Source organism: Cebus imitator, unplaced genomic scaffold (assembly GCF_001604975.1).
Source record: "Cebus imitator isolate Cc_AM_T3 unplaced genomic scaffold, Cebus_imitator-1.0 Scaffold310, whole genome shotgun sequence".
NCBI classification, from domain to species: Eukaryota; Metazoa; Chordata; class Mammalia; order Primates; family Cebidae; genus Cebus; species Cebus imitator.
In genome coordinates this window covers 703,307-775,395 of record NW_016107625.1, presented here as the reverse complement: position 1 = coordinate 775,395, position 72,089 = coordinate 703,307, and the positions used below count along the sequence as shown (strand labels likewise).

Sequence of the window (72,089 nt, the reverse complement as noted above, 5' to 3'; positions counted from 1 at the left end):
GCGGCTGTGGGTACAGCTTCAGCAGACTTAGATGTCCTTACCCAAAAGCTCTGAAAGGAGCAACCAATCTCCCAGAACAGCACCTGAGCTCTGATAAGGGAAAGAATGCCTCCTTAAACGGTTCCCTGACACACGTGTATCCTGACTGGGACACATCTCCCAGCAGGGGCTGACAGACACCTCATACAAGAGAGCTCTGGCTGGCATCTGGCAGGCACCCTTCTGGAATGAAGCTATCAGAGGAAGGAACAGGCAGCAATCCTTGCTGTTCTGCAACGCCTGCTGGTGATTCCCAGGCAAGCAGGGTCTAGAGTGGACCTCCAGCAAACTCCAGCAGATCTGCAACAGAGGGCCCTGACTGTCAGAAGGAAAACTAACAAAAAGAAGTAGTCTCAACATCAACAGAAAGAATGTCCACTCAGAGACCCCATCCAAAGTTCACTAACTTCAAAAGCCAAAGGTAGATAAATCCACAAAGATGGGAAGAAACCAGTGCAAAAAGGCCACAATCTCCATAAACCAGAATGCTGCTTCTCCTTCAAGGGATCACAACTCACCAGCAAGGGAACAAAACTAGATGAAGAATGAGTTTGATGAATTCACAGAAGCAGGCTTAAGAAGGTAATACCAAATTTCTCTGAGCTAAAGGAGCATGTTCTAACCCGATGCAAGGAGCTAAGAACCTTGAAACAAGGTTAGATGAAATGCTAACTAGAATAACCAGCATAGAGAAGAACATAAATGACTTGATGGAGCTGAAAAACAACAGCACAAAAACTTTGTGAAGCATATGCAAGTTTCCATAGCTGAATTGATCAAGTGGAAGAAAGGATATTAGAGATTGAAGATCAACACAGTGAAATAAAGTGAGAAGGCAAGATTAGAAAGAAAAGAGTGAAAAGAAGTGAATAAAGCCTCCAAGAAATATGGGATTATATGAAAAGACCAAATCTACATTTTATAGGTATATCTGAAAGTGATGGGGAGAATGAAACCAAGTTGTAAAACACTCTTCAGGATAATATCCAGGAGAACTTCCCCAACATAGCAAGGAGACCAACATTCAAATTCAGAAAATACAGAGAATACCACAAAGATACTCCACAAGAAGAGCAACCCCAAGACACATCATCATCAGATTTACCAGGGTTGAAATGAAGAAAAAAATGCTAAGGGCAGCCAGAGAGAAAGGTTGGGTTACCCACAAAGGGAAGTACATCAGACTCACAGCAGATCACTTGGTAGAAACCCTACAAGCCAAGAGATTGGGGGCCAATATTCAATATCCTTAAAGAAAAGAATTTTCAACCCAGAATTTCATATCCTGCCAAACTAAGTTGCATAAGTGAAGGAGAAATGAAATCCTTTATGGACAAGCAAATGCTGAAAGATTTTGTTACCACCAGGCCTGCTTCACAAGAGCTCCTGAAGGAAGCACTAAACATGGAAGGAACAACCAGTACCAGCCACTGCAAAAACATACCAAATTGTAAAGACCATTGACACTATGAAGAAACTGCATCAACTAATGGGCAAAACAACTAGCTAGCATAAAAATGCTGGGTCAAATTCACACATAACAATATTAGCCTTAAATGTAAATGGGCTAAATGCCCCAATTAAAAGACACAAACTAGCAAAATGGCTAAAGAGTCAAGACCCATCAATATGCTGTATTCAGGAGATCTCACATGCAAAGACACACATCGGCTCAAAATAAAGGGATGGAGGAAGAGTTACCAAGCAAATGGAAAGCAAAAAAAAGCAGGGGTCACAATGCTAGTCTCTGATAAAACAGACTTTAAACCAACAAAGACCAAAAGAGACAAGGGCATTACATAATGATAAACAGATCATTGCAACAAGGAAAGCTAACTACCCTAAATATATATGCACCAATTACAGGGACACTGAGATACTTAAAGCAAAAGTTCTTAATGACCTGCAAAGAGACTTAGACTCCCACACAATAAGAGTGGGAGACTTTAACACCCCACATAGAGCAATGAGACAGAAGATTAACAAAGATATCCAGGACTTGAACTCAGATCTGAACCAGGCAGACCTAATAGACAGATATAAAACTCTCCACCCAAAATCCACAGAAAATACATTCTTCTGAGCACATCGCACTTATTCTAAAATTGACTACATAATTGGAAGTAAAACACTCTTCAGCATATGCAAAAGAATGGAAATCATAACAGTCTCTCAGATGACAGTGCAATCAAATTGGAGGGATACTATGCAAATAAACCCATAAATCTAGAAGAAATTAATAAATTCCTGGACACTTACACCCTCCTGAGACTAAACCAGGAAGAAATCAAATCCCCAAATAGACCAATAACAAGGTCTGAAATTGAAGCAGAAATTGATAGTCTACCAACCAAAAAAAGTTCAGGACCAGACAGGTTCACAGCCAAATTCTACCAGAGGTATAAAGAGGAGCTGCTACCATTCCTTCTGAAACTATTCCAAACAATATAAAAAGAGGGAAGCCTCCCTTACTCATTTTATGAGACCAACATCATTCTGATACCAAAATCTGGCAGAGACACAACTGAAAAATAAACTTTCAGGCCAATATTCATGATGAACATTGATGCAAGTATCCTCAATAAAATACTGGCAAACCGAATCCAACCGCACATCAAAAAGCTTATCCACTATGGTCAAGTCAGCTTTATCCCTGAGATGCAAGGCTGGTTCAACATACACAAATCTATAAATATAATCCATCACATAAACAGAACCAAAAATGAAAACCACATGATTCTCTCAATAGATGCAGAGAAGGCCTTAGACAAAATTCAACACCCCTTTATGCTAAAAACTCTCAATAAACTAAGTACTGATGAAACGTATCTCAATATAATGAGAGCTATTTATGACACAGTCAATATCATACTGAATGGACAAAAACTGGAAGCATTCTCTTTGTAAACCAGTACAAGACAAGGATGCCCTCCCTTACCACTCCTATTGAACATAGTATGGGAAGTTCTGGCCAGGGAAATCAGGCAAGAAAAAGAAATAAGGGGTATTCAAATAGGAAAAGAGGAAATCAAATTGTCTCTATTTGCAGACAACATGATTGTATATTCATAAGACCCCATCATCTCAGTCCAAAATCTCCTCAAGCTGATAAGCAACTTCAGCAAAGTCTCAGGATACAAAATCAATGTGCAAAATCACAAGCATTCCTATACACCAATAACAGACAAACAGCCAAATCATGGGTGAACTCCCATTCACAATTGCTACCAAGAGAACAAAATACCTAGGAATACAACTATCAAAGGATGTAAAGGACCTCTTCAAGGAGAACTACAAACCGCTACTCCAGGAAATACGAGAGGACACAAACAGATGAAAAAACATTCCATGCTCATGGTTAGGAAGAATCAATATTGTGAAAATGGCCATACTGCCCAAAGTAATTTATACATTCAGTACTAACCCATCAAGTTCCCATTGACTTTCTTCACAGAGCTAGAAAAAAAACATCTTAAACTTCATATGGAACCAAAAGAGAGCCCACATAGTCAAGACAATCCTAAGCAAAAAGCACAAAGCTGGAGGCATCACACTATCTACTTCAAACTATACTACAAGACTGTAGTAATCAAAACAGCATGGTACTGGTACCAAAACAGAGATATAAACTAATGAAACAGAACAGAGACCTCAGAGGCAATGCCACACGTCTACAACCATCTGATCTTTGACAAACCTGACAAAAACAAGCAATGGGGAAAGGATTCCCTGTTTAATAAATGGTGTTGGGAAAACTGGCTAGCCATGTGCAGAAAACAGAAACTGGACCCCTTCCTGACACCTTACACTAAAATTAACTCCAGATGGATTAAAGATTTAAACATAAGACCTAACACCATAAAAACACTAGAAGGAAACCTAGGTAAAACCATTCAGGACACAGGCATAGGCAAGGACTTCATGACTAAAACACTAAAAGTATTGGCAACAAAAGCCAAAATAGACAAATGTGACCTAATTAAACCCCAGAGCTTCTGCACAGCAAAATAAACAATCATTGGAGTGAACTGGCAACCAACAGAATGGGAAAAATTTTTGCGATCTACCCATCTGACAAATGGCTATTATCCAGAATCTACAAAAAACGAAAACACATTTACAAGAAAAAAAAAAAACATACCCATCCAAGAGTGGGTGAAGGGTATGAACAGACACTTTTCAAAAGAAGACAAGGACCTAGAAATAGAAATTCCATTTGGTCCAGCAATCACCTTACTGAGTATATACCCAAAGGATTATAAATCATTCTATTTTAAAGACATGCATATGTATGTTCATTGTGGTACTGTTTATAATAGCAAAAACATGGAACCAACCCAAATGCCCATCGATGATAGACTGGACAAGGAAAATGTGGCACATATATACCATGGAATACTATGCAGCCATAAAATGATGAGTTTGTGTCCTTTGTAGGGACATGGATGAATCTGGAAACCATCATTCTCAGCAAACTGACATAAGAACAGAAAATCAACCACCAAGTGTTCTCACTCATAGGCAGGTGTTGAACAATGAGAACACATAGACACAGGGAGGGGAGCATCATACACTGGGGTCTGCTGGGGGACAAGGGAGGCACAGCGGTGGGGGGGAATGTTGGGGAGGGATAACATGGGGAGAAATGCCAGATAAAGGTGACAGGGGGATGGAGGCAACAAACCACATTGCCATGCATGTACCTAAGCAACAATTCTGCATGATCTGCACGTGTACCCTAGAACCTAAAGTACAATAAAAAATAAAAATCAGGAGACAACAGATGCTGGAGAGGATGTGGAGAAATAGGAATGCTTTTACACTGTTGGTGGGAGTGTAAATTAGTTCAACTATTGTGGAAGACAGTGTGGTGTTTCCTCAAGGATCTAGAAATAGAAATACCATTTGACCCAACAATCCCATTACTCGGTATATACCCAAAGGATTATAAATTATTCTATTATAAAGACACATGCACACATATGTTTATTGTAGCACTGTTTACAATAGCAAAGACTTGAAACCAACCCAAATGCCCATCAATGATAGACTGAATAAAGAATATGTGGCACATGTACACCATAGAATACTATGTGTGGCCATAAAAAAGGATGATTTTGTGTCCTTTGCAGGGACATGGATAAAGCTGGAAACCATCATTCTCAGCAAACTGACACAAGAACAGAAAACCAAACACTGTATATTCTCACTCCTAAGTGGGAGTTGAACTATGAGAACACATGGACACAGGAAGAGGAACATCACACACTGGGGCCCGTTGTGGGGTGAGGGGCTAGGGGAGGGATAGCATTAGGAGAAATACCTAATGTAGATGACGGGGTGATGGTTGCAGCAAACCACCATTGAACATGTATACCTATGTAACAAAACTACAGGTTCTGTACATGTACCCCAGAACTTAAAGTACTGTATAATGGAAAATAAAATTTAAAAAAACAACTCTCAGTTCTGAAAGTACCTACTAAATAAACACACCTTCAAAGTGGAGTTTGTATTGGGTTACTTTGAATAGGTTGAAAGGTTTATATTTTCACAATAAGTCAAAGTAGTCCTGGCATGCAGAGAATGTAAGGAAGTAAAGTGCCATACAAGTGACATGTGAAAATAATACATATTTAGAAATGTGAGTCACAGATAATAATACTAAAAATAGTTGAATAATATTATTTTAAAATCTTCCATACTATGCACAGAAGACCCAGTGTAGGAAAACAAATTTTAAAAATCTTTCATACTAGATATATCTTCTAGTAAATTTTTGAAGGGGAAGCCATTCCCAATGCGGTATAAACTATCCCACAAGCTGAAAAAGATGACAAACATTGAGTAATATTTACCAGATAATCATCAAAAATCACTTGGATGCAAAAACCTAACAAAGATGAAAATAAACTATAAATCAATCATACACTTTAGCTTTCAATTTTTGAACAACTAATATGTGCTACACATTGCAGTAGGTTTTGTAAAGACATTCGTTCTTTGAATCCTCACAACAATTATATTATGTATTATTATCTTTATTTTATAGATGAGGAAAGTGAAACTCTGAATAGCTGATCTAAAATAAACAGCAAAGCTAAATGAACCCCAAGTCTGACTTACTCTGAAAACTCATCAACTTCCTACTCCACTGTTTCTACATTTTTTACCTATATCTAACACTAGGTGATATATAGCAAATTTGATTTTTTAAAACAATACTTGACAGGCAGATGGTATTTTACAATGATACAATATGAAATGCATAAGAGCAAAAAATTTCGAAAAGGAATTTGATAAAATTCAACGCATTCTTAAATTTCGAAAAAAGTAGCAAGTGTTCAGCATACTAAAGTTTATCTGATTCAATTATAATCAATCCTATTATGAACCACTACATGCCTCACTTTTAAATCAAAAACAAAGCAAATAGCTATTCCCATTCACCTTGAGCATTATTCTTCAGTTCTAGCCAGAGCAATAAAACATAAAATAAATAAAGAGTATAAAAATGAGAAAATTGTCAGTTTCATTTTGGCAGGAGATAGAATAATATATTTTGTAAGATGAAAACTCAAAGGCATTAAAATCTGTTAGAAGCACTGAGTCCAGTAAACTGGAGGAGAACCAGATAAATATACAAAAAAAAAAAAGCTTCCCTGCATATTAATTATAAGTAGCAAATATAGTAAAAATTAACTCACAATATCAGTAAATATATACATATGTATTATACAAATAAGAAATGTAGTCTTAAGGAAGAAAATTAGAAAATTATAGCTATTGGGGGATGGAGGTAGAAAACCACATTGCCATGTGTATACCTATGCAACAATCCTGCATGATCTGCACATGTACTCCAGAACCTAAAAAAAAAAAAAAAAAAAAAAAAAAAAAAAAAAAAAAAAAAAAAAAAAAAAAAAAAAATTATACCTATAAACATTTACCAATGCTCAGCTTGTGGAGAAGCATGCCGTTTCTTGGATGAGAAAACCGTATGTCCTAAAGATGTGATTTTTTTTCCAAATGAAGTTACAAGCTTCATATAGTTTCAATTCTATTTGCCATATTGGGTTTTTGTGGGGACTATGACCAAACTATTTATTCTAATGTTTATTACAAACAAAAGCAAAATGGAAAATTAAAATATTTTAGAGAAAATGAAAAGTATCTTCTTTTTAAAAGTTAAAACATAATAAAAACCTACAGTAATTAAAATAGTATATGCTGGATCAAGAATCACAAAAGCATCAATGTGATAATCTATTTATATAAATTCAAATATTTTATTTTAAAACTCATAAGTGGCAGGGCACAGTGGCTCATACCTGTAATCATAGCACTTTGGGAGGCTGAGGCGGGTGGTTCACTTGAGGTCAGGAGTTCAAGACCAGCCTGGCCAGCATGGTGAAACCCTGTCTATACTGAAAATACAAAAAATTAGCCAGGCATAGTGGTGCACACCTGAAATCACAGCTACTCAGGAGGCTGAGACAGAAGAATTGCTTGAACCCAGGAGGTGGAGGTTGAGCCAAGATCGTGCCATTGCACTCCAGCCTGGGTGACAGAGTGAGATTTTGTCTCAAAACAAACAAACAAACAACAAACCTCATAAGTGATCAAGAAAGCCTTCCACACACACACAAAAATAAAGCCTCAATAGTCAGTGAAATTCTTATTATGAAGTATTAGAAAACAAGAGAGAAAAATAGCAAGTGACTGGTATTAGACAATTAGTAAAAATTTGAAAATATTTTTGTTTGAATTCTTACCATATAAAAATAAATTGAAGGTGGATTGTGAAGTAAATATTGATATGAAAACCATAAAAATTTTGTTTAGAGTTAATTTTCCCAAACATTTGAAGGATTTAAAAACCCTAGAAGTAAAATCATAGTGGGATGCTGAGCAGATTGGACAGCATAAGTAAATTGAGAGTTCAAGAGGCCATTCAAAAAATCGTAATCAAAATGTTGCCAAATTTCTTATAAGAGACCAAGAAATCATGTTTTTCTTATACTGCCTTTATCATATACATGGGAAAAAAGACTTAATGAAACTAAAGAACACACAGACAACCCACCAAAGAAGCCCAATAAACTTGTTTTTGTATGTATGTGATGAACTGTTCCACCTCACAAAGTACACAAATTCAAACAACAGTGGAAACCGTTTTGCTTTTCAGATTAGCAGAGACTTACTTTTAATGTTAATAACTAATGCTAGCAAATGTAGGATGAAACGGAAAATTTTATGCTTTGATAGTGAGAGTGTAAGTTGGCATTATAATTTTTGGCCCATTTTATTTTTTCCAGCTTTATTGAGGTATAATTGACAACAATTGTATATATTCAAGATGTACAATATGATGATTTGATACACGCATACACTGTGAAATGATTATCAAAATCAAATTAATGAGCATATTCATCACCCTACATAGTTATCATTTTTGGAGGAGTTAGGTGGTGGTGAGGACATTTAAGATCTATTCTCTTAGCAAGTTTTAAGTATGCGATACAGTATTATTAACTATAGTCACCATGAGGTAGATTGGATTCCTAGTACTTATACATCTTATAACTGAAGGTTAGTACTCTAACCAACATCTACTCATTTCCCCCACCGCTCCCCTTTCTAGCTCCTGGCAACCACCATTACATTCTCCACATCTATGAGTTTGCCTATTTTAGATTCCATATATAAGTGAAATCATACAGCATGTGTCTCTCTGTGTCTGGTTTATTTCACGCAGCATAATGTCCTTCAGATTCATTCATGTTATTGCAAATGGCAGGATTTCCTTCCTTTTATGGCTTAATAGTATTCCACTCTGCGTGTGTATGTGTGTACCACATTTTCCTTTTCCATTTTTATATTTGTAAATGTGTTTTCATATTCATAAAAGGAATCATGTTCATAAAAATTAATTGAAGTAAAAGTCCCACATTAATGTGTGTGCATATATAGAAGTAATTTTTTATTCCCCTAATTAACCTGACAAGTGCATTGGCATCTATTCTGTAAATGTAAAGATCTTGTCTGTTTAGTTTTGTTTAGACACAACTTTGGGAATCTCTAGTGAAGAGTTCAGATCAAGATGATGATTAGTTTAATACAGAAATAGACACTATTACTAAGAGAAAATGTTAATAAAGTTTGACTCATTTGTGTACACAGGAGGAAAATATTGCTTGTGATCAAATTAAGGAATTTAAAAAATCAATTATTAAAATTATCTGTACATTTTTACAGTATATCCTTGTACTTTATGGGTTCTTCAGGTAAGAGACATCCAAAGAGATGGATACTTACAATATCTCAAGTTTATCAGCCAAGTTACATCAGAATCACTTTATGCTTCCTCAACCAACATAGCAGCAGCAACACATTTTTTTTTAAGAACATATTTAATTACTCGTGATTCTCTCCTAACTCTGACTTTAAGGCAGGGATCTTTATTCCCCTACCCACCCCACCCACCTAATTATCTTATAACCCACCATTCGAGGTGGCCTGGGCTGAAAGTGGAGGTTTGGATGGAACCTGAAAGCAATTGACTAATTTGAAAATAATGAGAAGCAGCCAGTCAGAATGGCTATTATGAAAAAGACAAGAAATATCAGATGGCAAGGATTCAGAGAAAAGGGGATGCTTATATACCATTAGTGAAAATGTAAATAAATACAACCTCCGTAGAAAACAGTATGGAGATTTCTCAAAGAATTAAAAATAGAACTACCATTTAATCCAGCAATCCCTCTACTGGGTATCTACCCAAAGGGAAGTAAATCATTGTTTTTGAAAAGATACCTACACTCATATATTTATTGCAGCACTATTCACAATAGCAAAGATATGGAATCAACCTAAGTGTTCACCAGCAAATGATTGGATAAAGAAAATGTACAGTGGAATACTATTCAGCCATATAAAAGAATGAAATTATGTCTTTTGCAGCAACATGGATGAAACTGGAGGCCATTATCTTAATTGAAACAACTGAGACACAGAAAGTCAAATACCACATTTTCTCACTTACAAGTGGGAGCTAAATAATTTGCACCCACGGATGCAGAATGTGGACTGATAGACAAGGGAGATTCAGGAGAGGAGCAGGAGGGGACTGGATGATGATAAATTACTTAATGGGTATAGCGTATGTTATTCCGGTAATGAATACCCTAAAAGCCTTGAGCTCCATCACTACATATAATCTATGCATATAACAAAATTATACTGTACTCCATAAATTTATACAAACAAACAAAAAAAAGAGCAGACACATTGCACTGCAGCTTCATGTTCCCAGCTGCAAGAATCAGCAGGCAAAGCCACTTAAAATACGTGTTCCTGGGTGCAATATTTCTGGGCTCTTAAGTTTTGTGAAGCAAACCAACCAACTTTAAACACACACACACACACACACACACACACACACACAAAGCTATAGGCTGTCTGGGCATTTGTAAGGTTACAGTACAAACTGCTGTCTCCCTAGAGGAAATGCTGATCACACCCACTCCTTGCACAAATCATCTTCAAGTGAGGTCACTCCACCCTCCTAAGTCCTGACCTGCCTAATTACAATGCCTAATCCTCACCCTTCTGAATCATACACATTCCACCTTTCATTATGTCCCCTGGATCTTTTTACTTTCCCAGCAGTGTTCAAGCTGGTTTATGTTTCTATAAGTTAAGGTGTATCCTGTCAGTAAGGGCAACAGAGAACTGATGAACTAGAAAAACCTGTAAGAATTGATTAAACACCACAAAAAAGTAGCAGAAGCTACCCACACCCATTTCTCAATAATACCACATTCTTCACAAGAGCAATTACTGAGAATCTATGGAACATATCGTTAAATGGGGAAATACTTCCAAAATCCTTATTACATACCTTATAGTTTGTATTCTGCTTTGTAGTTTAACAGTTTCTCCTACACTATCTCATAAATTGAACTAAAAACTATGCAGGTGCCTAACATGTAATAATGACTGAATAAATGTCAGTGTCCCTTTCTCGGCTCAACCCTCCTTCAACCTGTCTAAGTGACTTCTGCAAAGCTTCCTCTTCTTTCCATTTAAGAAACCTGAGGCACAGAGAAGCAACATCTACACCACCTGGAAATTACAGCCTAACACCTGAGACTCAAGGCTGGGGATCAGAGAAGTCAGTCATAACACCCTTTCCAGAGAACGAACCTTAGCTAGGCCATGTCCCTGGCAATTTCAACACCATGTAAGCTTTACAGCTACGGTGGTTTATTATTATAGTCTATGTTTCTGATGTTTGCGAAAAGAAAAAATGTTCCTAATGACAAAGTAACATTGGTTTATGTTAGAATTCCACAAATGTTCCATAAGTCATAATTGCAACATTAAAAAGACCACATGATGCATGACTTTCAGTTCTCTGAATATTCCATGTTCTCTTCCTGAGGCCTTTGCACGAGTTATCTCCTTTACCACGGCCACTTCCCTTTGCTCCCAGTTCTCACCTGACCCTACCATCATATTCACCGTCTCCCACACTATTTTTCTACCATTTATGTATTCTTGAGCTCTCAGATGCTGTTAACTTTGTCCTCAACCTCCCATCCCCACTCCAAGTCCAACTTACATAGTGCACTGGGAGAGTGCACTCTGCTTTTTCCTATTCCAGGGTTCCTATGTGTCAGCAATGCTAATGAGTAGAACTGAGAAACTATATTAGTCTGTTCTCCCACTGCTACAAAGAACTACCTAAGACTGGGTAATTTGTAAAGAAAAGAGGTTTGTCTCACCATTCTGCAGGCTGTGCAGGAAACAGGGCTGGAAGTCCTCAGGAAATTTACAATCACAGCAGAAGGCAAAGGGAAAGCAGCCGCATCTTACGTATCTGGTGAAGGAGGAAGAGAGAGGAGGGGAAGGGGCTACTCAAACAACGAAATCTCGTGAGAACTCACTCACTAGCCCAAGAACAGCAAGTGGGACGCTTGCCCCCATGATCCAGTTACCTCCCACCAGGCCCCTTCTCCAACACTGGGGATTACAACTTGACATGAGATTTGGATGGAGATACAAATCCAAACCATATCAGAAGCCAATGTGGACATCCAACTATAGAATGAATATATTTTGTGTATGTGCACACAAGTGTGCATGTGTGTGTGACACATTGAGATCCAAAAGTGTGACAGGTCAGATATATCCAGAAGCACCCTTAAACCCAAACACACACGCACACACACACACCCCACAAACATTTTGTCCCTATCAAAATAGTTTGACTTTGGTGTTAAGCCACTACTCAGCTTGCTATACTTGAACCTTGAGTAGGTCCAAAAATACAGAAATAAAACCCAGGTGCCTCTCATCATGATGCAGCAAGATGATGCCTATATGTTAATAGAATTGATTATTGGGTGCTAAAGTGTCTCCAGGAAGACTGAAAGGTTCAATAGTTCTGGCTGATTCTTCACTCTACACAGATTTCCGAGATCATCGAACTTTGATAATCTCACCCAGTAGACGTAGGGAGGCAACAGGAAGACACACCCACTCATTTATATTCTTGATCTCATATAAATCACTATTCTAATATTTTGCTAGTTTTGTAGTAAACTAAAAGAAAAGCAAATCTATACAAGTCAGAGTCTTCCTTCTCCCTAATCGAAGAAGCAGCACCAATCTTTGTGATCTGGTCCAGCTGAATTAGTCCAGCAGCACAAATCATACCCACCTCCAAGGTGAAGCTAACTAGACCGCAGGTAGTTGTTCTTCAGCGTATATTTGCTTTATGCTTTATATTGTAATACAGTTGAATACAGTTCTTATAATTTACAGTTTCTATAAGACAACCAGGAGCATAAAAGTGCCCAAAGAAGGAATGAGAATGGGACATTGAACTAACTACTCTGAATAATTCCATCTGGTTTCTCACCTCATTTCACTTTCTGAAATATGGTACACCTGAACTCATCAACTTGATTCCTTTTCTTCCTGCTGCCTTTCTCTCCTCCTGTATATAAACGTTTCTTCTGATCTCTCCCTGACTAGTAGTTGCCCTTCCATGACGGTTCCAGGGTTAGCCCATGGCACACATTTATCATTTGCCTGCCTCTCTTCCTCCTTGAAGACAAGCATTATATTTTTTCACCAATGTTTACTTGGTAAAACTTGACATATAGTAAGTGCTCAGTAAATACTGAGGAAAGAATGAAATAATAGAGACTGATGGGAGAAGAAAAGCTTTTATACAACTTCAAAAAGCATTTAGGAGGCCGGGCATATTGGCTCACGCCTGTAATCCCAGCACTTGGCAAGGCCGAGGCAGGCATATAGTTGGGTGTCCACATTGGCTTCTGATATGGTTTGGATTTGTATCTGCATCCAAATCTCATGTCAAGTTGTAATCCCCAGTGTTGGAGAAGGGGCCTAGTGGGAGGTAACTGGATCATGAGGGCAAGAGTTTGAGATCAGGAGTTTGAGACCAGCCTGGCCAACATGGTGAAACCCTATCTCTACTAAAAATACAAAATTATCCCACGCAGTAGCGAGTGCCTGTAATCACAGCTACTTGGGAGGCTAAGGCAGGAGGATCACTTGAACACGGGAGGTGGAGGTTGCGTTGAGCTGAGACTGTGCCACTGCACTCCAGCCTGGACAACAAGAGCAAAACTCCATCTCAAAGAAAAAAAAAAAAAGCATTCAGGGAAGTTTCCACATAATACAATATTTTACACAATGTTTGTGTGTGTATGTATGAGTCCATGTGCATATATACATTACTTTTTCAGAGGAAAACAACCTAAGTCTTCAATTCTGTTTTCATCATTTGCCTTTCCATAGTCAAAGACAGAAAAAAAATCTGAAAGATAAAATAAGAATAGTTACCTTGAAGACTGGGTTGGTTCAGAGCATGCCAGAGAAAAGTTTAGCACATACTACATCCAAATGTGGTTTTGAAAGGCATTCAGTGATGACAAATGACGTCGATCAAAGAAAAAGCATAAAACAGAATTCAGGAGTTACTTGCTCAGCCTTCCTGAGCAAACTGACCGTCTTACCCCTTGATTTGTGAATTTCTGCAGGGCACCTGCTCAACAGGACTCACCTGAGCACATGCTGGGTCATCGCTATCATTGCCAGGTGTTTGTTTTAAAATCTACTTTGAGTCTTTAACCTTATAAATAAAGGTATACTCCATGTGCTGTTTATAAAAACTGTTTGATTTTATTTATGTTTCTTAACAACCTAAATTGCTCATCAGAAATGTTCTCTATTTTTACAAATATGGCCTGAATAGATCTGAGAGGAATAACTACTTCTAGTTGACACAAAAGAAGTAGAAGTTTTCCATTAAAATCACATTTATTAATCAGGAAAAACTGAACAAAGATTGAGTATTAAATGAATATTTGGAATTATTACTAATTATTGTTAATGCCATTGTTTGGAATAATTTCGATTATTTTTTAAGATCTTGTATATTAGAAAACTATACTGAAGTATTTACTAGCGAAATTACATAAATGCTTGGATTTGCTTTCAAATTCCCCCAAAAGAAAAAAAGTGTATAAGGAGATGGGGATGGTGAATATAGCAACAGCAAGCAGAACAAAATGTGGATAACAGCTGAGCAAGGAGTAGATGGGGTTCAGCATACGCACCTCTCTACTTTTGTGTGTGCTGGACATTTTCTACAATCAAAATATTTGTTTAAACCACATTTACTGACTATGAGGTAATAAGCCTTGTGTCAATATCCATGAATCTTGGAGTAAATACATTGACTATTCAGTCCACAAATACACAAATGCATGGTATTTTGGAAACCCATGGTCTGAAATTATAGAATATTAAGATAAATCCCTTCTTAAAAAGACAATGCACCTGACTTGCTCTTATGCTCAGGGTTTTGTTTGTTTTGAGACGGAATCTTACTCTTGCTCAGGCTGCAGTGTAACAGTGCAATCTTGGCTCATTGCAACCTCTGCCTCCCAGGTTCAAGTGATTCTCCTGCCTTAGCCTCCTGAATAGCTGGAATTACAGGCATGAGCCACCACACCCAGCTAATTTTTGCATTTTTAGTAGAGACAGGGTTTCACCATGTTGGCCAGGCTGGTCTCGAACTCCTGACCTCAGGTGATCCACCTGCCTTGGCCTCCCAAAGTGCTGGGATTACAGGGGTAAGCCACTGTGCCCAGCCTCAGGGCTTTGATTAATATGTAAGATCCCTGAACTTAATTGTTTCATCCTTCAGACTCTGCATCACTTTACACACGTCTTTGTCAAAGCACTTTTTTCTTTATATCCTGGCTAGTTTGCATGTCTGAATTCCTTTGATAGCAAGGTTTATTTCTCATGGATGGGTGCAGGGATTAAAAGCACAAGCTCTGGAATTTGACCACCCATATTCAAACCCTGGTCCTTCCCTTTACTAGCCACGTGATTTGGATGCCTCTTTCCTCATCTGTGTAATGGAAGCAATCATAGGGCCCACTCTTAACTGATGTTGCTGTAAGGATTAAGGGGCCTCACAAACAGTAAGTACACATGCAAGCTTATGAATTTTATGCTTTAGTGTCCTTAAAAAAAAGGACAGTATTAAGAGAAGTACTCTCGCAAGCCCTTGGAACTAAACTTGAAGAGTACGTGGTCCTCGGCCTGCTGCACTGTGCTATCAATTTGCCAAGACAATCTGTTTTCCTATAAATTACCCACCTGGTGTCTCTGCTGTCAACACAATACCAGAGGCTCTCCCAGTGGAATTTTACAGGTTTGGCGTTCAGGATTCTGACTCAGGTATTAAAGACTTGGGGACTAATAAACTCTTGGCAGAGTCACTTCACTGTATTCTCAGAGTAGTGTCTAGGTAGCAGTTAGACTTAAACATAAATCACAAAATTCAACAGTTACGCTATTTAACATGTTGTGTTCATCCAATATAAATATAGTATGTATTTTACATATCTTAACATCTCTGAAATAGGAATGCATCTTACAATAGCAAGGCATAGTATGATTGGCAATTTAATGATTTATCTTACAAACATTGTATCTTAGGTTCAACAAGAACTGATAAGGTTAAATCTTCAGTGCCTGGCATTGTATCAGTATAATATTTAGCATATGGAAACCTATAGGCTTAGGCAAATTACTGGTTGAAGACTCAGAGGTATTTTCTCTACCCAGAGATAGAGGTGTTTTCTGGGTCTGTGAAAAGCCTTATGGTATTTCTCCCTAGAGCCATGTTCTCAAAGCCCTGCTGTTTCTAACAAAGAATGATCATCGATATAAAAGAAAAAAACAACATATGAGCTCTTTGAAAACCTGAGCCTTGATTTGGGAAAGGCTCTTTCCTAAGTATCATTGTTTTATTTTGTATGAGTCATTGTAGAATGCCACTCTAGATCTTAACAAGTCCTCTCCAACCCCCACCCCGTTGTTTTTCCTAATAACTAAGTGTAAAACATGGAAAAGAAGAGTTGGCTAGATCCGGCTTCTTCCCTGCTAAGACGCGTCTTATAATAGAGTCTGTCCGTGTCATACATTTAAACTTCCTTCTCCACCCACTATCGGCCTTGTCATCAAGCTCCCTGGTGATTCATTTCAACATGCATGGAGGCCTGTCTTTTTGGCAGCAATTTCTAGGCTACACCCTACACCCTCACTTTGCCTTCCTATTGCTTGTATGATCGTTCCCCTTTTTTCCTGGCATGGTGATCTTCAGCTTCACACATTCTCCCAGGAAATGTGTCCTTCCCCAAAGCAGCTTCAGCAGTAAGAATCTTAATAGGCCAGTAACCTCGACAGCACAACCCTTTGCAATGTTGTAACCAGAAGCGGGGAAGGCACTGGTAAAGTCCTTAAGATCTTTAAGGAACAGGGCCTCTCTTGATTTTTGCATTTTACAAATGAAGCTCAGAGAGTGAGGGTCTTACCCAGAGTGACACTGTCATTTAGAAGACAGTGAAGAACAGAACCTTGGCCACTGCCTCCAGCACTTCCTTCAGGAGGATGTACTTCTTCCCTCAGTTTAGATTCTCCCCAGTCACAGTCTCAAAAACAGCAGATAAATTGCAATCCAGACAGCTATCGTGCTCTTTGTAATCTTTCCGGATTATAATAAAAGTGTATGAGAATGCACTGGAATCGCTGTTACAGTACAAAGAATGGTGGCTCTATAAGTGTAGCAGTGTGGTTGCAAGTGGAGCTTGAAGGTACATGGTCATATGACTTTATTTAAGATTAAGAATCAGTTGTCCACACTGAAGCATGGAGGGTATGTGGAAAGGGTAACAGTACGACCCAAGCTGTGTCCTTGGCCTCCTCACTCAACCAGGCAATAGGTTCCTCATCTTTGATCCTTTGGATGCCTTCTCTATTTGGGGATCTTCCTTCACTAGATCCCCTTATCATCCATTCTTTAGGGTAAAATTATGTGACATTGACTTGACATGGGGATTAACTCTCCTTTCCCATGCTAGCAAACATCTTGACTGCATTCCCTTTTGATTAAAAACACATGGGAACACACACACACACACACACACACACAAAATCCCAAGAAGTTTCAATAATTTTATCTGAAATAAAGACAATAAACCAAAAATTAGCAGACTTAGTGAGAATTTTGGAGTAAAAATTATGAAGTATTTGCCCCTCTTATTCCAACTTAGTCCTCTTGCTCTCCAGAAAAGTGGGAGGCCTCCCTGCCCAGACGTTCGTGATATCCCTCATAGATGTTCCCTGACATCAAGGAGAGAGGCCCCATCCAAATCCCTCCTTCTCTGTTCTTCCCACTTTCCTTTCAATATTTCTTTTCCTCCAGAAGACTCCACCTCTCTTCAGCTCTGGATCCTTAACGTGACAGTCTCTGGAATCTATGTTGTGAAGCGACTTTCCACACTTGTTGTCACTGCCCTTCCCTGCCAGGAATCTGTGTCCCTGCAGTTGTCCTGTGCTCAACACACTGGCTTATGACATTCTACTAAGGAAACAAAAGCCCTTTTCTACCCAGTCATTGCTGCAGCAGTGTAGTGCAATGATCAGCAAGGAGCACTCCTCACATCCCCAACATCTCATGGAAAGTGTGCGTGGGAGGGTGTGGTGGCTTACATCTGGAATCCCAGCACTTTGGGAGGCTGAGATGGGAGGATCATTTGAGCCCAGGAGTTCAAAACCAGCCTAGGCAACCTAATAAGACCCCATCTCTGCAAGTAATAAACAATTTAAAAAAAAAAAAAAAAAAACTAGCCACGCATGGCAGCATGCACCTGATGTCACAGCAACTCAGGAGGCTAGTTGTGGGGACTGCTCAAGTCCAGGTCATCAAGGCTGCAGTGAGCCATGGTCATGCCACTGCACTCCAGCCTGGGCAACAGAGTGAGCCCCGATCTCAAAAAAAGGTGGTCGTATAATCTCCTCCGCATGTCTGTGTTGGCTTTGCTCCTTGTTTTGTCTTTTCCTCCTGGAGAAGGAGGATGGAGGAAAGAAAGAAAGGAAGGCAACTGAGGAAGTGATAGAGGAAAATGAGTGCAAAAGATTTTGATCAAGCACCAAACTGTTTCCAAGTGACACGGCTGGGTGATTAAGCACCAACTACAGGGCCAAGAACTGCTCCCATAAGGTGTTTGTATTCCAGAATTCATATTAGGCAAGCCAGGAATCACAGGCCCTGTGCGTTTCCCACATCCAGCAGCACATGCAGTACACGCTGGTAGAATTCTCAAGTTAGATTACAGCAAATGTCCCAAGGAGCATCATTCAAAAAGTAACAGCAGCAAAAGTCACAAGCAATTGAGCAATATACCTCCTCATTCAAGAGCTTCTAGAAAAATGGACTTGCATACACTAAAATCTACGTCTTCTATGCTCCAAACACTTCTTTTGTCATATCACATGTGCAAAAGTGTGGATTAAGACCCACAAAAAAAAAAAAGAAAGAGAGAGAGAGAGAGAGAAGGTAGCCTAGCTAAAGAGCTGTGTGCCCTAAATCTACTTGAGTTGTTTTGCTTTTATCGTGAAATAGATAATCAAAAGTAAGAAGAGGATTTTTCCTAGACAGGCCGAAGGAAAACTCTGTTTCAGTAAACTTAAGACTAGGTTCTACCTAAATTCTAAACATCTTAATGTTGTCGTTGATCTTTAGGCCCTAGTAAAGGTGCCCAGTGACAGTTGGCTTAGCATTAAATGAAGGAGAACCACACCTCATGCATTTGTGGAGCACTCCATTGCTTTAAAAGCTAGTTTCCTTTTATGATGTCCTTTGATTTTTACCTCACAACAACTCAGTAAGGGAGGTAGGCCAAGTCATCTAATCCCTATTTTTATAAATCACAGTTCTCTAACTTGTTTAGGTTTAAAGTGATAAGAGTTCATGGTATCCTTTGAGGAACAACATGATCTACTGGCACTTTAAATTAGCAACTTAAATTGTCGATTCTGGGGCAGGCAATGTCTACTACAGGTAAGGCAGAAACCATGCAGACTATTGGTGGGTGTATTAGTCAAAGTTCTCTGGACAAACAGAACTGATTGTGTGTGTGTGTGTGTGTGTGTATGTGTGTGTGTGTGTGTGTTATTAAGAGGAATTGACTCACAGGATTATGGAGGTTGAGAAGTCCCATGATCTACCATCTCAAGCTACAGGCTCAGAAAATCCAGTGGTATAATTCAGTACAAGTCCAAACGCTGAAAACCAGAGAAGCTGATGGTATAAATCCTGGTCCCAGGAGAGATTAGATGAGCTATTCAGCTGGAGCAGTGAGACAGGAAAAAAAGGGGCGAACTCCTCCTTCCGCCTTTTTGTCTATTTAGGCACTTAATGGAGTGGATGGTACCCAGTCAAATGGGGAAGGTGATCTACTTGACTGAGTATGCAGATTGAAATGTTAATCTCATCCAGAAACACCTTCACAGACACGCCTAGAAACAATATTTAATCTGGGCATTTTAGCAGCAGAACAGCTCAATTCAATTTAAGAAACACCCCTGCTCTGGAGAAGCATGGTTTGAGACCAACGCCTATAAGCGAAAGTATTCATTCATAAGGGATTAAGTGTCTTTCTCACTGTCACACAAGTAATCAGTAACATAGTCAAGAGTTCAATCCTTTTTCCATGGGACCACGTAGCCTCTTGAAATTTAGTTACCATGAAAATCCTTTTTTTGAGACAGAGTTTCACTCTCCCCCAGGCTGAAGTTCATTGGTGCGATCTCAGCTTACTGCAACCTCTACCTCCTAGATTCAAGCAATCATCATGCCTTAGCCTTCTGAGTAGCTGGGATTACAGGAGCCTGCCACCATGCCTGGCTAATTTTTGTATTTTTAGTAGAGATGTCTTTCGCCATGTTGGCCAGGCTGGTCTCGAACTCCTGATCTCAAGTGATTGGTTCTCCTCTGCCTCCCAAAGTGCTGGGATTACAGGCATGAGCCACTGTGCCCAGCTATCATGAAAATCTTAAATACTAATTAATAATCTAGATATAAAAGAAAAGTGATTGAAGTTCAAACAGCTCTAGAAGTTCAATAGCAGAAGTCACCTAACCCACCCCCCTCTTATCTACAGAATCACACAATTCTTCCCAATCTGCAATGATTGGAAGGTACTCAGATATGATTCTGTCACCTCATGATGAGCCACTGTGTCCAACTTGATATGTAGTGACTTACATACTTATTTATGTCTCTAGGTATTTTTGTTATCTTTGATTAAATATATATTTAATAAATACATCTATTTATTAGAGACATTTATTTATTTATTTATTTATTAAATAGAGACAGGGCCTTGCTGTGTTACCTAGGCTGGTCTCAAACTCCTGACCTCATGCAATCCTCCAGCCTCAGCCTCCCAAATCGCTGGGTTTATAGGCATGAGCCACCATGCCCAGCACGATTAAACTAAATTTTAATATAGGACATGGACCATGACACAAAGCCCCATAGGCTAAATTCAGCCCAGTGCCTGTTTTGTAAATAAAGTTTCATTGGAACACAGCCATGCCTGTTTGTTTATCTATTATCTATAGCTACTTTTGTGTGACTATCTGGTCCTTCACAGAAAAAGTTTGCCGACCAAACTGAACAAACCAAGTAGTTGTCATACAATGACTTTACTTTTTCTCTAATCATATTAGAGTCTATAGGTATGCCTTTCTTACAGCAATCCTACATAAACATAAAAGCTGCATTTTTAATATGAGATATAAAGGGATTTTGCAAAAAGTGTAAAGTTTTCATGCTTGCTGGCATAGCTACAGTGATGCTTTCAGAAATTTTATTTTCTTTTTTTATATTGGTCCTTATGCCAGATTCATTTATCTTGAAATGGCAGGCAACCGCAGCTGCAGACCTCAATCTATGGTACATATCAAGCAAGTCAGCCTTTGCTTGTAATGTCATGACTTTTCTCTGCTTCTTGAGAGCACTTCCAGCATCACTAACGGCACTTCATATGGGTCTCATGGTGTTATTGAAGCTTTGTAGTATTGCACTAAACACAACAAAAAATATGCAAGAACTGCCAGCGATCACATCTTATGGTGATACACCCTTTACTGGAGTGACTAAGGCTCACTCAGAGATGATGAGCATCTCATAGTGTTTTAAGGGAATACTTGCAATACTTAAGCTCACCACAATGGCAATAGGAGGTGGCTACAAAATTATTATAATCATACAGTTGTGCTAAATTAATTTTATGTAGTTATGATCTAATACTGCATCTTTGCATTTGTTCATATTTCTCTCGACTACGAAAGGTACCATGTGTAATCGGTTTGTGTAGGTAAGTTTTGATAAATTTTAAGTATTTTATAATAGATTTGTGTCGGCCAGGCATGGTGGCTCATGCCTGTAATCCCAGCACTTTGGGAGGCCAAGGTGAGCAGATCACCTGAGGTCAGGAGTTTGAGACCAGCCTGGCCAATGTGGCAAAACCCTGTCTCTACTAATAACACAAATGTTAGCTCAACATGGTGACAGGCACCTGTAATCTGAGCTACTTAGGAGGCTGAGGCAGAAGAATCTCTTGAACCTGGGAGTTGGAGGTTGCAGTGAGCCGAGATCGTGCCACTACACTCCAGCCTGGGTGACAAGAGTGAGACTCCATCTCAAAAAAAAAAAAAAGATTTGTGTCTATTTTATGGTAGTAAATGATAAAATTGGTATTTACATGTGTTTTTTGCATTCATTACATACTTTTTTCATTTTTTTAAATATTTCTAAGCTATGCAATTTGGCTTCAAGTTTTTTTAAATTGTCGCAAATTTCCAAAAAATTTTTCTAAAATACTCATTGAAAAAAATCCACATATAAGTAGACCCATGATTTCAAACCCATTTTGTTCAAGGGTCAACTGTATCATAAATACATTCGTCCATAGCATACTTGCGTATCACCATTATCAAGTATTATGTGCTATACAAAATTGTATGAGCTATATTTTGCAGAACCAGCAGCACAGCGTGTTGACACCAGCATCGCCACAAACACGCGAGTAAAGCATTAGTAGATAACAGGAATTCTAATCCTATGAGACCACTCTCATATATTCAGTTTATCCCTGATGAACCGAATTTTCTTTAAAAATGTGTATTCATCTTTTCATCAAATACGTTATTCTTAAAACAATTTTGTGAAATTCTTGAAGAAAAAATAAATGCTTTAAAATGATTTCCCTCCAGAGGCTTTTCTGCTATTGCTAAGCTTTTTGCTATAAGATGGTATCATATCACTAAGCCACATTATTGTGGCAAAAGACATACAAGATACAGTACTGCACAGGAATAGAAAACCAAATACTGCATGTTCCCTCTTATAAGTAGGAGCTAAATGATGAGAACACATGGACACATAGAAGGGAACAACACACAAGGTGCCTACCAGAGGGCGGAGGGTTGGAGGAGGCAGAGGATCAGGAAAAATAACTGATGGGTATTAGGTTTAATACCTGGGTTGTGAAGTAGTCTGCACACTAAACCCCCATGACACACATTTACCTATGTAACAAACCTACACATGGACCCCCGAACTTAAAAGTTAAAGAAAAGAAAGATACAGAATTGGTTGTGTGCTATTGCATGTGGACCTGAATTACTCACCCTTTCATTTATAAACTGCAATGTTCTTTTGCTTCTCATTATTTTCTGCTGGTTAGAACAGCTAGTTTGCACCCATGCTGACTAATCAAGCAATTGTATCTCAATTTACTTATAAAAGAAGAAATGGTTAGCCAGGTGTGGTGGCACACACTGGTAGTCCCAGCTACTTGGGAAGCTGAGGCACAAGAATCAATTGAGATTTGGGAGGCAGAGGTCGCAGTGAGCCAAGATGGCTCTACTGCACTCCAGCCTGGGTAACAGAGTGAGACTCTGTCTCCAAAATAAAATAAAATAAAATAAAATAAAATAAAATAAAAAGAAATGGCCTACCTAACATAAATCTTCTCATAATAACATACAATCTCAGCCAGGTGCAGTGGCTCACACCTGTAATCCCAGCACTTTGGGAGGCCAAGGCTGGTGGATCACTTGAGGTCCAGAGATCAAGACCAGCCTGGCCAACATGGTGAAACTCCATCTCTACTCCAAATACAAAAATTAGCTGGGTTTGGTGGCACGCTCCTGAAATCCAAGCTACTTGGGAGGCTGAGGCAAGAGAATGGCTTGAACCCGGAGGCGGAGTTTGCGGTAAACTGAAATCTTGCCACTGCACTTCAGCCTGGGCAATAAAGCAAGACTCACTCTCAAAAACAAAAAAGAAAATAGAAAAACACACAATCTCTTCCCTTCCTTTTATTATGTAAAACTATGAATATTGGGTCTGTTCCATGCTTCCAATTTCTAATCATACAACCTAATTTTAATAATGTGGCTTGTGACCTCTATTTCAAATACTCTAGCACAATAATTTCCAAACTTCAGAAGTATGAGGTTATATATTTCCAGCTTCAAATTTTAGAAGCACAAGGCTATATATTCCTGCCTTTTCTCCCCACAAGTATTTTTATATCAATTGATTGATAAAATGCTTTTGAATTGTTATCTTATTAATAATATGGCACATATATACATTTTTTTTGAGACAGAGTCTTACTTTGTTGCTCAGACTGGAGAGTAATGGCACAATCTCAGCTGACCGTAGCCTCGACCTCCTGAGCTTAAGCCATTCTTCTGCCTCAGCCTCCTGTGTAGCTGTGACCACAGGTACATGCCACCACACCTAGATAATTTTTTTTATTTTTGGTAGAGATGGGGTTTTACCATGTTGTCCAGGCTGGTCAAGAACTCTTGGGCTCAAGGGATCAATCTGCCTCAGCCTCTCAACATGTTAAATAACAGGCATTAGCCACCACGCCCAGCCTACTTTTTAAATAAATGGCTCTTATACTGATAACACAATATAATTTCTGTCTATAAGCAATAAGCATTTGGGGACCCTCTTTAATAACTCCATCTCTTAGGCTGATATGATGATGAATGCCTGTAGTCCCAGGTCCTCAGGAGGCTGAGGTGGGAGGATGACTGGGGCCTGGGAGATTGAGGCTACAGTGATGGGGCAACCTGCATACCAGTGCCACTGCACACCAGCCTGAGTGACAGAGTGAGACCCTGTCAAATAAAAGAAATAAAATAAAATAAAATGAAAAATAACACTATCTTGCCTTTTCCTATCCCTTCCCAATAATAGGCTGCTCCAATGAGGCAGTTTTCCTGAATTTATCAGTGACTTATTTTCTTGCTAAACCATTAAAACTTGATATCCTTTCTTAGCATTTGTGTCCCTATATCTTGGTTTTGCAAGGGCACACTGAAGTTCATTTCTGTTTCATGGAATATGTTTCCTAAATCATTTTTCTAAACTGAACCACATGTAACATCTCCCTTACTCTAAGTGCTTGTTTATGACAGGGAGGCAGGCATTTCCCTGACATCATTTTCTGTGTTCCAGCTCTTTTCATGCCTGAAGGAAAATCCAAGGACTTTTAGGATCATAATCTACAAAGTTTCAGATAATAGTGTACATGTTTGTCCTCACTGTGATCAATTTCTGCATATCTCACAGTGGCACACAAAGATACGGCCTACAAAAGCCAGAGTTATGAGTTTGCCCCATGCTGGCGATAATTGCCATAATACTACATAACTCACTTTTGTGGAACATTTTGTCCTTGGCACAGTTTTTGCACGTGTAAATTCATTCACAGCCCTTAATGCACATTTCAGGGGTTGAATGAAGAGTGAGAATGGTCTTTTCTGTCTCTGTATTTTGTTCAATTCTTGGTCTCATGGGTTTCTTTTTCTCCAACTTTTCAAGATGTGTACTATCCATGGCAACCATCCCCTCAGCTCCTGCTCAATCACCTGGAGCCAGCACTAAGTGCCGTTCAATTAATAGAGCTTTTTCCTGTCCTGTTTCTGAGATGAGCTATTGGCCCAGAGACCTAGCAGAGTTTTTCTTCCTAATAGTAAGGGGGTCACTGAAGGTTATAAATGTGTCAAAGAGCCCCATGTTCATACTGATATTCCAAGCAAACTTACTAATTTTGTTTTTTGGGGTTTTGTTGTTGTTGTTTTGAGACAGGATCTTGCTCTTTCATCTAAGCTGGAGTGCAGTCATATGACCATGGTTCAGTGTAGCCTTGACCTCCCAAGCTCAAATGATACTCCCACCTCAGCCCCCTGAGTAGCTGGGACTACAGGCATGCACCACCACACCCCAGCTAACTTTTTAGTTTTTTGTGGAGATGGCATCTCGCCACGTTGCCCAGACTGGTCTCAAACTCCTGAGCTCAAGCAATCTGCCCCTCAGCTTTCCAAAGTGCTGGGATTAAGACATGAGCCACTGTGCCCAGCCACTAATTTTGAATAAACTTTTTTTTTGATAAATAAATCACTTTGTTGCAGTTGACTACATGGCATTTAGGAAGAGCAGTTGTTGAATTTACCATCAATATCACAAGGCTAACATTTAGCTGACACACACAGCAATGGACATAGCAGTTGTTAAAATTATTGAAATACATAATGGTTGATAAATAGGCTCTGCCCCCAACCCTATTCCCATGTCCTACCTCACTGAGGCTGACCTAATCTGTTCCCTATGACAGGCTGGATCTCCCCCAAATCCAGAAACTGAAAGGGTTTATGGTTGGCAGAGCAATTAGCTGAGCAGATGCATAGCTGTTGCTTATTCTGACTGATCAGCATCCAAGCCACTCAAATTGTTAAATATTTTGAATAGTAATCTTGAGCCATCATGGTGTTGAAGACAGAAAACACCTGAGCAACATAAACCCATCCAGTAGTTTAAAAACGAACTAGCCCAGTGGATCTCAAACTTGAGCATGCAGTAGCATCATCTGGGGAGCTTGTTAACACTATCAGCCCTACCCTCAGAGATTCTGAGTCAGCAGGTCTAGGGTGGGGCCTGGGAATTGGCATTTCTCATAGTTCTCAAGTGGTGCTGATGATGCTGGTTCACAGGTCCACAGAACCGTTCCCCTGTTAGAAATTCTCTGTCTCTAGAACGGTGTTTCTCAAACATCAGTGTGCACAAGAATCACACAGATTGCAGTGGATCTGGGATGGAACTGGAAGTTCTATAGTTCTATCAAGCTCCCAGGTGATGCCAATGTCTATGTATGACTACGTAATGAAAGTCCTACTTGCATGTTTTTTGGGTTTTGTTATTTTGTTTTTGTTTTTGAGAGTGTCACTCTTTCGCCCAGGCTGGAGTGTAGTGGTGTGATCTCAGCTCACTGCAGTCTTTGCCTCCTGGGTTCAAGTGATTCTCCTGCCTCAGCCTCCTGAGTAGCTGCGATTACAGGCGCACACCACCAGGCCTGGCTAATTTTTGTGTTTTTAGTATACTAAGATGAGGTTTCACCATGCTGGCCAGGCTGATCTCAAACTCCTGACCTCAAGTGATCCACCTACCTCAGGCCTCCCAAAGTGTTGGGATTACAGGCATGAGCCACCCTGCCTGACCCCTATTTATAAGTTCTTTATTTTCTGTATGTACTTTTTCATCCATCTTTCATTTACTTTTTTTTTTTTTGCTTTGCCTTCTTTTGTTCTTCCTTTTTTTTTCCTCTTACCAGCTTTCTTCTCCTCCTCCCCTTCCCTCTCCCCCTCCCCCTACTTTCTCTTTTTACTTCTTTTCTTTCCATCCTATTTTTCTTGTAGATTTTTCAAGATTTAAAATTCCCAGCCCACTCTCAGGATTCTCTTCCTTGTTATATTTTTTAAAAAAACAAAACCAAAAAATGCAACCCTGACTTCTCAAAAAGTGACTCCACCCAGACTGTCTTGGAGCTTCATGAGGTAAGAAACAGTAAGGTAAGAAATTAGTCTAGGAAAACATGTGAGGGAAACAAAGAAAGCAGTCAAGTGCAAAGGGAAAGCCCAGATTGCTCTTTTCTAGAAAATACTAGGCCAGGAGCTTTTTTCCAGGACTAGAAATTTGCCGTGCTTACCAACTAGCTCTCTCTCTCTCTGATTTTGCAAGCAAATGGGGAAAGTCCTTATAAAACCATCACTACCACTAGAACAGTATGGGGGAACCACCCCCATTATTCAATTATCTCCCACCGGTCCCTTCCACAACCCATGAGAATTATGGGAATTACAATTCAAGATGAGATTTGATTAGGGACATAGCCAAGCCACATCAATGCATAATACTTCTACATATTTATGGGGTACATGCAACATTTTGTTACATGCATACTTCAAATACCTCTACAGAGGTAGCCACTGTCTCCATCTGACAGTTTTCATGCAACAGTAAAGGCCCAGAGCTGGATACACAGAAAAAACAGAAAAAAGGATTTTGCTATTTTTTGTTTTATTATAAAACTTACTATTTCTCATTTTGGTTGTTTTTGTTGCTCCATAGATTTGAGAAATATTGGCCATGGCCATGTTCAGGATTTTTTTCTGGCATCAATTTCTGAAAATGACAAATTATCAAGTGCAGGCGTGAGCACAGTGATGCTGTTTTTTGTACATCCTACTAGCTGAGAATGGTTTTTATATTTTTCAAAGGTTGCAAAAATGAGGAACATGTAACAAAGACTGTAGGTGGCCCATAAAGCTAAAATAGTATCTGGTCCTTTAGACAAAACATTTGCCAACCCTTCATCTAGTGCATAAAAGTGACATTTCTTTACTCTCTAAATAATTAGAGCAAAATAACACAGTTTAGGGATCTATGACTCATTAAATCAAATTTACAGGACTTAAAGGGCTAAGACTTTAGTATTTTTCTCAACAGCAAAATCATGTCTTCAAGTTCTTAAGTGAAAACCTCATCTATTTAATATTACTCTGCTTGCTTCTCATTTGGCGATGGGATGGAGGAATTGGAGAAGGGAGAGGGATATATGGAAATGGGTTATAAAAGATGAAAATAAGGCAAACACATTGCTGATTCTGTATCTAAGGCCCTCAGTTTTCTGATTCTTGGCTGGACACAAGTGAACTAGTCATGGCATAAAAGAGAAATAAAATCCAAAGTCTGCCAAAGTTCCAGGTTGTTTAGTGATGTCATAGAGAGGTTACCTGCATATTCCAGGCAGGATACTGTAGTAAATAGGAGACAGCTGCAGTGTGATCCAACTAAACCAACAGGGGATTTTCATCAACACTTTCCTGATGTAAATCATGGTGCAGATTATTAAAGACATGGCAAGTATTTATTTGGCTTCACTGAATATTTCAAATGTGGGCATCTTGAGAACAGATTTGAAAAACTTTAAGAATGTGTTCTCTCTACCCAGTATTCCTTCATTGTGTTGTAGCAAGGGGAGAATTTTAAATTCTTGCTCTTCATCTTGTTTCTTGAGGGACGGTACTATCTAGAAAATCAGCCAAAGGGCAAATTGGTCAAGAAGGGTTTTCTTCCTCCTGGACTCTTATTTCCTGCTCTGACTTCAGGTGAATCCAGGCCAGCTCCTAGCATATCACATCCTGTATCTGATTCCATGGATTCTACCTTAGTTGTGTCTGGAAAATTCCATGGAAGTAAGGGAGCCCACATCTTTTCTCTTACCCTGGAAAAGAGAATAGAAACTCCAGATGTGGAATGGGGTGGGAAAATTGTGACTAGTAGTATCAATAATCCCTCAGGTGGGTACTTTATAGAGCCACCTTCTACCCATTGCCCAATGTTACTGTCACAACAAATCTAAATTCATGTGGAGGACAGAGATAATCTTTGATTTATGAAGGAGAAAATTGCCTCTAAAAAAGAAGTTCAGGGGTACCTGATTTAAGAGGTGGTGTGGGCCTTAGAACCCAGACCTTCTGATGCCTGCATTCATTACAGGAAGTCAAGAGCCAGAGGAGGGGAGAGGGTTTAGGGCCTGAGCCTCATGTCCGCCAGTACCCTCAGATTTAGACTTGTGACATTTTCCCCAAATGTGGTTATGCAGATCACAAAAATGACACTGACCAGATTAAAAGAGAGCACTGCTCTGTAACTTTGATATAAGAAAATATGTTGAAACATCACACATTTGCTAATGCTTTTGACACTTATTTTTTAATGTTCTGGGAATGTCACAGAATATTCCAGAGCCTTATTCCCTCAAAGGACATTTCCTCTCCTCTCTAGGGACTTTTCCCCAAGTCCCTGCTCTCCATCCTGTCTTTATTCAGATGCCACCTTCTCTTTGAGGTTGAGTCAACTTGGCCATCTGGACTACGGTTGTAATCCAACCCCCATTCTTTCTTCCTACTTCATTTTCTTTTCTTTATTACCAATTATCACTAATATACTATAAATATTACCTATTGACCTTATAGTGAACTTCCCATTCTAAAATGTAAACTCCATGGAGACAGAATGGATAGTTTTTGTTTTGTTTTGTTTTGTTCCTTGTCCACAGTGGTATCCTAGCAGTTTGTGCAGCGCCTGGCATAGGATAAACCTCAATAGGTATATGTTAAATAAATACCTATTCTTGAGAGTATTCCCTTCAGATAATTTAGCCAAGTCAAGTTCATGGATCCAACTAGGCCAGCTCACACCCAAACAACAACTACTGGAAACTGAAGAATGTTGTGGCTTATGAGGATAGTGTCTGCTTTATAACTTCAGAAGCAAGTGAGAAATAAAGGCTTGGCATGGCTCTTTGGAAAGTTAGTTACTCCATCCTAGGGGAACATTGATAAAGAGAGTGCATCTTCTTTGAGTCATCACTTTCACCTGATTGAAACTAAATAAAGTAGCAACATAATTGTCAAGACTATTATAGAGCAGGTATGTTGTATTAGTCTATTTGCATACTGTTATGAAGAAATGCCCAAGACTTGGTAATTTATAAAGAAAAAGAGGTCTAATGAACTCACAGTTCCACATGGCTGGGAGACCTCACAATCATGGCAGAGGGTGAAGGAGGAGCAAAGGTATGTCTTACATGGTGGCAGGCAAGAGAGTATGTTCAGGGGAACTGCCCTTTATAAAACCATCAGATCTTGTGAGACTTATTCACTCTCATGAAAACAGCATGGGAAAAACCCACCCCTATAATTCAATTACCTCCCACCAGGTCTTTCCCACAACATGTGGGGATTATTGGAGCTACAGTTCAATATGAGATTTGGGTGGGGACACAGCCAAACCATATCACATGTCATTTATATGGAATTAAACCCATCCATAGTGAGGATAGGCCTTGCCTGACTTAATCCAATTAACAATCCCATCACCCTCCTCTTAATGTTTGGTCCAGGAATAAGCACACATGCAATTAGAGCCAGTGAAAGGGAAATTAAGTCCTAATTCTATAATAACTCAGGAGAGGATTTTGTGTTATGGTTAAGGAAATGGGAACTGGAGTCAGGCTGCCTGGGATACCAATCCCAACTATACCACTCACCAGTTAATTGATCATGCTAAAGAGTGAACTTCAGTTTTCTCATTTGTGAAAGGGAGATAATATGTGTAATAGTATACACACTGTAGTGTGGTTGTAAAGATTATGGGAGAGAATATAGGGCACAGAGTAAATTAGCTACAATTGTTGCAATTCCAGTAAGAAAAGGAAAAATCTTGAAGACAGTATATTAGCAAATCATTCCTTCATCAAGAAAGCACTCAGGCTGAACGAGGTGGCTCACACCTGTAATCCCAGCTCTTGGGAGACTGAGGTGGGAGGATGACTTGAGCCCAGGAGGCAGAGGCTGCAGTGAGCTGAGATTGCACCACTACACCCCAGCCTGGATGAAGAGCCAGACCCTGTCTACAAAAGATAAAATTAAATTTAAACAAAAATAAAGAAAACACTCTTGAGCACTTACCATGTGAGTTAGGGATCATGTGAGGTACAGGAATGAATCAAGATTAAGTTCTGTACGGACTTCAGGAGATCAATCATGCATGAAATAATAGTGTAGGACCAGTCACTTTTCATAAAGCAAGCAAATTTAGATGCAGTCATCTGAGTTCCCAGGAAGGGAAAACTTTATTTACTTAGATGATACAAAGAGTTGTTGGGAAATTCACTTGACATTCAGCAATAGGAATGTCAAATCCTTAAATGCATGGTTTTAACCGTAGCTGTAATAATGATCACTTCCCCCAAAAAACAAGAAATGACTCAAGAGACGAGATAAGTTCTTCTTTTAAATTTCACTAGTCATGCATGTTTAGGCCCTTGTTTAATAAAAATCCAGTACTATAGGTATCTGCCCTGAACAGCAGCTCACCCCTATCCTCCAGCCCCCATCCCTCCCCGGCCAACCTGTTTCTCCTCAGAGGTAACCACCATTATCAACTTCCATTACCAACCTTTTTGGTGCATAGACATCCATCATTTATATGTACTTACAAAGAAATATATTTGACATGAAGGACGTTTAGAAAAGGTGAGGTCAGCTAGAGAACAATGGCATGGGATATCTGGTTAAGGGTTTTAAGAACTAATATGGCTAGAGATGGTGGCTCACACCTGTAATCCCAGCACTTTGGGAAGCTGAGGCAGGAGGATCACTTGAGCCCAGGAGTTTGAGACCAGCCTGGGCAACATAGTGAAACCCTAGTTCTAAAAAAACAAAAACAAAAACAAAACTAAGCTGTCATCTTATTCTCTACAAAATGTCACGAGATTCCGTGATTATGCACATTTCTTCATTTATTTTCTGGTTTCAGAATGAATTTAAAACATTTTTGACAGCTGCTGGACATAAACTCGCAGTGGTTGAATTTTCTTCAACATGGTGTGGTCCCTGCAAAAGAATGTGCCCTATTTTTCATGTAAGTACAACCAGTATCTATCTCATAGTTTTAGAAGAAACTTAAAGTTCCAGGATATTTTCCCCACTAATTCTTAAAAGTTTGGCACTTATGAGCCATTATGGAGCTGTAGTTTTTTGAAGCACTCTGATTAACTTGAAGATAATATGCTCAGATCTAAGTAGATAATGAGTGTACGTACCAGAAGATTAATACTACTTGTCCATGGGTAATTCTGAAAGGAACATTCCCAAGATGTGCAAAAGGGTGCAATTGTACAAATTAATGGATTCTTCCTATTATATCAATGACATTTTACCAGTTTCAAGAGTTCAGAACTTTCAAACATTGGATTAGAATACAGATAAATATGATATTTGTTTTAAAATATAATAGAAAAGAATAAATTTCTCCCAATTCATCAATCTTATTCACAGAACAAACCATATATCTTTATGTTATTTTTCCTACAGCTTTATTGAGGTATAATTGTTATACAAAACCTGTTCATTTAATGTATACAATTGATGTTAGGACCTATGCATACACCCATGATATCATTACCATAATCAATATCCATCATCTCCAAATGAAACCTTGTGTACATTTGCTTGCACATGTGTGTGTGTGATAAGAACACTTAACATGAAATCTACACTAAATTTTTAAGTGTGCAACACTCTAATGTTAACTGTAAGCACTGTGTTATATATCACAGTGGTCCTCAACCTTTCTGCCACCAGGGACCAGTTTCGTGGAAGACAATTTTTCCACGGACTAGGGGTGAGGGTGGGGGTGCGGGGATGGTTTCAGGATGTAGCTCTTCCACCTTAGATCATCAGGTGTTAGATTCTCATAAGGAATGCAACCTAGATCCCTCACACGTGCAGTTCACAATATGGTTCTGCTCCTATGAGGATCTAATACCACGCTTATCTGGCAGGAGGCAGAGCTTAGGCAGTAATGATTGCTCACTGTCCCTCACCTCCTGCTGTGCAACCCGGTTCCTAACAAGCAATTGAGGATTCCCTGGTATATCACATCTCTAGAAATTATTATCCTGTACAACTGTATATTTATACCCACTAAACAACTCATTTACTCCTTCCCTATTCCGTGACAACCACCATTATATTTTCTGCCTCTGTAAGTTGACTATATTTTATATACTTTATAAAAATGGAATCATGCAGTATTTATTCTATGGTGACTCACTCATTTCACTTAGCAAGGTGTCCTCCAGGTCCATACATGTTGCAATTAGGCAAATAATTTGCCTTGCACATTCCTTTCTTATCCTTGATTTACTTTGTAAAATATCTTGTAAAATATTCTACTGAGTTCTAATCACATATTTATATTCAGATCTTTTTTCCACATACACATTGATTCATGTTTTTATGTCTCCAAATGAACCTTTTAATATCTATACAATATTTTATCTGGTTAATGTCTGTAATAGCCTACCTAACAGTTTTTTACCATTTTTTAAATTTATTTTTGGTTTAACATACTTCAGAAAGAATCTCAGGGCACTTTCCTTCATTTCTACTTGTTGTATAAAACTTTACATGTTTTTTTTTTTTTTTTGGGACAGAGTTTCGCTCTTGTTACCCAGGCTGGAGTGCAATGGCACATCTCGGCTCACCGCAACCTCCGCCTCCTGGGTTCAGGCAATTCTCCTGCCTCAGCCTCCTGAGTAGCTGGGACTACAGGCACGCGCCACCATGCCCAGCTAATTTTTTGTAGTTTTAGTAGAGACGGGGTTTCACCGTGTTGACCAGGATGGTCTCAATCTCTTGACCTTGTGATCCACCCGCCTCGGCCTCCCAAAGTGCTGGGATTACAGGCTTGAGCCACCGCGCCCGGCCACAACTTTACATGTTTTTATGGTCAATTTTGTGAAGTTTATTCCTTCAAATGTAAAGAATACTCTACACAACTAAAAATACTCTGGTTTATTTTCAGCAAGGTTCTAACATTTCAACTTTTTAAAATCCACCTGAGCCTCAGTCACAGGCTGTTAATTTTAACAACAATCACAATCTGATATTTAATTAAAAATGAACTTATATTCCAACAGAGAAACTGGCTACATAACATTACAACATTCCTTCTCTGCCTAAAATTCTTAGAATATCCAGAGGGAAGGCCAGACCTGGTGGCTGGTGCCTGTAATCCCAGCACTTTGGAAGGACGAAGGTGGAAGATTGCTTGGGGCCAGGATTCCAGACCACCCTGGCCAACATAGTGAAACCCTCTCTGTATTTAAAATAAAAAATAAAGAATATCCTGAGGGAACATTTTAGTATTTGAGAGGTCCTACCATGCTGACACTCAAGACTTAAGAACAGAGGATCTCCTTGACTTTGCCAGAGAATAGCTAGTGTTCAGTTTCAGGAATATAAATGTGCTATATACTCACAGGCCACAAAGTCAGAGCTGATCCAATTCCAATAACCAATAAGAGGCATTGCCACAAAATATAATGAAATCTACGTCTGGGTAACCTCTCCCTCTCTCATATCTTCAGGCCCTAAGGGCTGTTAACAGCTTGACTTTTGCTATATCCAGGCTCTGCAGCCCCTCCTATGTCCATTCTTACCTTAATAGATATAGTTAGTCCCTTTGTAAAAACAAAACAAAACAAAATTCAAGTTATCCTAATTTGATTATGCCATCTGTTTCTTGTAGGAATCCAGGCTAATGCTAATATAGTTTTTAAATTTTGGTTCATCCACTCTGTGAAATATTTCAGATGTTTAAAAGGATTAAGTAGAGGCCGGGCACGGTGGCTCACACCTGTATTCCCAGCACTTTGGGAGGCCAAGGTGGGGGGATCATGAGGTCAGGAGATTGAGACCATCCTGGCTAACATAGTGAAACCCTGTTTCTACTAAAAATACAAAAAAATAGCTGGGTGTAGTGGCATGCACCTGTAGTCTCAGCTACTCAGGAGGCTGAGGCATTGAGAATCGCTTGAACCTGGGAGGCAACGGTTGCAATTAGCTGAGATCGCACCACTGCATTCCAACCTGGGTGACACAGCAAGACTCGGTCTCAAAAAAGAAATAAAAAAGGATTAAGTAGATCCATGTAAATATGGAATTATCTCCAGGACAACATATTTTTTTAATTTTTTTTAGGGAAAGCATATTATTAAGTAAAAAGAGCACAGTATAAAACATGTATAGAGTATGGCCCCAATTATGTGAAACAAACACATATATGTACATATTAGTACATATGTGAGTACATAAACATGTGTACATACACATACACATATATAATTTGTATATGCAAACAAATGGGGAGCAGAAAGATGCATATCAAACAAGTTTTTTTCTGTGAAAAAGAGAATTGTGAAAAGGTTGTGAATGGGAGAATTTCATATTTTGATTTTTCTTGTAAAGTTTGAACTTTCGTAAGAGAAGGTATTCCTGTATCATGTGCATACTTTTTTTAAAACTCATAGTATATGAGGGGGTTGGAGAAAGGCTTTACTTCCTCTAAATCAGGGGTCCCAAACACCTGGGCCATGGACCAGTACCAGTCCATGAGTCCATGGCCTGTTCAGAACTGGCCACACAGCAGGAGGTGAGGGGCCAGTGAGTAAGCGTTACCTCCTGAGCTCCGCCTCCTGTCAGATTAGCAGCAGCATTAGATTCTCATAGGAGTGCAAACCCTATCGTGAACTGCACCCATGAGGGATCTAGGTTGCACACTCCTTATACGCATCAAATACCTGATGATCTGAGGTGAAACAGTTTCATCCTGAAACCATCCCCCTGCCCCCAGTGTATGGAAAAATTGTCTTACGAAACTGGTCCTTGGTGCCAGAAAGGTTAGATGACTATATCAGTCAGAGATCAAAGCAAGAAACAAAAACCATATTAGAGCCAAATTAGAAAAGGATTTTAATACAAGGAATTAAACGCTCATAAAATCATCAGAAGCCCAGGTGAATGGGCTCGGGACAGAAACTCCATGAACCACTCTTTAGAACACAACAGACCCACTTGTGGAGATTCTAACTTTGCCATAACCAGAAGTCACGGGAAACAGGAGGCCACAATTGGGAGTTTAAAAACCACCAACAGAGCAGCATTCAGAGAGTCAGAACCAGGATTAGGCAGCTGCTATAGCCACAATGGCCTCTGGACATCTAAGAAGTTGATTTCTAGACCCTGACTCTGGCTGCCACCACTGCTTGCCTCTAGCACAACTAGTGCCCACAACCTTGCTTTCCACCAAAAAATAAAAAGAAAGTAGCTTCTGTCTCATTCTGCCTTTCAAGTCTCACTGGCATGCATCTGGCTAGTAAAGCGAAATTTGCATCCAGAACTCTAGCTGCAAGGGAGGCAAACAATTCTTCACCACTTTTGCTTTCCAGGCTCTCCAGGATGATGAAATGTAAGTTAGTAAGCAAAACCATTATTCAAGAGAGGGAAAGAATTCGAGACATTTTCAGACACACAAAAACCAAAAGTTTACTACCCACAGAATCCCTCTGAAGAAACTGCTAGTGGATGTATTGCAACAAGAAAAAAAAAATCAATAAATCATAAGAAAATGTGGGTTTTAAGAAGCGATTTTAATAATGCAAGAGCAGGGGTCAACAAACTTTTCCTGTAAAGGACAAGGCAGAAAATATTTTCAGCTTTGTAGACCACGAGATCTCTGTCACAACTACTCAACTTTGCTGCTATAGTGCAAAATCCAATGACAACACAAAAACAGATGGGCAGCTAGTTCCAATAAAACTTTATTTAAAAAAACAGGTGGAAGGCTGGATTTGGTCCACAGGGCATGGTTTGCTGAGCCTGGGCTAAGACGATCACAAGGCATAGACTCCTGAAAAGAACATTTCTGGAAAAGGAGAGGTTATAATTTTGTTGAGAAATTGTATGGTGTGATCAGGGGAAGGCAGTATGTCACGTGTGAGGCTAATACGTAGTGTGCATTAGAAGCGGCAAAAAATGAGCCTCAAAAAGGAAGCTAAGGCCAGATCGAGTAGGATCTTGTGTTATAATTTAACAAATTGCTGTGGAGAGTCAAATAGGACAATTTTAAAAAGGATTTTGCCACAATCAAATGTGGTGCTTAGAAAATACTTTTGGATAGCAGATGGTACGTTCATCTTAGATAAACAAAAGAAAAGAAAATATTTTTGGAGGTTGCACAAGAATAGGTTGGAAAGACTGAAAGCAAGAAACCCAGGGTGAATAACAGCAATGACAGGTTTTTCCAAAACTAGAGCAGTGACTTCTAGAGAAAAAGAAAAGATCAAATTCAGGAAACATTTTCGAGTTAGATCAACAGAAATAAGCTACCAGAAATTTATGAGATATGATTTTAGGCAAACAAATCAAGATGACATCAAGTGTCCATAAGGTATGAACACAGCTGTGTGAAAAGACACCCAGGAGCTGACATTTACAGCCCACTGTTGTTGTTGCTGCTGCTGCTGCTGTGGCTGCTGCCACATCCACTTACCCTAGACCCACTACCACCACCATGGTCATCACCACTACCAAAGATGATTCCAGAACAAAACAGAAGTAGAAGAGAATTACTTCTTCCCTCCTTCCAACTTCCATTTCCTGCAAATACTTCCCATTGGAAGAACCTAATTGAAAGTCAGCTAGCAATGGAACTTGGAAAACCTACTTTCCACACATATTAGAGCACAGAAAGATGGCAGCAGGAATGCAAAGAAATTAGACTAATGACCAGCATTAAAATGTTGACATCACTTCAAGCAGAACAGCCTTCTACCACCAGCAGCACCAGCACCTCCCAAAATGCTAGGCAAGAGAAGCTAGTGTATGGTTCAGAGAACTGTATCTCAAAGATCACTGAAGACAGATTCCCCCAACTGCTCTCCCAGGAGAAAGCTACTCTGTTATCCGTTCCTCCACCCCACAAGGTAAGTCTGGACCCACCACCCACATTCCATTATTTCTTTGCCAACCTTGAAACTCTAATCTTCAGTTTGGTTCTTTATGACGCTGCTTCTGTCACTGGTCCTTGCATCATCTAACCTTGGCATCATCTAGCATTTGACTTGATACTTCAAGCTCTAGGCTGTAGTGAAATAGCAGAATGATGCTTAGTCCTCTTTAACAAACTTTTTGTTCATTTTTTTGTTTCTACTGAAAAGATGCTTCTAGTGTATATTTTAATATTAACACCAAACTAATGGGAAATATTTGTTTTTTATTTTGAAGGCAATGTCTGTGAAATACCAGAATGTATTTTTTGCTAATGTGGATGTGAACAATTCTCCGGTAAGAATCTTAAATCTTCCTTGCACATACTCAAAATCCAAATGCACTGTAATTAAATAGCACTGTCTCAGTAATTAATAACATATGATCAATTTAAAATCAAGTAGAATTTCTCTTTTTTAATACAAACTATAGTAAACTGCCTCATTATGCTCTTGTGTGTTTTGTATTACTTTTTTTAAAAAAGGTTAGCAAAAAAAGGTTAGCTCTCCCGATACCCCTCTCCCCTCTTATGCTGCAGCAGGCCTCACTAATCAATCCCAGCATTCTTCACCACTTGCTCTGGGCCCTGCCCCAGAATCCTCCTCAGCAGAGTTGCTCTAGGGAGACCATAGCAATCTGTTAAAGTTGGGCTCTAGGAAAAAGACAGTTTTTACCCCTGTGACAGATTGTTAATCAATTCTAGAACCTAACTCAGTGCATTACAGACATCTTAGTATATTTTGCTTTCCTCTTGCTATATCTTATGCTTTTTGTGGGTTTGAAGCATCACAAGAAATTCCCAGAAATCCCTTCTTCCTGTCTCTGAAGCCATCCTTCCTCATCCCATCCCCTCAAAAAATAACCCCATCCTCAAACAAAATGTGTCTTGTTAATACACACAATGTCTCTAAAAAATTATTATTTTTAATATTTATTAATTTGTAATGATGAAAGATAAAAACAGGTGGACTGTCCACATGTTAGAATGCATTTGAGCTTGAGAATGAAAAAAATGACCTCTACCATTCTGACCTTAAATGATTTTGTGACCTATTATAGTTCAATCTCCGTAAATTTCAGTTTCTTAACAGGATAATAACACTTAACAGAAGATAGAATGAGATAAAATACATTAAATATATGACATGGTGCCTAGAGCATAATAGAAATTCCCTTTCTCCATTTCCTTCAAGCTTCATTAAAGTGTGAGTGTTTAGTTGCCCTTTAGGATGAATCATAACCTACAAATTCAGAATACACAGCTAGGATGACTATCTCTTTATCTTTTCTATATTCACAGAGTTGCACAATCATCACTACAATCAATTTTAGAACACTTTCATCACTCCAAGAAGAAACAGAATACGCTTTAGTAGTTACACCCAATTCCTGTCATCCTCCACCCACAACCCTAGGCAAGCACAAATCCACAGTCTATCTATAGATTTGCTTATTGTGAACATTTTCTATAAAGGGAATCACAGAATATGTGGTCTTTAGTCACTGGCTGCTTTCACTGCATACATTTTCAAGGTTCATTCATGTTATAGAATGTATCAGTACTGTGGCCAGGCACAGTGGCTCACACCTGTAGTCTCAGAAATTTTGGAGCCCCAGACGGGTGAATTGCTTGTGGCCAGGAGTTTGAGACCAGCCTGACCAACATGGCAAACCCCCATCTCTACTACAAATACAAAATTTGCCAGGCATGGTGACACACACCTCTAATCCCAGCCACTCAGGAGACAGAGGCAGGAGAATTGCTTGAACCCTGGAGATGGAGGTTGCAGTGAGCCGAGATCACACCATTACACCAGGCACCCAGGCTGGTGCCTGGGCGACAAGAGTGAAACTCCATCCCCCCAAAAATAATGGTATAAACATTAGTGTACAAATTTTTGTGTAAATAAGATTTCCATTTCCCTTGGGTATATATTCAGGATTGGAATTTTGGGGCAATATTGTAACTCTGGGTTTAACTTTTTGAGAAACTGACAAAACTGTTTTCTAAAGCAGCTGCATCATTTTGCATTCTCACCAGCAATGTATGAGAGCTCTGATTTCTCCACATCTTGCCAACCTATGCTATTGTCTGGCTTTTTTATTATAGCTCATTGTCTTTTAAGGTAGAACAAAATGCATAATTGTCTAATGGTAATTTATATATCAGTTGTTGTCCTTATGTGGTCATGAAAAACTATAATACGGTACGTGTTCAGGTGTGCATACGCGCGCGCACGCGCGCGCGTGTGTTTGTGTGTGTGTGCTTTCAGTGGCAGGGCAAGAGATTTAATGCCAGTAAAGTGATTGGTATATTAGAGAGAGATGTCCAATTCTGTCAATTCTGTGGGTGACTAATTTTCTTTTGACTCCTAGAGAAACAAAAACTAACATTTGAAAGTAGTTTGGAATAGATTAAAACAATTGGAATATTGGTATATTTTCTCATCTTTTGGCTCCAAATCTTTCACAAAGGTGGGCAGTGAAGGACCTCAAAGAAAAACAGTTGTAAGCTTTACTTAAAATGCTAGATGAGGATGCATCCCATGTCTCAAGTAGAGTTATAAAGATTTGTTTGCTCTTTTCTTTTGCAATAAGCCATTTTTATATTGAGTTCCACTGGGGCCCCTCTTTCACAGGGTCCTTTAATGCAGCTCATTTTGCTATTAATCATCTATTCTGTTGTGTCCTCCATCTCTTACCCACCTCCCTGTTCTATGGGATGAAAAAGCCAAGGAATGGTGTAACAATCATTTTCTATCAATCATTTCATGTCAATCATTGTGACATTCCTAGAGGCTTTAAGGATATGTTAGAAAAGTTCATAGCAGGAGAGTCTGTAAAGCGTCAGTTCTCCTTGTACTTTCAGACACACCTCCGGAGAAGTTACCAAAGAATGTACTCGGTGCAGAGAGAGGACATCAATACTGTAACTTCATGCCCTTTCTTTGCTTTCCCAGGAGCTGGCTGAAACTTGTCACATCAGAAGAATACCCACATTTCAGATGTTCAAGAAAAGCCAGAAGGTAAGTTTCCATGGTAACCAGCACAGTTGAATTAGATTGTAGAACCATGAAAGCCCCTCAAAAAAGCCTGTCTACTCCGGGTGGATGTAGGTGGATGAAATAACTACATTTATTTTTAATGCTTAGCAACATAATTATTAGTTTCCGAACTTTACATACATCTTTATAAAGAGTTAAAAAAAAGTATGACTTATTAATAAATCTCTCCATTCAGATCACCTGAGGTATCCAAGTCCATAAGAATTTTCACACTATTATCTCTATACTGGGGCAAAACCACCAAGAAAGAATCTCCCAGAGAAAGACATTCTGAAATTCTCACAAAATGTATACAAGTTGTTAACAACACTTGAGGAAATGCTAGGCAAAAACTATCACAAAGCAATATTGCCCAGTGGTTGAGCATGCAGGCTTGAAATTCAGATTCCCGTGGTTCACATACTGCTCCTAGCACTTCCTAGCTGTAGGGACTTGAGTAGTGTACTTAATCTGTTTATATCTTAGTTTCCCTGTCTATAAAAACATGGATCATAATAAATTTCCCCTTCATAGGGTCAGTGTGATAATTAAATGAGTTAACATGACTCAGGTGTTTAGACCCATCCTGGCATTAAGTGCTTACTGTGTTACATTAGTTATCTTAAAAATATTAATGGATTTTTTTCTTTTTCTTTCTTTCTTTTTTTTTTTTTTTTTTTTTTTTTTTTTTTTTTTTGTTTTGAGACAGAGTTTTGCAAGGTCACCCAGGCTGGAATGCAGTGGCGTGATCTTGTGATCTCGGCTCACTGCAACCTCCGCCTCCCATGTTCAAGCTATTTTCCTACTTCAGCCTCCCAAGTAGCTGGGATTACAGGCCAGTACAACCACACTCAGCTAATTTTTATATTTTTAGTAGAGATGGGTTTTCACCATGTTGGCCAGGCTAGTCTCAAACTCCTAGCTCAAATTATCCACCCACCCTGGCTTCCCAAAGTGCTGGAATTACAGGTGTATGCCACCATACCTGGTGGAAACTAATACTTTCTTATATGGCCAGAGGGCATTGGCAATCTTCCATATTATGTAAGGTGACTTTGGAAACATATGTAGGAGACATAAAATGTTTATTCCCTTTTACACAATTACCCTATTCCTGGGAACTTTTACTACAGAAATAACCTCAAGAAAAATAAACAGCTAAGTATATAATAATAATTGTAGCACTATTTCTAATTTTAAAAAATGAAAGCAATCTCAATGTCTTTAAGTAAAAAGACTAAGTGAATTTTGACATATCTACTCCATGAAATTGGATGTAAGTAAAAAAATGTCATAAATAATATATTTCCACTGTTGGTGGAAGTATAAATTAGTTCAACCTTTGTGGAAGACATCGTGGTGATTCCTCAAGGATCTAGAAATAGAAATCCCATTTGACCCAGCAATCCCATTACTGGATATATACCCAAAGAATTAGAAATCATTCTACTATAAAGACACATGCCCACATATGTTTATCAAGGCACTGTTCACAATAACAAAGACTTGGAACTAACCCAAATGCCCATCAATGATAGACTGGATAAAGAAAATGTGGCACATATACACCAGGGAATACTATGCAGCCATAAAAAGAGATGAATTCATGTCCTTTGCAGGGACATGGATGAAGTTAGAAACCATCATTCTCAGCAAACTAACACAAGAACAGAAAACTAAACACCACATGTTCTCACTCATAAGTGGGAGTTGAACAATGAGAATACTTAAGCTTTGTAAAGATTACGACTGCAGTATAAAGAATAAAAGCATTTGATATGTTAGCTGCAGAATTTTATTTTCAATTTCTATTTATAATTATTTGCTATAATATAGCTGATATTTAAATTATTTTTAAATAACACTACATATTCCCTCATTTGGATTTTTACTTGAACACTAAACTTATTTAACATATGCACTCTCAACTTGCCTCACTTAGATGTCAAATTGTCTACATAACATCTTTTATTATCTTCTCCTTCACTGCCATCTGAGAAATGAGAATGCTTCCTCCTTTCAAAATCCATTTCATCCATGCACCTTGATTGTATTCCCTCCTTGCTGCTTCAGGCCTCTATCCATCAATTACTCTCTTTAAAACTTGGAGTTTAGACACTTCTTTTTGACACCCAGCATCCATTTTCCATTCTCTATCAATAGTACTCTAATTTTCCTCCAAGGAACCATGCCCTTTCCCATTCTTATCCCATGTGCTTCCTGAGGAATCCATCTCCAGGCCTACACCGACCAGTGAACTCCATCCCCATCAGAAATGGACACTTGACTCTAGTCAAGCCAATCCAAGCCAAACAAGAGCTAATTTCAAGACTTTGCTTAATCAACTAGGTAAATAACCTTCTCTTTTCGTATCACTGGATTTGAATTTGGGAAGACATGAGTCTGAAACTACTACAGCTTGTCACCATATGAAACCTGAAAATGAATCTACCATATAGAAGAGAACTGAGTCAAGCCAAGAGATACTAATGGCATTGACTGTACCCTGATACTTCCATGCCTGAAGCCTACATTATCCCCATAGCTTCTTCAGTTATGTAAACTTACGGTTGGTTTCTCTGTCACTTGCAACCAAAAAAATTCTAATGAATACAGCTAGCGTTCTCCCAGGCTACTCTCCTCCATTTCATGGTGTAATTGTTAAAAGACTAGAATACACTTACAGTTTCCAATTCTCATTTTCCACTCATTCCCTCATCTATCTATCTATCCTCCTTGAAGTCACCAAGGATCTCCCTGCACCTAATTTAAATAGCCATTTCTCAATTCTGGTGTCCTTGGTTACAAAGAAGCACCATTAACTAATGAGTTTCTATATTCTAGAAACTTTCTTCTCTTTTTGCTTTATCTCTGATCCCTCTCTATGCTCTTCTCTGCCTTCTTTGTCTCCAGATATATTCAAATATATCCTTTCTGGATATCTACGTTTTTGGTTCAATCCACTTCCCATTTAACGCCTCTCATTTAGCAATGTCATTCCTTCTTCTAGTTCCAGCTAAATACTTTTTTACTTAGACAATTGCAATGCCCCTCTCTACCCTCAACTTAGCACCGTAGCTCTGTTCTCTCTCTTTTTTTTTTTTTAAAGACAGGGTTTCACCATGTCGGTCAGGCTCGTCTTGAACTCCTGACCTCAGGTGATCCGCCCACCTTGGCCTCCAAAGTGCTTGGATTACAAGTGTGAGCCACCACACCCGCCCCTCTCTACCCTCAACTTAGCACCATAGCTCTGTTCTCATCTCCATACTTGTGCACAGCTCCCTGGATGGTATTCCCTCTTTTAACATGTGATGCTCTCCCCTTCCATTGCCTTAGAATCAAGGCTAAACCATTGTATTTAAGGCTGGCAACCAAGTTCCTCCATAATTTTGACTCAATCTACTGCTCCAAGCCTTTTTCTGTTTAACTCAGATCTTAACTTCATGTATTTTCTCATACTAGTCCAAGTTCCTGAAGGAGCTCCTGTCTGATTTGAAAGCACAGTGTCTAGAAGAATCCCAAGTGGATAAAAAATACTCATCCTGTGTGTGATGAATTAGTGAGTGAGAAAAATGAATGAATTATTGAATGAATGAATGCTTCTGTTTTTTCCCTGCATCTCACTGCCAGCTCTGCCTCCTTTCCTGATTATGTCCTAGTACCAATCTGATTCACAGAAAGTTTCTCTCCAGTTCAATATAATTTTTTGGTTTCATTCATTCTGCTACTGATATTGTTTGGTGACTGTTGCCACTCAACAGTTTTTATTCCATTCTATGATGATACAAGACTCTGAGTTCTCAACTGATTATGTGTCTAAGTTCTTGAACCAATCCAAGCTATGCTTTTGAGGAAAGGCATGGCCCTACTTGGTCTCAGTTCTGTATGGAGATGGAAGTGCCCTTAATAAGCTGGGGAGGGAAGACTCTTATAAACAATTATATCTTAACTGGTCTCTAATGGTCAAGAGAATTGATAGATCCTGCATTCCAGGGATCACTAAAGATCTCAGATCTGAATTTTCTGCCAGAAAACGAACTGAAGTGAATTTATGGCACTGTCATTAAGATGATTTACACTCCCATATTCTAATTCCAGGGTCACCGAACAAGCCTCTAATTATAATGTGGATACTCATGTCTCAAGAAGTTTTATTGAGGATTGAATTTCTCATTGAATATTACTAACTTAGCATCCTGGTTATGAAGTTTAAAAAAAACTTGAGACCATTTGTGTCACATCATACAAATGAGTCTACTTCTAAATGTTTTGTACATTGTAATCATATCTCTTGACAGAGTCATATCTGGATCAATTTAGAAATCATTCAAAAACCACCAGAAAAACTTGTAATATTGACTCCATTTAACAAAGAATATCAATTTTCTATGCAAAAGACACAAAAAGGAAAAGGAGATCCTAAAGAGAGAGTATTACAAACCGTTTACCTCTTGTGACTCAGCCCACACAATTTGGTATCCGAGCAGCACTGTCAGGGCCAGTTTGATACCCACTACTATTGCCTCCAGAGCTGCAGTTAAGCCATGACACCTCTGAAACTCTCCCCTGGTACAACCCCACAGTGACCTGCAAGGAAAGTCTCTAGAACCAGAGGAGGCAGGTTTGGATGGCCAGCCAAAAAGACATGTTCCTATAAATTTCCTTCTTTTTTTGTGTGTGTGTGTGGAACTGACTAGGAAGGTATTCATGAGCATCCACCATTTTCCTGGTGGGTCAAGAAAAATCAAATGCACTTTTTTGAAACCATCTCCATAAATGTGTTCCATAAATGTGCTCCTCTCTTTTATCTGGGATAGCACAACTGAACATTGACTTATTGAAGCAGTTAAGTACTGTGTGTCTTTTATTATTTTAAAAAATCAAACCTAGAGTCCAGTTCCCATTAAGGCTTCTTACAAGAAGTGTCTTACATTTCTGGTAAAATATCTGGCAAAGAGCCACTTGTCCATTATGCCCTTTTAAATGTACATTGTATAAAAAGCTTTATGATAATTTCTCCTGGAACACAAGAGTTAGGAGAATACCCACCTCCCTTGAAAACATGGCTGTCTTCTCTGCATTGGATCAGAAAAGTTAGGGAATCCCTTGGGCTTCTCTTTTTGTCATTGCTGCCAAGAATCTCAGGAGTGCCTCCTCTGCTCAGACACAGTATTCTCCCTTACAAGCAGTTTCCTGGCACTCCCTATCAGCCACCCCCACACTGCAACATCCTTGAATGGTTTCATTATTTTTTCTTGCCCTTCATTCTAGCTCATTTCAATTATTTTCAAAGTATATAAAACATCAGTAAAATAAAACTTGAAAAAACTAAAAGAAATGAAGATATATACAATGACCTAAGGTCATGGTAGATTGTGGGCATTCCCTCGTTGCTAAAGTTTTCATGCAGAGATTGAATGCACAACTGGCCGGGATGCAATATAAGCAGTGGCTGAAATGATGTCATAGTCTTAGGGCAAAAGAGAGCCTAAGCAAATTCCAGGTAATAAATAAGGGGAGCTTGTTCCTTTCTTCTCTATTCCTTAGTGTTTTCATCTAGGACATCACACCATGTTTCAGGAAGATTAATTGTGGTGACTAAGATCATTGCTGTGGTTTCTTCCAGATGGGGGACCCAAAACCTTGACTGGTTTTTGTAATCAGAATATTAAACTGATTTATATTGTAAGTTGTTCATAAATTGGATTTATAGACCCTCTTAAAATCTAATAAAGGCTATGAACTCTCTCCCTCCAGACAAAAGAACATATGCACATAACTAAAATGCACAGATAATACTAGGATATCCAGTGACCCTCTGAAACCTATCAATGGATCCTCTAAGTGAATAATTTTGGTTCTAGATCCATTGTATTAATCCATTCTCATGCTGCTAATAAAGACATACCAGAGACTGGATAATTTATAAAGGAAAGAGGTTTAATTGACTCACAGTTCCACATGGCCAGGAAGGCCTCACAATCATGGTGGAAGCAAAGGAGAAGCAAAGGGATGTCTTACATGATGACAGGCAAGAGGGTATGTGCAGTGGAACCCCCTTTATAGAACCATCAGATCTCATAAGACTTACTCACAAAAACAGCACAGGAAAGACCTGTCCCCATGATTCAATTACCTCCTACCAGGTCCCTCCCATGACACATGGGAATTATGGGGGCTACAATTCAAGATGAGATTTGGGTGGGAACACAGCCAAACCATGTCACTCATGATTGGTATATGTCTATGGAGTAAGGAAAGAGAAACCAAGAATTAGCAGGTTTGGGGCAACTGCTTAAATATAAGCCAACTATCAAAAGTTGGTTCCATCTTTCATTCTTTCATTATAGAATAAAATAGTTTCCCAAAGCACTTAGGTTCACTCATAAGAGAGATGGATATAAGTACACAGAGGCTACTAAGAAAATTAGTCACAAATGAATAATTCAGAAGAACCCATCTGCTAGACTGAGCTATCATATTAAGTGAGAGGAAGCTTGTGCCCTTATGTTTATGAACTGAAGGGCTCTTGCTAAGATTATGAAAGTCATTTCAACAGCACACTCCTTAAAGTGGGTACAGAATTAAAAGAATTTCAAGTGGGTGGTACCATGGTATGCTAGAAGGAGAACAAGATTGGAAGCAAGAGTCATACACTCCATGTCTTCAAGGGCCAGGTAGGGACAATAAGGTGAAACAATACTTTTGAGGAAGATGTTGGTGCCTGGAGAATCATATCCCCAAATTGTCCCTGTTCAACTTCATAAAACACAGTATTCGATCCATCTCCCAAAAGAGTGTCTTCAGCAATTTTTTGCCATTTGTAGAGTCAGACAACTGCATGTTGAGTCCCATGTCTGCCTTATTAATGGGTGACCTTGGCAATGTACACAACCACCCTGAGGCTTAGTTTCCTTCTCTGTGAAATGGGAACATCACCTATCTTTAAATGATTGACAGGCAAATTTGTAATATTCTGTCTAAAGTGCCTAGCACTGGTTTTGCTAAATACTAGAAGATGTAGCTATCATTAGAGTCCCAGGATCCAGCTGTGCACACCCATCTCTCTGAAAATATATAAATAAATAGAAATGTAGAAATAAAGTGTATGCGAGATCTCTAAGGCTCTTTGAATAACTACAACATCCATTTAAGCTAAGTCATCTTAGCATTCAGGAGTAGCCTACCCAATGATATTTAACCTGTTAAGGATTGTGTTACATACAGAAGTGTTCTGCATGAGAAAAAAGAAAAAGAAACCTCTCACGTGGTCTTCAGGACTCTGAAGGGTGCAGATCCCTAAAAGGGATTCCTATCAGCTCCATAAACAACGGATGCACTGGCAGAGATTGACTAGAGGGGGGCAAGAACTAAGTGAGATGGAACAAAAGTGGGCAAGGTGTGGTAACTATTTAGAAACATCTAGCAACCTTTAGCACCATTACTAAAGACATTGCTCTCTGTGCTGACAACTGGAAGGCTCATGTGTGTCTCTTCTTCAAGGTAGGGATTAGGGTGCAGCAAGCAAGCCAGGATGTGGCAGGTGTAGGATCAAATTTTACCTTTATTTAAATTTTTGATAATTTTGTTCATCATGTATTTTTTTGCATTGGGTTTTAATACTTTAATATAATACTTATTAAAATAATATTTATCTTCATTACTGAGGTTTTGGGAGCTATGCTTTAAATTTTTTACCCCAGTCCCTGCCCTGCTCTTTGCCTCTGAATTTTAAGTTGCTGAAATATAGGAATGATTTGTTTGGTGATTCACCAGGAGGACTTACAAGATTCAGTCACAAGTTATGTTCATAGCTAAGATTTAGTACAGCAAAGAATACAGAGTAAAAGCAGCAGAAAAAAAAAGATATGCATTGATGGTGTCCAGAAAGGTTCAGCAGAGACTTCTGATATTTTTCCTTGTCAGACACATAGGAGTGCTCTTTCTCTAGCAATGAACTTCAGGTACCTGTGTGGTATGGCCCTACTTAGGGACACCACTTTAAGCGCAGGCACTGAGGTCTTTGTGGAAGTAGGGGGGTAGTTGTCACACACACGTCTTGTGCAAACATTGCTACACAACAGGCCATGGCAGTAGAAACTCAGAACTCCAACAACAAAACCAGGGGTATGTCATCAATATCGATGTTTACGCAAAGCAACTTGACACGCCAGCATGGCATGGTCCATCACTCCAGCAATATATAACAAAGTTGTCAATCACTAACACAGAGAACACTTGAAGGGACACATTTCTGGGGGGTGGTGAAGGGTCAAACGTAGTTCTCTTGTAGACACACAAGAACAACCAGAGCTGCTACTGTCACTCTTTTCTCCCAAGGAGTCATGTGGCTAATCACAATATCACCTTTATTATAAGTAGTCATGATGCTAAACCGTGCTCATTGATGAATGTGGCTAGGAACTATGTCAGCAGACTTCCTACCATTCCCTTAAAGCCTAGATCTTGAGATGGCCCATCTGTGGGAGAATCTGGGGCTGCAGAGAAGAAACTTACCTGCACAGGTAAAAGAGGCATTATTGCTTTGCACAACTATCAAACACCAAAAGTGATCTGCCTTCCAGATCATCGGGGCAGGTTTGGGCCCATTTCCCATGTATTTTTCAGAAAGACAGTGGGAAGACAGCATACCTGTCCCTTGAGCAGAGCATCCCCAAAAAGAGAGGATAGGCACGATCTCATTCCTTTGTGTCAGCTTAACAGATATGCTCACCTCTAAACTTGGGGAGAAGTAAGTGAAGGGATATAGGAAACAGGAATATTTTCTCAATACTGGGCATTTGAGCAGATTTTCTGGTGGAAACATGAGAACAAGTGTATGAGCCATTGAAGGTGATGGCCCCCATATCATGTTTGTCTCTGAGAATAAAGTTCCATCCCACACTTGCAGTAATGGGAAAATGACATCTCCTCTGGTCAGAGTCCAAAATCCCTTTTCCTGTTCAAGGTGTGGCTTGAGATGAATTCCCACAACATTAGATGCACACCCTTTTGCCCTTCCACAGAAAGCCACATTGTACAGAGTGTCTAACTCTTAGGCCATTACATGAAGCCTCAACAACTTCAGTCGGTGTCACAGAATAAAAGTTGGTGAACAGTCCAAGGGCCAAATCTCACCCTCCACTTGTTTTTGTAAATAAACTTTCACTGCAACACAGCCATGCCCATTCGTTTATGAATTGTCATTAGCTGCTGTAGCATTACAACAGCAAATTTGAGTCACTGCAACAGAGATCATGTGGTCTGCAAAGACTAAAGTTGGTATTATCTGACATTTACAGAAAAAAGCTTGTCAAACCCTAAAACAACAGAAAAGCACTCTTGTATTATTTATGCCACCAATGCTCCAAGAATCAGATCTGTAAGCAGAGTTTCTAAATCAGCTACAAGAAAATGAAAGTAAATTTGTATTTTGCCGATACCACACTGTTAGAACAAGTTGAGAAGGCCAGTATAGATAAGAAAAGAAATTAACACTGTTTTTATAGGCTTTTGTTCTTGAATTTGAGTGCATATAAATTCAAGCTGCTTGCTTTTGATTTAGCTCCTTCAAAAACTTTAATTGAGCCCTTGCAATTGCAAAACCTGCCTTGAGTCTTGTGAAAGTCAAAGGGGAAGTGTTCAAATACCTGCAACAAGATGCAAATGGCTCTGGGGAAGAGATGGCTGTGGAGAAGTCAGAGAAAGGGGCCCAGATAGGATAAACAGTAATTAATGTTGCCCACTTCTCCATAGAAGGTGAAGGAATTTTAAACATTTCTATTAGACATATTCTTTTCATCTTATTCATGCCATTTAATGCTTTAGCAAAGACCTCTTTTTAAAAAAAAAAGAATATAATATCACTATAAATTACAAAAATTATGCTGTACTGGCTAGGCACAGCAGCTCACACCTTTCAGGACTTTGGAAGGCCAACGCAGGCAGATCACTTGAGGTTAGGAGTTCAAGACCAGCCTAGCCAACATTGTGAAACCCCATCTCTTCTAAAAATACAACAAAAAAAAATTAGCCTGTGTGGTTGCACATATTTATAATCGCAGCTACTCAGGAGTCCAAGGAAGAAGAATCACTTGGACCCAGGAGGCGGAGGTTGCAGTGAGCCAAGATTGTACCACTGCACTCCAGGCTGAGTGACAGAGCAAGATTCTGTCTCATTCTCTTGATCTGAGCAAACCAGAGGTTATAATTTTCATTAGCAGTTATTACTAGGGTTGCAGCAGTACATGAGAAATGAAGGCATTGAGGAGAGAGAAATAAACTTGCTCCCTTAATACTTCAGAGTGGAACATGCCTTTGAGAGGCATAACCCACCCCTGAATATCTGAGACAGGTCTCAGTTAATTTAGAAAGTTTATTTTGCCAAGGTTGAAGACACTGATCCATGATACAGCCTCAGGAGTCCTGATGACATGTGCCTGGTGGTCAGAGCACAGCTTGGTTTTATGCATGTTAGGGAGACATGAGACATCAATCAACATATGTAAAATGAACATTGGTTCAGTCCAGAAAGGCGGGACAACTCAAGGTGGAGAGGGGGCTTCCAGGTCACAGGTAGATAAAAGAGAAATGGTTGCATTCTTTGAGTTTCTGATTAGCCTTTCCAAAGGAGGCAATCAGATATGCATTTATCTCAGTGAGCAGAGGAGTAACTTTGAATAGAATGGGAGACAGATTTGCCCTAAGAAGTTCCCAGGTTGACTTTTTCTTTTAGCTTAGTGATTTTGGAGTCCCAAGATTTATTTTCCTTTCACATTTACCCCCTTTTCTATTTAAAAATATTTTGGAGAAAGCATTTTAGAAGGAAATGAGTCTGGTCTCAGCTTTCATCTGATCTCTCATGGCTAAGATGGTTTATTCCTAGATAGGTAGGTACCAAGTTATTAGGAAAGCTCATTTTAAGCAGCTTGTGAAGTCTCACATCCTATGAAAAGAAAATAGGGGGAGGAGGGGAAAAGAACAACAACAAACAGAAGAACAACAGATAGTGTTAATCTGACACTGGGACCCATATGCTGGTCTTCCATCAGTGTGCCTTTGACATCAATGATTAATTTATAGGGAAGCCAAACTTATTTTCTCTCTCAAAATTGGCCCTTACAATCTCACATGCCCACCTCTTTTATGATAGTTGCTGGGCCTTGAGGAGTTGAATAGCTTTAATTTTGGGCCCTGTGTCTCAGAAATGTAGTTTATTTTGATTGGTGTCTTCTACCAGGCCTGAAGATGAGGCTTTAAGTAATGTCAATGTTTAAGATTTAGCAGGACTTGGTGTCCTTTTTAGACCCAGGAGCCAAAGCTCCGTAACTCAATATCACAAGGACTTTAAAAGCATATACAGAAAGATACATGGATGTAGCAATCTTAATTTTAAAAAAAAATTTTATTTCAGATTTTTCTAAGCAAACCAAAGCTTAATAATAATGACATAGGTATTGTTTCAATGAAACATAAAATCTGTTAGGCCAGTTACCAAAGGACAAAACAAAACACCTCCTCCACAGCACAGAATATTATGTTGGAAGAAAATATTTCCTTTAACTCTTTAAGAAAATATTGCTGACATCAGACCACAACAAATAGAACTCAAGGGAAAAATATATGAGCTGAAAATGAGTTGAAGGAGAGCTTACTTTATTGTGCCCTTTAAAAAGGGAGAAGAAAACAAAAACGGTGAGATGCAATAAAAGTTGAACTTTGAGTTAAAAACATTTTAAATATCAAGAGGAAATCAATCCCTTAAGAAAATTTCATTGTTCTAACCAATTATTTAGTGTATAAGTGTTTTTTACATCAAATCCAAACTCTAGAAAGACCATTATAATTTCCCTTTAATTGTAAGCAACTTGATCATATAAAAGTTTTTATTTTTATTTTTTAAATTATCTTATTGTGCCTTACACAGACCACTCTTGATGTGCTTGGACTTTCGAGTTTGTCCTGAACATCCCTCTTTCTTAAACAACCAGTCATGTTATTCTAGGATTAAATTTACTATACAAGATTCTTTTCATATAAAATTATTTATCTTTAAGCTTTTATACTAAATTATTTATAAAATTATTTCTCATATAAAATTCTAGGATTAAATTTACCATACAAGATTCTTTCTCATACAAAGTTATTCATCTTTAAGCTTTCTTACATATATATGTGTCAATAGCCTTAAATTTGCATATTAAAGGAAACAACTCAGGTGAAAATCAGCAAAATTTACATCACAAAGTATGGAGAGAAAATATCTGGTGTGCTAAAGGGAAATTAAAATGGATTTAATTGCCAATTAAACAAAAAAATATAGAAATTATAAAGGCCTTTCAGATATACACATGCACACACACACACACACACACACACACACACACTCACACAAGATCCTATAATTTAGGAACTCCATAGTTTGCAGATGGACCCTGGGGTTCTTTTTTCCTTAATGTTAATGTGCACAAAGACCATATTTTATTTTACATAAACTCTGGCAAGTAGAGGTGCCATAAAATTTATGGAGTGCTTGAAAGGGGATTCATTCTCCTTGTTTTCTCCTCATTCTTAGATTACTGGCTTCCCACTTCTTTTTCTTAATAAAAGAAACTAAGATGTGGCCTAGGGTTTTGGGTGACAAATCGATGTGTGCTGCTTATAAGCAGGACTCCACAGTGTGTCACCACTGAGTTGTTTCTACCCTCTTACATGCCTCAGTTTCTCCAGAGTTCTATTATCTCTGAAATGGCTCAAAACACTGGGTAATCAGCCCTTATATGTGTTTCCTGGATGAGCCTTTTTAAAAATTAATTTTTAGTCCAGGAGCTGTATCTCATGCCTGTAATCCCAGCACCTTGGGAGGCCAAGTTGGGATCACCTGAGGTCAGGAGTTCAGGACTAGCCTGGCCAACATGATGAAATCCTGTCTCTACTAAAAATATTAAAAAATTAGCCAGGCATGGTGGTGCATGCCTATAATTCCAGCTACTAGGGAGGCTGAGGCAGGAGAATTGCTTGAACATGGGAGGAAGAGGTTGCAGTGAGCTGAGATTGCGCCACTGCACTCCGGCCTGGATGACAGAGCAAGACTCTATCTCCATAAAAATAAATTAATTCATTAATTTTTGTTGAGAATTTCTCTGTAGGGCTGCTGCATGTCATGGGGAGGTCAACCCCCCAGACACTCCCACAAGGCCCCTGATCCCCTAGGGGCACCTTTTGGCTAGGAAGAGCAAAGGTTTCTCTTCAGAGCTAAGAAAATTCAGTCTCTTATAGCAGGTTTTCATAGGTAACAGCAAATTCACACAGACAAGCCAAATCAAGATTAATTTTGGAAGAAAATGCAATGGAGAAGACCCTTTAGAATGTCTATCTGAACTAGAATTAGGATTCTTAAACAACAACTTTCTAGGAGAAAAAAATTAAATGACAGTCAGGGCCATTTCCTGTAAACTGTGCTATCCCTAACTTTGTAGTTCTCATTTGCCGTTACACATACCAAGGTCAAAACCTCTCACAGTACAAGATCATTTCTGGTACCCCCAAAGCCAAGGAGGTCAGGTCATACAATACAGGAAAACAGAGCTTTAGACCTAAGAATAATCTTCCCATGACTCTTAAAACTTTACAAAGAAAACAAAACACCTCAAAAGGGGTGAATGGCACCTTTGTTCCGAATTCTTTAAAGGGGTTCAAGTCATTAGAAGCCTTCTCTAGATTTTTTTGGTACTGTATGTGGCAAAGGGGAAGGAGTTATATGGTAAAAGAATAGTACAGAAAAGAACTTTTTTAAAAAAGACAGGACGCAAACACAGAAACCAAGCACATGGTTTCCTGTTTTATTTTTCCTCTTTTGCAGCTGCAAGGAATTTTAGCCAATTAGAGAGGCCTTGTTACCCATAATTTGGAATTCTCACTCAGATTTGGCCAAGTTGGGTAGAGTTGGTCAAATCTCATGGGAGAAAGAAGAGAAACAACAACAACAACAACAAAAAACCCAACAATGTGATCTCTGAGCACTCTAATGGTACAGAGAAATTAAGACCAGCTGGTTGTTAACTGTATCCAAGACAAAACCCCAATTCAGCTACTTACCTAGGGATGAGTTTTGGGCTGAAGAAGCAGGAAAAAAATCAAACTGTCTTCCCTGTTGGGAGCAACCTCAGACTCTATAGAGGAGTTACCTGCCCTCCATCGTCTTGAAAGCAGGAAATGTTGCCTGCCTTGTTGGAAGCAAGTAAAACTCCAAAAAAGGGAATTGTGCAGCAAAATAGATCTTGACCAAATTTGGGGAGATCAGGAATTCTCTGGAGTGGGGTGAGCCCAGAACTCAGCAAATTGTCCTATTGGTTTGAGCCATAAAGATAGCTCATGATGGTACCAAGCACCAATAGGAGATCTGTCAAAGGTCAGGTGTACCTCCACTCAGAATCCCTTTGTGGTTGCCAAATGTGAACCCCAAACATCTGAGACAGGTCTCAGTTAATTTAGAAAGTTTATTTTGCCAAGGTTGAGAATGTGTGCCCGTGACACAGCCTCAGGAAGTCCTGACAACATGTGCCTAAGGTGTTCAGGACACAGCTTGATTTTACAAATTTTAGAAAGATATGAGACAATAATCNAGCCTTGGGAGGTTCCAATGACATGTGCCCAAGGTGGTTAGAACATAGGTTGGTTTTATATATTTTAGGGAGATAGGAGACATCAATCAACATATATAACATGAACATGGGTTCAGTCCAGAAAGGTGAGACAACTTGAAGCTGGGAGGGGTCTTCCAGGTCATAGGTAGATAAAAGACAAATGGTTGCATTCTTTTGCGCTTCTGATTAGCCTTTCCAAAGGAGTAATCAGATATGTATTTATGTCAGGGAGCAGAGAGGTGACTTTGAAAAGAATAGGAGGCAGGTTTGCCCTAAGCAGTTCCCAGCTTGACTTTTCCCTTTAGCTTAGTGAATTTGGGGCCCCAAGATTTGTTTTCCTCTCATAACACTTTTGGGCAGAAATTACATACATCTCTCTTCAAAAGAAAGCTACAGGTATTGATTGATTTACGACCTATGCAACTTATGACCATTCAACTTTACGACCACAATCGCTAGCCACGACTGCTCCGCATCTGGCAGCGCAAACGTTGTCCAGCTGGGCGTATGACAGTGCGGACCAGCTTCCGGCAGCACTGCCATCTCCACGTGCACCATTTCAACTGTACATATTGCCTACTCAACTTACGACCAAATCGTGTTACGACCGGTCTGCCAGTCCCAATCGTGGTCGTAAGTCGAGCACTAGCTGTACCTGTGAAATAAGCTCTTATCAGTAAGTTGCTCCTTATCCACTAACTCCATCTATTAAGTTCTTACATGCAAAGCCCAATGCTGGATAGGGAGACTCGACTGTAACATTTCCCTTTGGCAAACAAGACAAAGAATAAGAAAGGTAAAATTTAGTCGCTGAAACTTAGCTCAGTACAGACCTACAGTCATCAACAGTACACCTACTCTGTGTAAGGTACTAGATCAGATACTAAAACTATAAGGCCAGGCACTGTAATTTATGCCTGTAATCCCAGCACTTTGCAAGGCAAGGCTTGCAAAGTGGGGCCAGAAGTTTGAGACCAGCCTGGGTAAGACAGCAAGACCTCATCCTTACAAAAAATTTAAAAATAATTAACAACAACAACAACAACAAAAAGGCCAGTGTATTGGTGTATGCTTGTAGTCCTAGCTATTCAGGAGGCTGAGGTGGGAGGATCACTTCAGCCCAGGGGTTCAAGGCTGCAATGAACTATGATTGCATCACTGCACTCTAGCCTGGGTGGCAGAGTGAGACCCCATCTGTAAAATAAATAAATAAATATATGGAGAAAAATCTCTTCATCCTTGGTGTAGTGGGAAAGATAGATGACAAAAATTAGTTAACACTGGGATGCCCAGAGTACTATGAGATCATAGGGAAAAGGTTCAAGGAAGTCTTCGCGAGTTACTTAAACCATTTTGAAGGATGGTTAAGATTAGCAAGTGAGAAAAGATGACAGGAAGCAGGGTTATAAAGTAACATGGGTATATGTCAGAAATTATTTGAGTAATAACAGAACAATAGTAAAAAGTTATCACTAGCATGTAGAGTCCAGCCCTACTAGGGTCGTGGGGTATCCCCTGTCGCTGTACTGAGGCCTTGGATCTGAGAAATAAGGAGACAAGACATCAAAGGACTGGATAAAAGCATCTGGGCTCAGGGGACCAACGCCACTTGCAAGCAGAGACAGGCGAGGCCCCAAGCGTCCAGGCATATCTGTATTTATTAGGTATAGGTTAGGGGGAATGGTCATGAGTGAGGTCATCTTAAGGGTAGTGATAAGGTCAAGACAACCACATGAGTGATAAGCAAGGGTCCCCCCCATTAGGTCACCGAGGCAAGGAGGTGGGCAGTGCACAGTGAGGAGGGTGCAGTGTGCTACATCTCTTATCTAGGGGCAGGAAACTTCTAAGGATTTCTATGGGAGGAGTCTTTGAGTCATCAGCGCAGTAGCAAGAAAGCTGACAGGGTATACAGCCACCTAGGCGTGATTACACTGGAGGGGTTTTAAGTCCTTGGATGTTCGCTGGATTGCCAACCAGAGGCCAGCTTTCCACAAGAACTGGACACAAGATACCACAACTCCCTTATAGGAGGAGTGACTCTTGCTCCAAGCCTGTCATACAGCGGGTATCTTTACGATATTGAATGCTGCTGCCTGGGCCAGCCTGCCATGTAGCACATGCCCTTTCAGGGAGGGGTACTACTGCCTGGGCCCTTGATTCCTGTCCTGGTATGGCTGGTTTTTTCCCTAATACATGCTCCACACTGCGTCTGCTCTTGACATTCCTCTGACTACGAACTAAGATATGATTATATAAAAGGAAATAAATGAGCAGTAAGTTATGCTTCAGGCACTAACTATGCCGGGGGTCTGCTTAGCTCTCCTTCCTCGGTGCCCAGAAAGGGGGATACCCACACTAGCAGATGAGCTCATGAGAGGATATTGTCAGTTTTGTTCACAGTAAGTGTGGCTTATAGTAGGCACTTACAAAATATTTGTTAAATGAACAAAAGGATCCAAGTTCAGGGTTTATGGCAAGAAACAACAGGGAGGGAGAAAGGACAAAACTAGGGAGACGTTGGAAGAACCTTGGACTGTGTGGGGAAAAACTGAAGATGTTTAAAAAGAAGGATGGCATGCCTGGATTTGTGGTTTTGAGCTTCAGGAGTGAGAAAGGACCTAAGTGGCACAAGGCTGGAGACCGAGAGAGACGAGTTATGTAGCCATTGCTAAAGTCGGGTGAAAGCTGACCAAGGTAAAACGTGGAATTTAGTAGTGAACTTGTCACCTAAAGCCATCAGAATTGTTAACATGAAAAGACTGGCAATATCAAGTGTTGTCAAGGATGCAGAGCTGGAACTAGAATACTCATCCTCTGCTGGTAGAGTATAAATTGAAAACAGATGCAGGCCAGGCATGGTGGGTCATGCCTATAATCCCAGCACTTTGGGAGTCTGAGGTGGGCAGATCACCTGAGGTCAGGAGTTTGAGACCAGTCTGTCCAAATGGTGAAAACCTATCTCTACTAAAATACAAAAATTAACGAGGAGTGATGGCGGGAGGCTGAGGTGGGAGAATCACTTGAATCCGGGAGGTGGAGGTTGCAGTGAGCTGAGACCTTGGCACTCCAGACTGGGCGACAGAGAGAGACTCTGAAAAAAAGAAAGAAAGAAAGAAAAGACAGAGGGAGAAAGGGAGGAAGGGAGGGAGGGGAAAGAAAAAAGAGAGAAAGAAAGAAGGAAAGAAAGAAAAACATATGCAGTATAATTTCACAAACTGTTGGGTACCTTCTACTGAAGCAGAACCCACAATCCCACTTTTAGGTATACAATAGAAATTAGTGCTTATGTACCCCCAAAGATGTCCCTACAAAGATATGGACAAGAACATCCACAGTAGAACTATTTTTTATAGCTAAAATGGATAAACTGTGTTATATTCATGCAATGGAATACCAAAGAAACACTGAAAACTAACTGTAGTTCCACTATCCAGATAAGTCTGATAAACATCATATTAAGTGAAAGATGCCAGACACAGAAGAATACATATAAATCAGTGCATCATATTCCACACCCCCCCTACTTTTTTTTTTGAGACAGAGTCTCACTCTGTCACCCAGGCTAGAATGCAGTGGTGTGATCATGTCTCACTTCAACTTCCACCTCCTGGGCTCAAACAATTCTCATACCTCAGCCTCCCAAGTAGCTGTGATTACAGGTGTGCACCAACATACCTGGCTAATTTTTGTATTTTTAGTGGAGATTTTTAGGGGTTTTGCGATGTTGGCCAGGCTGGTTTCAAACTCCTGACCTCAAGTGATCCACCCGCCTCGGCCTCCCAAGGTGCTCAGATTAGAAGCATGAGCCACTGCACCTGGCCTTCCATCTTTAAAAGTCCAAAAACAGGGAAAATGAATGTATGTGTCATGCCTCCTGCCAAGTCTTGTCATTCAGGTAGCCAAGCCCTGCCTATGTTCCCACCAGGAATTCTTATTTCTACACCAGCTCTGACCTCAGATTTCTCAGAAGATGTGAAACTCCCTTCATGCCCCAGAACCACCATCCAGCTGCCACCTAAGTCTTAGCAAAGAGAAACTTTTGCAGATCCTTTCTCACATCTTCCTCCCCTGGCCAAGGCCAAAAGAACTAGTTATAAGGGAGATGGTTACAAACCAGGCAACTCAGCTAAATCATGAAATTCTGCACCCACACTTAGGTAACCCTATTCTCAAGAATCAAAAGAATAATTTGCTGTTACAGAAGTGGTGTCATGAGCAATCCGGTAAGTGAAATGGATTCAAGGTAGAACTGCAAATCTGGGGTTTACTTTGAAGGAATAAATATAATGAAACACTCAGACAGAATGCTGCTGCCTGGAGAAGCAGAAGCCTTAGATGTAGGAGTGGTTTCTCCCTGAAGCACACTGGGCACTGAAGTTAATTCAAGACTTTTACAGACCTTGCCCCAAAGTCCTAATGCCACTCCTGGTGCAGCCTCCTTACTGGAAACTCAAGTTTTCACCCAATCCCAACCTCACACTCTTCCTTGTCTTCAATCACCTAATATATTTAGCATTAAAGTCTTTGACTTCCATAATTCCTCAAACATAACACACTTGTGAAAGATGTATTATTATTTATATACCACTAAAAAGTTTTCAAGTAAAATATGACAAACCATCCACTGTGAAATGCATTCACATTCAGAGATATGAACATTTGAAAAGAACACATGCAGGGCAGGGCCCGGTGGCTCACACCTATAATCCCAGCACTTTGGGAGGCCAAGGTGGGTGGATCACCCGAGGTTGGGAGTTCAAGACCAGTCTGACCAACATGGAGAAACCCCATCTCTACTAAAAATACAAAAAATTAGCCATGTGTGGTGGCAGGTGGCTGTAATCCCAGCTACTTGGGAGGCTGAGGCAGGAGAATCACTTGACTCTGGCAGGCAGAGGTTGCAGTGAGCTGAGATCGCAACATTGCACTCCAGCGTGGGCAACAAAAGCAAAACTCTGTCTCAAAAAAAAAAAAAATAGAAAGAAAAAAAAGAAGAAGAAGAATAAAAGAACATGTGCTTCTTAGAATCAATTAATTATAATACTCTTAACTAGGGAGAAGTAAGGGAATGAGAAATCCCAAGCCGTTTGATTTCAGGAGATTGTGTACATGAATTAACAAATCCTTAATACCAATGTATAAGAGCTCTGAGAAGTTGCAATGATGGAGTTTGTTTATTTCCAGCATCATTATATGTTTTAGATCTTAAAGAAATAATATGGAGAATTACAGAGGTCTGGCAAAGTTTTTTTTAGCATAAGTAATTTTGAAAGTATGCCAAATATTAAAATATTATGAATTTAATGTGTTTAATGTGTACTTATATTTCAAGTGTCTTGCAGATGGAAATAGGTAGGATTAACTTTTCAATCAGGAATAAAATTCCTTAAAGCCTCAATATTTTTGCAGTACCTCAAATCAATAAATGTTTCACCTTTGTGCATTTTTTGAACAGATTTTTGAATTTTGTGGAGCCGATGCTAAAATATTGGAAGCCAAGATTCAAGAATTAATGTAAGCTGATCTCCAAGACAAAATATACTTGTGACATTTTAAAAGGAAAGAGCAAATGTATTTGTGTTTTTATTTCCAGTAAATACTGTAGTTTTCTATTGGTCTCTTTCCTAATGCTTTAATGATTGAATACCCAAATGCAATCTCACTGCACAATTGCTAAAAACTGTTGCAATATCAGAGATTGTGTCATTTCCATTCGCCAACTTGGCCTTCCCACTTTCTCTGACCACACTCCGTGGGCAGTGTTTTTATGACCTTCACAAGAGAGGTCCTGCACAGCTAAGTAATACCAGGTTGTTAAGATTTTCCAGAGATTAGCAAAGATGAAATTCCTCCCAGTGATAAAGGAACAAATAAATGTAATGCCCTTGTGCACTTTGAATACAAGAAAGCCTCCCTCCATTCAGCCATTTTTTATGGTTCAAAGTTCTTCTCCAATGCATCTTTTTTTTTTTTTTGAGATAGAGTCTTGCTCTGTTGCCCAGCCTGGAGTGGCATGACCTCAGCTCAGCAAACTCCACCTACCAGGTTCAAGGATTCTCCTGCCTCAGCCTCCTGCATAGCTAGGATCACAGGTGCACGCCACCAAATCTGGTTAATTTTTCTATTTTTAGTAGAAACAGAGTTTCACCATGTTGGTGAGGCTGGTCTCAAACTCCTGACTTCATGTGATCCTCTCACCTCAGCCTCCCAAAGTGCTGAGATTATAGGCGTGAGCCACCATGCCCTGCCATCATTTTATATTTGAACTGTGTCACTTTTCTCTCTCTCTCTCACTCCCTTTCTAAAATTCTCCTCTAAACATACACACACACACACACACACACACACACACACACACACCAGAAAGTCCTTTTACTGCCTATTAAAAAAAAAAAAAACTGAGATAGCTGGGACATTTAGAGCCTACAGGAGATGACTTTTTCTATACTCTACTAATTGTGCCTATACTGAGGCAGATGAAGACTGGAGTCTTAAGTCATAGCAGAGTGGAGCTGGCTTTCCTAGGCATTAATAACAGACTTTGACAGAGCATAGGCTCCACATGCTTTTGTAGAATTCTTTAGGGTAGGCAGAGCACAATGCTTCATGCCTGTAATCTCAACACTTTGGGAGCCTGAGGCAGGTGGACTGCTTGAGCCTAGGAGTTTGCGACCAGCCTGGGCAACATGGTGAAATGCTGTCTCTACAAAAAATAGAAAAATTAGCCAGACATGGTGGTTTGCACCTGTAGTCCCAACTGCTTGGGAGGCTGAGGTGGGAGGATTGCTTGAGACCAGGAATTTGAGACCAGCCTGGGCAACATAGCAAGATTCTGTCTTTATAAAAAAGAAAAAAAAAATACAAAAATTAGCCAGGCATGGTAGCTCGAGCCTGTAGTCCCAGCTGCTCAGGAGGCCAAGGTGGGAGGATCACTTTCGCCTGGGAAGTGGAGGTTGCAGTGGGCTGAGATCTGCCACTGCACTCCAGCCTGGATAATAGAGCGAGACTCAGTCTCAAAAAAATAAAAATGAAAATAAAATTATTTGGGCTATAGAGAAAATCAGCACATACTAGTTTAAGCGAAAAGGAGAACAAATATGTATTGAGTGCTTACTCTGACAAATACAAAAATGAAACTCGATTCATGGAATCGAAATGCAGAGATACAACCAGCCTTCACATGAGATTAGAAGCAGGGAGAGGAAAGCTATGGGGGATTCAGGATACTTCTAAGTATTTCTGTCCTCTGCTTTTCATCTGAATCATCCTTTCTGTTGCTACAGATAGATGTCCTTTATTTTCCAGTCTTCGTGCTGGAAAGTAGTCCCTGCCAATAACTCCCAAGCATATATTATCTCTTCCATTCAGGGAGCCAGCCAGACTATTCCTTCTTGAACAGCCCTAGTCAGGGGGCAGGATCACACTAATAAAAGCAATTTTGCTCCTATTACAAGGGTGAGAGTGGAGATGGTGGAAATCCCAGAAAAGCAAGAAGCTGAAAAGACTTAAATGTTGTGTTCCCTGCAAAAAGTAAACTTTTAAAATAAAGTAACAATATAAAGCAAAAGTTGTCTGATAAAAATCTGTGCAAATGCACATATATGTTTAGTGCATTTGCTATGCAATATCTTAAACCATCTGCATTCATCACCTCATTTAACTTTTGTAGCAATCCTGTAAGTTGAATTGTGTTGAGAAATGTTTAACAACTGGTTCTCTGGGAGAGAAAAACTGCCTGGTCTGATGTGGTTGCCAATTTCTGTGGTGTAAATACTTCATAGATTTCAAGCTACTCAATGTCATCACTAAGCATGGAACTGGGAAGAGATGTACACAATAGGCCTTCATGAGCTGGTAAGATTTAGCTGTAGCACACCACTACCTACAATGGAAGTACTACCTTTATCCCTATTTTCTTACACAGAAGAAAACAGACACAAAGAAATTAAATGACTTGCCCAAATTTTACCAGAAAAAATCTGCACTGGACCCCAGCTCTGTGATGCCAAAGTTAAGACTAAGGGTTCAAGAAAAGTAGTATAGTCAAGCCTATAATATAAGCATGGCATATAAAGTGCCATGCTTAATCTTAAATTCTACCAGTCACACTCACTGCTTAACAAATTTAAGTGTCACAAAACTTCAGATCATCTTGTCTGGTGACCTCATTATAATAAGACCTCATTTAGAGAGGTTTAGAGTAACATATATCAATTTGAACTTTCAAAACTAGTTCCCAAGTTTCTAAACCATAACTGAAATCTACCCAATTATTTGCATCATACTGTATCTCAATCCTCTCCCTCTCTCTCTCTCTCTCTCCCTCTCTCTCTCTCTCTCCCCCCGCCCACCCCCCAGATTGTCGCTCTGTTGCCCTGGCTGGAGTACAGTGATGTGATCACAGCTCACTGTAGTCTCGATATCCCAGGCTCAAGTGATCCTCCCACCTCAGCCTCCCAAGTACCTGAAACCAGAGGCATGTGCCACCACACCAGGGTAATTTTTGTATTTTTTGTAGACATGGGGTTTCACCATGTTGCCCAGGCTGGTCTGGATCTCCTAGGCTCAAGTGATCTGCCCTCCTTGACCTCCCAAAGTGCTGGGATTACAGGCATGAGATACTATGCCTGGCCTGGGGCCTCTTTTTATCCTGCACAAAGAATACTGCAGTTCTTCCATCAGAGCCGGTGGGCCCTTTAAGCCAGCAGTCCACTTTACTGCAGTGTGGTAGCCTGCAGTATTCACTGAAGCAAGCCCACCATCTTTCCTGACAGCCTCCTGATTTCTTCCATGTGCACTGAACAACTCAGCAATATCTGCCTCAACCTCCTGGTTCCTACGCACAGTTCTCTCACCTCTCAAAGTCTGCATTAATGACAAAATGCAAAGAAAAATATGTATCCAGATTTACTGCCTCATTAACATTATTTGATCACAACAAAGTCTTTTATCTAGAGTCAGGGATCAGGGCTCATGCCTGTAATCCCAGCCCTTTGAGAGGCTGAGGCAGGAAGACTACTTGAGGCCAGGAGTTTGAGACCAGGCTGGGCAGTGCAGCAAGACCCTATCTCTACAAAACCTAAAAATTAGCCAGGCATGGTAGCACATGCCTATAGTCCCAGCGACTCAGAAGGCTGAGTTGGATGGATGGCTTGAACCAAGGAGCTTGAGGCTGCAATGGGCCATGATCGTGCCACTGCACTCCAGCCTGGGCAACAGAGTGAGAACCTCCTCTCAAAAAAAAAAAAATTACCTAGCTCTTCCATCTCCAATGAACACAGCTTTAACAAGCTAAGAAAGTTCTGACTTGTTAACTTTTATTCACCTAGAATTAACAAATTTCAGTCTAAATTTAGAATCTTCTTCCCCCAACATTTCTATAGGGCAAACTCACCACTAGTCCTGGAAAAGTGTGAGGTGGGTCAAAAACCAAGTTGGGACCTTCCTCATTTTCACTTGCAGGAGCTTTTCACCCAGATTTTCTTCCTCCTCCTAATCTGCTATCACCACCCAGCACACATTTTATGTCTTATTTCCCTAAAGCCTTTCTTGCTCTATCAAGATCCAATTCTCCCATCATTCACTCACTCATTCATCCAACAGTCATTAATGGGGCGGTTTGGTGCTAGCAGTAGGCGCATTCTAGGCATGCATAGAGTATGAATACTCTCCCTGAGATGCTCATATTTCAGCAAGAGAGACAGGCATGCACAAACAAAGCTAAAGGAATTACAGTAAGAGATGTTCTGATCAATATTTATGCAAAAGCAAAGTAATGTAGAAAGACAGGTAAGATGATTGATTTGCCTGGAGGTTGGTCAGGGAATGGGATTGAATTTCAGTGGCTTCTGGGAAGAGCTGACAGTTAGGCTGGGCTTGAAGGCTAGGAGGAGTCTGTTAGATACCCAAGGGAAGAAAAGGCTGATAACACAACACAGACAAAACAGTGATTTGAAAATGGAGAGTGGGACTGGGCTTGGTGGTTCACACCTGTAATCCCAGCACTTTGGGGGACCAAGGCAGGTGGATCATTTGAGGTCAGGAGTTCAAGACCAGCCTGACCAACATAGTGAAACCCCATCTCTACTAAAAATTAGCCGGGTGTGGTGGCACGCGCCTATAGTCCCAGCTACTTGGGAGGCTGAGGCAGGAGAATCACTTGAACCTGGGAGATGGAGGTTGCAGTGAGCTGAGATTCCACCACTGCACTCCAGCCTGGGCAACAGAGTGAGACTCTGTCTTAAAAAAAAGAAAATGGAGGGTGGAAGACAATGGCAGAGTCTGCAGTGACTGGAATTTGGGGAAAATGGAAAAAAGCAACTAATTTCATTAGGCTCCCTAAAAGGCTTAAAATGCCCCCCTCTCAGAGGTATATGTTTGCATAGGAGCAAAGTTTAGCACAGAACATTCAGTGTTAGAAAGAGTGACTGGGCATCAGAAGACTTGAGTTCTCATCATAGTCTATCAGCAGCTGTGTTGTTTAAGGTTTGTCAATCTCTTCAAGCTTGAGTTTTCAACACAAGAGAAGCTGGAGTAAGGGATCTAAAAGGCCCACTCATAAATATATTTACAGGCCAGGCATGGTGGCTCATGCCTGTAATCCCAACACTTTGGGAGGCTGAGGCTGGTGGATCACTTGAGGTCAGGAGTTTGAGACCAGTCTGGTCAACATGGTGAAACTCCATCTCTACTAAATTTACAAAATTTAGCCAGGTATGGTGGCACACGCCTGTAATCCCAGCTACGCTGGAGGCTGAAGTGGAGGGATCACTTGAACCCAGGAGGTGAAGGCTACAGTGAGCCGAGATCATGCCACTACACTCCAGCCTGGGTGACAGAGTAAGACCCTGTCTCCAAAAAATAAAAAATAAAAATATATCTTCAGTGTGGACCAACTTGTAGTACTATTTCAGAGGAATGATGCTTGAGCTCAGAAAGAATGTTCTCTGTGCTGCTTTCCCACAGCCTGTGGTGCTCCTATTCAGCCCCACACTTCACAGGAATGCAGCACCCTCCAGGGTCTATTATAAGACCCCACGTGTGGATTGTGAGAAAGCTCAGCGTGGGATTCAGACCCCACTCCTGCGTAAGCACTACTGTGTGGTTCAGATGTCTAGCTGCTGTCCAGAATCATAGTTAGCACACCTAAATCAAAAGTAGGTCCTGCCTGACACTGTCAACGGAAAATAAAATTGCATAGGGCACTATTGAACATACAGGCTAAGCTCATTTAAAAGTTGTCATCCAGGTGCAGTGACTCATGCCTGTAATTCCAGCATTTTGGGAGGCTCAGGTGGGAAGACTGTTTGAGGCCAGAAGAATGAGACCAGCCTGGGCAACATAGTAAAATTCCGTCTCTATAAAAATTTGCCTGGTGTGGTGGTGCACATCTGTAATTCCCAGCTACTCAGGAGGCTCAGGCAGGAAGATCACCTGAGCCTGGGAGGTCAAGGCTGCAATGAGCCATGACTGTGCTACTGCACTTCAGCCTGAGTGACAGAGTAAAACTCTCAAAAAGAAAAAAAGAAAAGACTGCGCTCAATAAAAAAAAAACTACTCTGTCTGAGTGACGTGGCTCACGCCTGTAATCCCAGCACTTTGGGAGACTGAGACAGGTGGATCACCTGAGGTCAGGAGTTTGAGACTAGCCTGGCCAACATGGCAAAACCCCATCTCTAATAAAAATACAAAAATTAGCCTGGTGTGGTGGTATAATCCCAGCTACTCAGGAGGCTGAGGCAGGAGAATTGTTTGAGCCTAGGAGGCAGAGGTTGCAGCGAGCCGAGATTGTACCACTGTACTCCAGCCTGGGTAATAGAGTGAGTGAGACTCTGAGAGGAAGAAAAGGAAAAGAAAAGAAAAGAATAGAAAAGAGAAGGGAAGGGAAGGAAGAGAGAGAGGGAGAGAGGGAGGGAAGAAGGGAGGGAGGGAAGAAGGGAGGGAGGGAGGGAGGAAGAGAGAAAGAGGAAGGGAGGAAGGGAGAAAGAGAGAGAAAAAAGAAAGAAGAAATTACTCCAACAAGTTTGTAAACCCGTCTGAGGAGCAGAATCACTTTCCACACTACATTTGCATGACTGAGCCCCAGTATCAGGCCTCCTTTCCTCCAATGAGAAAGGAGAAGAACTGTTCCATACAACATGCTTGGATAGAACTTTTTACTCATCTCCAGAAAAAAAAACAGTGGGCAAAGGCAGTTGACCTTCGCCATGGGTTAATATTTTGAACTTTGGTCCAGGGTTGGAGGCCCTCCTGAAGCTAGCCCAGCTCAGAACTGTTGCCACCTGGGAAGTTTTGCTTCTCAGTGTGTACAGCAAGGGGAGAAGGTCCTCCTGAAGTTGTTGCCTCTTGAGTACTCTGGCTAGGCAGTAGTGTTCTCAAGGCTCCCGAGCAACCCTGGGAAACTGAAACAGACATGCATTGCCCATGTCTCTGGACCCTCATTTTCCATCTCTGGGCTGTCAATTCAATGTCCATTAAGGTTCTGTGCAGAAGACTTAATGAACAGAAGACTAAATGAATAGAAGACTGTTCATTCTTCTTCTATGCATGCTATATGTCAAGGACTATACCAAGAGATGTGCCTCGGACTCAATTTACATTGCTCATATAAGTCTCACAATGACTGAAGTTGATGTTATCGTGATTGCCACTTTGCAGATAAGGAAACTAAGAGTTAGAATTTGTCTAAGTTCTCCGCAGCTTGTAAGTGGTGGAGTAGTCATTTGAGAGACTGCTCCAATAACACCATAATGTTACTCCTATATGTAGCCACTTACACTGGGTGATTCAAGAAGACTAAAAAATTTCTCCTTTCTCCAAAAGACCTCTTCAGTCTCTCTAGCCTCTTCTGATTCCTGTCTCCTATAGAAGAGGAATAAGTTTTAACAGTAGTTTTGCTTAAAGAATAGAGAACAAGGCCGGGCGCGGTGGCTCAAGCCTGTAATCCCAGCACTTTGGGAGGCCGAGGCGGGTGGATCACGAGGTCAAGAGATCGAGACCATCCTGGTCAACATGGTGAAACCCCGTCTCTACTAAAAATACAAAAAATTAGCTGGGCATGGTGGCACGTGCCTGTAATCCCAGCTACTAAGGAGGCTGAGGCAGGAGAATTGCCTGAACCCAGGAGGCGGAGGTTGCGGTGAGCCGAGATCGCGCCATTGCACTCCAGCCTGGGTAACAAGAGCGAAACTCCGTCTCAAAAAAAAAAAAAAAAAAAAGAATAGAGAACAAGTTTTTGAAGACACAGTCTATGTAACAGGTCAGTTTGATTAATTCATTTGGTCAATAAACATTTATTTAACATCTATCACGTACCAGGCATGGATCAAAGCTATTGGGATATAACAGTGAAAAAAAATAAACGAAGATCCTCTACCTTAAGAAGCTTACAGTCTAGTGAAAAAAAGACAGAAAATAATAAGTAAATAAAGAGTAGATTATAATAAAAGGTGACAAGTCCTGCAAAACAAATGTAAACATAACATGAGATAATGAGGATCAGGAAGAGTGAGGGTGAAAGGGGCAAGTAAATAAGATGTCAGTTGGCCTCAGTGTGAAACCACTGTTGCAAAATTATAACTGTGAATATTATTATAGTGATACAGTGAAAGAGAGCTGACCTAACTGATTCCATCTTGCTTCTAACCTCCAAGCTGTCCTTGTTCATTCCTAGGCATAGGCCAAACTAACTTTGGAAGGAACTTAGTTTATAGTTTAACTTTGAAACAAAGACATAATATCCCTTTCCCAAAATAAATGCTTTTCCTGCCTTCGGACTAGTCTGCCTTTGCAGGACTAACAAGTTAGCCACCAGATTAGAAATTACGGTTTAGGGCCAGGCGAGGTGGCTCACGTCTGTAATCCCAGCACCTTAGGAGGCCAAGGCAGGAGGATCATGAGGTCAGGAGTTTGAGACCGACCTGGCCAACAGGGCAACATCCCGTCTCTACTAAAAATACAAAAATTAGCCAGGCATGGTGGCGGGTGCCTGAAATCCCAGCTACTTGGGAGGCTGAGGCAGGAGAATCACTTGTACCTGGGAGACGGAGGTGGCAGTGAGGCCAAATTGTGCCATCGCACTCCAGCCTGCTGACAAGAGCAAGACTCTGTCTCAAAAAAAAATAAGACAAGAAAAGAAATTACAGATTAGGAGTCATGCTACTAGAGGCTATAAGATTCTGATCCTCCCCAAATTGTTCCTGGGGGTAACATCACTATTGTAAAGCCTACGGTCAGTGCTTGAGATGTTTTGCAAACCCTGCACTTGATGGATCACCTAGCGCCACCCAGATTGATTAACTGGCTCATCTCGTCTTGTGGTCCGCACCCAGAAACTGACTCAGTGCAGGAAGGCAGCTTCGATTCCCTAAGATTTCATTTCTGACCCAACCAATGAGCACTCGCAGCTCACTGACCCCTACTCACTAAAATGTCCTTAAAAACTCCATCCTCCAATTGTTGGGGAGACAGATTTGAGTAATAATAAAACTCCAGTCCCTGTACAGCTGGCTCTGTGTGAATTACACTCTTTATTGCAATTTTCCTGTCTTGATAAATCAGCTCTGTCTAGGCAGCGGGCAAGGAGAACCTGTGGGGCAGTTACAAATGGGAAGGTAAGACTTAAAGAAAGGTTTTGTGGAGGTAAGAAAATTAGCCAACCTCTATGGAGAGAATAGGAATTGAAGCAAAAGGAACAGCTGGAACAAAGGCCCCAAGACAGAGCGCATCTGGTATGTGTGAGAAATGGCAAGGAGGACTGGCTGAAGTAGGAGTGAGGGAAAGAGTGCTGGGAGAGGTGGTCACAGAAGTATCTCAGAAGACGAGAGCATATAGGGTTTTGCAGGACATCATCAGAACTTTGCTTTTATTTTATGTCAGATTGGGAGCTGGTGAAATTTTGAGCAGAGGAGGGACATTCGTCCAGATAAAGGGAAAACCAGGAGGAGCCTGTTTCAGTAATTCAGGCAAGAATTAATGGAGCTGGCCAGGAGTGGTGACTCACGCCTGTAATCCTAGCACTCTGGGGATTCCCAGCCTCTGCCGATGGATCACTTGGGGTCAGAAGTTCGAGACCAGCCTGGTCAACATGGTGAAAACCCCATCTCTACTAAAGATACAAAATTAGCCAGGCATGGTGACACACACCTGTAATCCCAGCTACCCGGGAGACTGAGACACTAGAATTACTTGAACTCAGGTGACAGAGGTTTCAGTGAGCCACAATGGTGCCACTGCACTTGGCATGGGCAACAGAGCAAGACTCTGGACTTGGTCTCAAAAGAAAAAAAAGAGTGGAGCTGGAGCTGAGACCTTTATTTACTAGCTAAGACATCTATTATTTAACATAATAGATGTTAAATAAATGTTTATTAACTAAATGAATTAATCAAAACTGACCTATTACATATACTGTGTCTTCAAAAACTTGTTCTGTATTCTTTAAGCAAAACTACTAAAATGTTAAAACTCATTCCTCCTCTACAGGAGACAGGAATCAGAAGAGGCTAGAGAGACTGAAGAGGTCTTTTGGAGAAAGGAGAAATTTTTGAGTCTTCTTGAATCACCCAGTGTAGATGGCTACATATAGAAGTAACATTACAGTGCTATTGGAGCAGTCTCTCAAACAACTACTCCACCACTTACTAGCTGAGGATAACTTAGACAAATTCTATAGCAGAGGTAATAGCAGAAGTGGTGAGAAATGGATTTTTTATACATGTAAATAAATTGGAATTAGATTTCCTGATGGCTTGCATATGGGGCCTGAGAGAAAGAAAGAGAAATAATACCAAAGATTTTCCTGAGCACTTTGAAGGGTGGAGTTGCCAACCACTCTGACAGACATGGCTGAGGGTGGAGCAGGTTTCTAAGGGAAGATCAGGGTCCAGGTCTGGACATGTTAAGTGTGAGGCATCTGCTGGGCATCCAAGTGTTGACAGTGAATAGTCTGTAGAATGTACATCTGCCATGCAGGAGAGAGGCCTGTGTTGGGGATATAATTTTTTTCTTTGAGATGGAGTCTTGCCCTGTCACCCAGGCTGGAGTACAATGGCACAATTTCAGCTCACTGCAACCTCTGCTTCCCAGGTTCTAGCAATTCTCCTGCCTCAGCCTCCCGAATATGTAGGATTCC

At 40.0% G+C, this 72,089-nt stretch overlaps 1 protein-coding gene across 5 annotated transcripts; it reads left to right on the top strand.

Moving 5' to 3' along the window:
• The first annotated feature begins 28,631 nt into the window (after positions 1 to 28,631).
• TXNDC8 (thioredoxin domain containing 8) lies at positions 28,632 to 61,520 on the top strand. Of its 5 annotated transcripts, none has more exons than XM_037729535.1 (6): positions 28,632 to 28,725; positions 32,192 to 32,296; positions 38,506 to 38,565; positions 41,229 to 41,294; positions 60,115 to 60,180; positions 61,290 to 61,520. In XM_037729535.1, the coding sequence occupies exons 1-6, from the start codon at positions 28,702 to 28,704 to the stop codon at positions 61,311 to 61,313; spliced, it is 345 nt and encodes a 114-aa protein (XP_037585463.1). In that variant the 5' UTR covers positions 28,632 to 28,701; the 3' UTR covers positions 61,314 to 61,520. The 5 variants fall into 5 exon arrangements, with proteins under 5 accessions (XP_037585463.1, XP_037585464.1, XP_017358861.1 ...); XM_017503370.2 differs by having other exon boundaries at positions 28,702 to 28,725; positions 61,413 to 61,475; XM_037729536.1 differs by lacking the exon at positions 38,506 to 38,565.
• The last annotated feature ends 10,569 nt before the right edge of the window (positions 61,521 to 72,089 follow it).

Excerpts from the sequence above, each read along its gene's own strand:
- TXNDC8 (XM_017503370.2), top strand. The coding sequence starts at position 28,702 with ATGGTGCAGATTATTAAAGACATG. Across the intron at positions 38,566-41,228 it reads TGGATGTGAACAATTCTCCG|GAGCTGGCTGAAACTTGTCA; the intron begins GTAAGAATCTTA and ends TTGCTTTCCCAG. Across the intron at positions 41,295-60,114 it reads TGTTCAAGAAAAGCCAGAAG|GTAACCCTATTCTCAAGAAT; the intron begins GTAAGTTTCCAT and ends ACCCACACTTAG.